The following is a 71,051-nucleotide window of genomic DNA, read 5'->3' as shown; positions in this document are numbered from 1 at the left end:
GCCCAAACACCTGTCGATATCCAGAGACGTAAGGATTGTCGGGCGAATCAAGCTCGCTACAGAAACAAGCAAGTTCTGTACACGAATGACCTCGACATCACCGTGAAGCAACTCCAGGACGAAATTATGTTGCTTGAAAAAATACAGTACAGACGACTCATTTCGGTATCCTTTCGGTACCCACACGTCCAGTGTATAAGTAAGTCGAATACCAAGCATTCAGCTAAACAAAGTGGGAGCTGACTCACGGAGCTGGACAGCACGAAATACATGTTGCAAGACGAACCGGTCGGCAAGAACACCACGACGCAGCACACTCTGAACAGAGAGGTTTCGTAGCCACCCGACAGCTCACGAGGGAGATACGTAGCCTCACCAGCGCAGAACAGCGAGCACGAGCTCGCTTGCATCCCTTTTATTTCATTCTACAATATACCATCTCCTACTCAAGTAATCTCCCCTTCTGCTATCCAACGATACCCTGCAGCAAGACCGTGCAACAAGGCAATATCCGGAAGAAATGAGGACGACGTTGCTTGTAGAGCACTTGACGAGCCGCAATGAACGTCGGAGTCTGAGCTTGCAACCTCAAAACCACATACATGTCCACATGGAAGATAAGACCCACCCATCGAGCTGATAATATAAATTCCGACCAAAATTTGCCGCTATCAGTATTAAAAAAAAACCAGATCGTCCGTCGATCGGACTTAAGTGGGTTATTACTCAAGGCTACCGTTTTGCCTGGGTACATGTATTATACTAATATCATTTAGTGTTCCTGGGTGCATGATGAGATGAACGCATGACGCGTGCAGATGGTGAGCGGCGTGATCGAGCTCATAAGAATGAATAGAGCACAGTAATCATTCTGCAGTGCTCGCATTCGCATTGCAAACAGGGAACCGCCTCTCCCGGTCCAAATCGGCGAGATTGAATATTAGTGGTAACCGAGCCACGAAATGTGGTGCAAATGGTCTCACTTCCTGATCGGCTATGACGACTCCAGAGACGTCATTCCTGGTCGAAATTGATCAATTTTTAGCTTCCTGCGACGTACTTACACCGATATCAGCGTCGGACGGTGGTGACAACGACAACAATACGAATACATCGTCGAAGCGCACCAATTTACAAACCTCTGGGTGATTAGTACGTATTGCGCCTCGATTGGGTAGGCCCCGCGGCAAAACGTTGACGATACAGGATTGTGATGATGCTGTTATTGATATGACGCGAAAGCTGGAGAAGGTAAAGGACCGTAACAAAAGAAGGCACTATCGAGAGCAACGTCGCAACGAGCGAGCGAGTCTTCAGCGTGAGATTGAACAACTTACAGGAAAACTAAAACGGAGCCAGCGACACGATAGCCTTTTTACTTCAGTATGGAAGACGCTTTCAGAGCACCAACTCGCTGCAAGGATGGCTGCTGAGGATGAGCAAAGACGACTGCGTAAAGCTATTGATATCCAGTCGGCCCTTCTACAGGAATTTCATGAGCTGATGAACCAACGAGTCACCAACTCTTACAATACACCGTCCGCAGGGTCATACAACAACAAGAGAGTTGCGGAGAGCTCGACGATGATGCCATCTTCTCCGCCTGTCTTGACGAGCTGAATGGTGTCTACGCTGAGACTGACGCGATCTTACGCATGAGAGGGCTGGACGCTACAGCGGCAAACTGGGACGATCCAAAAGATACTTGGACGAGAGATCTCGACAGAGGATGCTTTGAATACGAAGGCAAGATAACACAGCCATTCGCCTATCGAGACTATTGTCAGATACGGTGGCATGCGCCACCTTTGCCTCATCGCCAGGAATGTCGACAGCACTATCAGCTCTTAAATGATTCAAGGAACACGATGGCCTCGAAGTTTCGCATTACAACTCGACTAAGTTCAGGCGAGTATGCTTCCGTTATGCAGCGCATGGTTATTCTTCGACACGAAAAAGAGGAACGTCTGGCTCTCGTCTGGCTGTTGTTTACCGAGGGGGAAGGATCATTGAGTGGCATACACGCACAAGAAACTGGGTGGACTGTTGCTACGCCCACAACAAGTGAAGACAAGACTGGTACCGTGATGACAACTTGCGTTAAGAATGTACCGATGTACCTCGGCGATATTGCAGCGCGGAAGCTAGAAGTAAAAGAGTTCGAGGACAAGCTGTTTAATTGGGGGTCTGAAAATCACATTGAGGTTATCAATGGGCTGAAGAGTCTAACGCTCACGAAGATTGATAAACTAGTTAAGTAGTTCTCTTTCGAAAATCATAAAAAAAAAGTCTCGTACAAAGGCAATATACCTCCTAACGAGAAACAAACAAGATTCATTAATGAGGCATCGTCGACAAAAATAAGAGTGCTCCAACAAACAGTTTTACGTATTTTGTATTATTGCTGCACTCTACTCTTATTTACATGCGCGGTTCTTTGATCGTACGCGCACGCTGTAGACTTCGCATTAGGATATATTTTGTCCTCCCAAAATCCATTTAAGTACGACGGAGCTTGTTCTAGAATAGGACAAAAAATGACATTAGGAGGTACTGCGCTTCAGCTTAAGTACGCATATCTGAAATAACAGATTTTCCATTAAAAAAAGTTCACAAGATTTTATATCCAGAGTTCTAGGAGGCGAGTCATTCTGACCCAAAACTACTGTAGCTTCTTATACTCAGATCCAAAACTAGCGTTTTCGGCACAAAACTTATATACATTTACTTCAGCAGTTGATATTAATACGCCTGTTACATGTATATAAGATACATTGGATTGTCATACCCAAAATAGTGGGTTTCTTTTCTAAGCGTGCATAACCTGTCCGTTCAGCTTGTATTAGAAACATTATCCTTACTTTAATCAAAAAGAACGGTAATGCATAAGTGAGTATCCTTTATAGTAAGTGATGTCATCCAGGTGAATGTTGCTTGTGGCGGCCAAGGGTAGCATCACTGTAATTTACGACTAACCGTTGTAATTTAATCCGCTTCAGCATTCATGCAGGCCGCAGCATACCGTACAGTACTGCACCCCGTTTTCGCGGGGGTGGATCATATAGGAATTAAAAATAAATTAGAGTTTAGCATACAAACAATAATTCATTTGGTTTCTAAATCATCACATTCGGAAGTTTATCAAAGGTCCAAGGTCGCGAAAACGGGGTGCAGTACTGTACCGCCAATACCTCTCTTATGATCGCCGTGCGACTGAACGACGGCTTTGTCGATTATAGCATGAACACTTCATTTGTCAGTAGACAACTCAGGCTAAATTGTGAGTAGATCCAGGGGACTGGGCCTCTGAGTTTTGGTCAGCCCCCCCCCCTTCGTGTTTTGAACCCCCGTTGCGATTAATAGACAGACATCCAAGTGAAAATCGCAGTACACGAAAAACATGCCTAGCATGGCTTTTAATTGTGCGACCATTTCGCATTTTTTCGACTATCGATACCGCCTCATTCTTTTTGGAAGCTCACATCTGATCTGACTCCTTCCACTTTAATAATGTGAGCATCTTCCATTGCGTTCACTTGTCACTAACTAACTGGACTACTTAGAACCATGTTCAACTTGAATAGCTTCAAGCTCACATTGCTCAGTTACAAAAACACTACACGGGCAAAATCTACGCACCATACTATTTCTGCCTCCTATCCACGTAGACGGCGCGTGGGGGCGGCCTCAAGCATCTTAGTGCAGTAACTCTGGGCGTACGAGTTCTTGGGATTCTGGCACAGTGACTCCAGATCGCTCTTGGTCTCCACGCTCGTCGTTGCAGCGGTCAGCTCTATAATGGCAGTATCTAGCTTCGCCACTGCAGCCGGCGCGTCAGCCAGTCGACGGGAGCTGGAACTCGTAGGCAGAGCATACAACAAAGCCGCGTGTCCCTCGTACAGATCCAGCACCTGTGTGTGCAGTGTAATACCAACGACAGCGAGGTGGTCAAGGCGGTTCAACTGCGGCATCTTGTTCCATTTGCCGAGTTGAGACGCCCCAGCGAACGTGACAGCGGCCCCCACTCCATCCGAACCCATTGAAATCGCGGGCACGACGCCGTCATTGGGCTGCCAGTCAGCCGAAAGCTTGAGCCTATCGGGTGCATACCGTCCACCTATGAAGACAGCGAGAGGGTCCAATGGGAGCAGCATAGTCAGTAGATTAGGCAGCGAGATCTTGCGTAATAGCAAGTCCCGTGTGTTGAACGTGTCGACTGTGACGTAGCTATAGTAGTACACGTCACTGAGGGTCTTGACCCACGTCGCTTCCTCCTTGGCACCACCGGTGGATAAACTCCACAGACACACGTCTTTGAAGCTTGGATCGAAGATCTTGCTTGCGAACACGCGCTCGAGGTACGTTGGAACGGATTCGCCTGACCTTTTGGGGGTAATTCCCCATTGATCCAGCTTGGCATCATAAATCATTTTGGTGCTGTCTCCGAGGATACCGACGACACTTAGTACACCAGCTAATAGATCCTTGACCGAGTCTCCGATAACCGAGAAGCCGTCACCCAAGGTGGTACCTTGGTTCGGTGCCGAAATGGTCGTGATGGAGTGTACCCACTTCTTACCTCCCTTGAACAATTCGTGGGACGTCGGGTCTTCCTCGATCGGAGCGCCCGTCGTGCCGTGTGCCAAGAGCTGAGCGAGCATTCGGACGGTCTGGCCTCCCGTACTGTGTCCTACGAATGTACCTTATTGACGGAGCCATCCGCGTTGGCTGTCCCCCACTGCGGATATAGCCCCGTGTAGTTGCGTCCATAGCGAAGATGGTTGTGCGTGGCCGAGTGTTTCTGGCCGTAGTCTACTCGACCGCCTTTGATGATCGTGTAGAGCTCGCAGGCACGGTCCCAGTTACTGGCGAACGGACCAACCGCAGCGGTGTAGACAGTGTAGCCTTGCGCAGTTAGTTCATTCTGGAAATCGCCTTGGATGCCGCCCCAGTATCGGAAGCCTAGCATTTCGTCACGCCCCCACCCGGTGAAACCGTTGACCAGGATGATCGGGTATTTGTTGGCAGCTTGTGTACGCGAGGGCGACAGCACCACGGCCAATGTCAATAGTGCGAGACGTAGCAGCGTCGACATCTTTGAACTTAATTGAGGTGTGATGAACGAGGCGAGTTACGAAGTGAGTTGTGCACAGCTCGGACAGCGCCAACCGGGATGTGGTGATGAAGATAATTCAAGTTTCGGGTTGCACTTGAGCGTCGTCATGGAGCATGGCGGCAGTACATGTATCGGACATTGCTACTGTACATGTATGGCTAAGGAGGCCACTGCTCTGACACAGTGCAACGCCGGTCACAGCTGTTGGCATACATGCATACACTGGCAGTGAAAGTTTCACTGTTTCACTGAAACGGTGCTGACAGCGTTGAACTGGAGCTGCAACGTGCACTGAATGGTGCAGCCATCGAATGCCAATCATCAATGAAAAACAGACTGGGACACAGTGCCACTGTTATCCACGGAGTGGCCAAAATCTGTCAGCAAGTTGCTGACAGCAACATGCAAAAGTGCGCTCGAACCTAACTAAGATACAACCATGGCGAATACATGTACCTGTAGGAAGCGCGCACATGACTCGTATCTCTCAACCCGCTTGTTGAAGCTAGCTACATGTATTCCGCTACAAGTATGCACGTCGGTTTCAAAGCGGCGCCGAACGTGAAGCGCAGAGCCTATTAAGAGCGTACTTACACGAGTGCATGTCGCGACGGTGATCTGGCTAACATTAAGTTCACAAGTCGTACCTTTTCATGAACTGCTTTTCAGTTGTCCGTAGTAAACAAAAGAAGTACAGCAAAAAAAATTAAATTACATGTACTACTGTAAGCTCACACAAACTACAGACAAAATTGCAAAAACACCGTATGAACGGTGCGCAACACGCTCAAACGCACAATAGCACCTTTCGGGGCGGGGCGACGCAGCTATGGCGCCAACTAAGGCGAGCGGGTGCGAGGTCGCGTAGCCGCAGCAAATCCACGCGGGGAGCCCGCGAAGCTGGACCGCTCGGAATTTGCGGAGGCGGGCCCAGCGCCGAGCTCACCAGCGAGCCGCGCATTGCACTTCCCAGGTGAGAGAATCTATTAATCGCGAGCGAAGCGAGCCCCAGCCAAGCGAAGCGCGGCTGGTAACGACCTCTTACATTATATAATGCCTTTCCACAGGAGAGCCGGGCCCGGCTGCTCTGACAAATGCCAAGTTAAAACAAAGCTTACGTGTTTTGGATGCGTTGTCCAAACTACATGTAAGTCGCCTCACATTTCGAGTTTCCAAAGTGCTTCCGGACTGATAATCAGTCCGGAAGCACTTTGGAAACTAAGGAAGGCATTCAGTCTGGATGCCTTCCCCAAGTCCACGAAATCTCGATCCACAGAGTACGCCCGCACGGTTTCGCTACTTCCCGACCGATTGGTCCTTTCGTCAACCTTATTTCCAGCACGTTCAACACTTCGAGAGCCTGCACATTTCTGTCGATAAAGTCGTGCCGTATCCACTACGAAGCCCGCAAAGACTACAGTGAGCTGAGCTCAGTGAGCTCTGAGAGCTCACGACGCACAGGCGCAAGCGTGGCCAACTTGAAAGAACTTTTGCATGAGGTGGATAACGGGTGTGGCGTCAGCTTCTGCGAGTCCACACTGCCCATGCCCAGTTCGCTAGAGTCAGAGGGCTGGGCAGTTGCCTCTCGGAGCTGACTGATGACGTTGCATGCGTATAATACGTCGTTGGCTTTGTCTTCTGCAAGGATATTGAGGTCTCGCAAGCGAGCGAATGTGGCCGAAGTGTTCGCAAGTGAAACATCGGCGTTATTCGACGTCGTTTTTGCTCCAAGGAACAAAGTTTCAATTAAGTTAGGCATTTCTGCTGCGGCAGACGTTGCAGAAGCTTCGCCGCTCTTGCGTTTCCTCTTCCTTGTCGAGCTCTCATGGCCTTTTCCAGCTCTTTGAAGCGCTGCTCCGCGTTGGATAAACGCAGTTCGCTTACGATGTGCGGGACGTTGACTGTTTCTATACGCTACCGAGCTCTTGTCCGTAGCTTCCACTTGCTGAGTACTTGCCGCCTCTCTCGATACCTCACGTGGCCACGATTGCTCCGTTCTCACCGCCCGCACAGCCTCCCCATTGCCATCTCGTATCGTCAAGTCTACTCCAAATGAACAGAGGTTCTCGTACAAGTCGCGATGTCCATTCTTGAGAGCCAGAGGAGCGATTGTCTCCTTCGTGTGGAGCGTTGGCGTGTTCAAGTCCACTAAGTTATCTGCAGCTAGAATTATCATCACAACGTCAGCGTATCCTTTCATCACCGCAGCCATAGTGTTCGGTAGACATTCTCTAAAACACACTAGATCTTTTTTTTCGTGGGCTCTTCTCGACAATGAGGCATTGTCTGGAGCACGAGAGCTCCGAGATTCGACAAAGTCCGGGTCGTGCGCTGAGCCTGCTGCGGCTTGATGCAGCAGCGTACAAAGGGCATCTCAGTTGTCTTATGTTCGAGGTGTGCTCCTCCCAAGAAGCTGAGGATCTTTCCTAAGCTCTGACTTGAGATAGTTGACATCGTCTTCATTTAGATGTCCAGAACTGGTCTCCAACTGCCGCATCAGATTCGCGATGGATCAGAATGCGTCACACAACTCTAAGAACACCTTGACAATGTCGTAACTGAGCTCCAACATATCGGGAGAGAACACGCGTCTTGAATTAATCGGTCACGCAAGCACTGCCCGATGTATACAAGGTATACATCAAACGAGGTATACTATGTAGGCAGCAGTGTCAGGAGGCTCCACGTGCTCGAAACTTCACGCAAGTTAAGCTTATTTAAGTCTCCACACTGATACGTGTGGTCATAGACTCCATGAACTGTAGCAAAGCGCGACGGTGTTAGGAAAACTGCGTCGTAAACCTCCAACATTTTCTCGAAAAACGGGATCCACTCGAGATATTCCCCTGATACGAGAGCATTGTACACATGTCCGAACGCTCGACAGATAGTCGCAATCTCCTCCCCCGTACGAAGGGATTCAAGGTGAATATCCAGCACCTTAAAAACTGCTGGCACTTGATTAAACCTGCCAATAATACGAGCTCGATCGCGTGACATATCGGTCTTAAGGGAGGGCAAAACTGAAGTTCTCGTCGCCATTTCCTCCTTGCGCTCTGACACATTTCATGCGTTCGACGTAGCGACTCAGTCCTCCATCTCCTAGGAGCGCAAGCACCGACTTGATCCAGCACGTACACGCAAATACCAACGGGATTGAAGCTCGACGGGAAGTGAAAAAGTCATCCAGCAGGCCTAGAAGCGAGCCCTTCCAAACTTGATCGATCGAATTGTACACCATCCTCCTTCTCCTTTTCCCTAATCGTGTCGTAAACCAACGGCAGTTGCTGCATCAAGAACGCAGAAACGTTAAGTGGATCTGACAACGTGTACGTTGGCGTGTGTTCTTCTCTGTATCTTACCACCTCAAAATGATCTGGAAGCTGCCCAGCGGCTCGAAAGGCCAGGGTTTGTATTGTAGCACTTTCAGGAATGCGGGAAGAGTAGAAGACGAGAAGCGTTGTTTGAAAGGTAAATCTGAAAGTGAATTGAAAGTTAGCACACTCCTAGTTAGCTTCTCACTACGACTAACCTACGAGCCTTGCTTCATACGCAGGTGCTGGTGTCATCGGAAGCCGTTTGTCGTCGCATGTGATGGCACCAGTCACAAAATATTCATGCAAGCTTATCCTCATGGCCGACGAGCAACTCAGCCCTTCGTTTGGGCTGGCACTTAAATCAGTCATCCCACTTTGGGCATTCCACCTCCTTGATCTCCATCGGCTTCTCCGTTGGAGCTGCTGTTGCCACAACCTCGTCACCCAAAGTCCATGGCGAAATCTCGGATATCCAATAGCCTCCCTCGAGAGCTACGCCGTTGGGGCAACACGAAGCCGCAGCCGTAGCCGCTCGAAAAGCACGCGTTGCAGTGGCTTGGTGAAGATGTCGGCAAGTTGCTCTTGCGTGGGGCAATACTTTACTACCACGTTACCCTTCGCGATAGCATCACGAATGAAGTGAAACTTGATGTTGATGTGCTTGCTCCGCTGTGTGGCCATCTCGTTCTCCATAACCTTGATGGCTGACTGATTGTCCACGAGCAGGAGAGCCGCTTGGTTCTGTGTCCACAGCCCAAGCTCAACCATCAGCTGCTTGATCCAGATGCAGTCTTTCACTGCCATCGCAGCCGCTACATACTCTGCCTCCATGGTTGAGAGTGCGACCGAGTTCTGCTTTTTTGAGTGCCACTCGATCGGCATGCCGTTTAGCATCACTACCGCACCGAAGACAGATTTGGCGTCTCGGTTGTCGCCGGCCCAATCAGCATCGGCGAAGATTGTAGTCTGGAACGTCGTCGCCGCGTTAGTATCAGACTGAAAGAACAGACCGTAGTCCATGGTGCCACGCAGGTAGCGCAGGATGCGCTTAACACCAACCCAATGTCCTTCACAAGGTCGTGCCACGAAGCGCGCGAAGTAGTTCACAGCCGTCGTGATGTCTGGACGGGTGCAGTTCGAGATCCACAACAGTGAACCCACAGCCTTGCGCATGATGCTGCTGCGCTCCATGATGACGTTGTCGTCGCACTGGCGCATGGTGTCCATGGGGGTTGCCATCTCCATGTCGGTGAGCAGTTGCTGAATTGAATCGCGTTGGTGGAGAATAAATCCATCAGCGCGACGAACAATGCTGATACCCAGGCACTTGTCCGCTTCTCCAAGATCCCTGATGTCGAAACGCTTGTTCAACTTGCTCATGACCCAGTCGCTGTCCTCGTCACTTTCACTGGTGACGAGAACGTCATCCACGTACAGACCAAGCAGCGAAAGCTTGCCCTTATGATGGCGAAAGTACAGACAGGGATCCAATTTGCTGCGCACATAGCCGATAGACAATAAGTATGCGTTAATGGCTTTGTTCCATAGCAGACCACTCTGCTTGAGTCCGTATAGGCTTTTGAGCAGAAGCCACACTTTGCCTTCGTCGCCACTGCCTTCAGGAGGGCGCATGCAGAGCTGTCGATCAAGTTCGGTCTTCACATAGGCATTTGGAACGTCTCCTAGCTTCAGCCGACGTTGCAACTGTGCAGCCACAGCGATCATGAATCGCACGCTCGAAAACTTTAGTACGGAAGAATACGTCTCGACGAAGTCAATACCGAAGCGCTGCGTGAAGCCTCTCGCAACTAACCGAGCTTTAAAGCGCTCGAGCTCTCCCCGACTATTGAACTTGATACGGAAAACCCATTTAGACGAGATCAGCTTTTCACGAGGAGGTCTTTCCACCACTTCCCAAGTTCCATTGGCCTTCAAGTCAGCGAGCTCCTTCTCGATGGCGGCTTTCCACGCTGGCCACTCAGGGGCCGCCTCGCCTCGGCAACGTAACGTGGGGTTGCTGGCTTGGCGGTCGTCAGCAAGAGAGTAGCATAGCCGGCAAACTCACTGATTAGATCCTGACTTAGATCAACGTCATCCTTCTTCAGCTTCTTGCGAGATCCGAACACACGTCGAAGCACTCCAGCGCTGATGGGCCTTCCTGAGTCCTCGTTCTCTTCGTTGGAGCTTTCTCCAGGGTCATCGCTGGGTGTTTCACGCCGCTTACGAGCCGATCGAGTCTCCACATTGAGTGTTGCAGCTGATGGCGCCACAGTCGATTGCTGTGGCTGATCATTGATTGAATCATTCTCACCATGTAACTTCGCAAGCACCTCCTTGGCTTCAGGGTCGTTGACGTCCATCTTCTCAATATTTTGTACGTCGGCGCTCACGACAATCTTCTTCGTCCGCGGGATAAGCAGTTTGTATCCCTTTTGATTGTTACTGATGCCGATAATCACTGTCTTCTCGGCACGGCGCTTGACAGATGCAGCTTTCTTGTGTGCAATGTGAGTTGTGCACCAGGAACCAACCGCAAAATGTGCCCCACCTTGGACGCGTTTCCGGTCAGGACATGTAACGGTGCCTTGTGATCTGCATTGGCACTAGTTGGCACATGGTTGCGCACATACGAGGCAAATAGCACTGCATCGCCCCAGAGCGTTCGGGAAGTGTCGACGTCCATAGCATAGCACGCGCAGAATTCATTAACGTTCGGTGCATGCGCTCGACTTTGCCGTTAGATGACGAGTTGTCTGGAAGAGTGAGTTGCTGTCGTATACCACGATTCTCGCAGAACTCCACAAATCCACGACCACGAAATTGGCCGCCACCGTCGCTGCGAATCATCTTCACTGTGACCCCGAACTGTCTCTCGAACTCAGCAATGAATTCCTCAAGATGCTTGGCAGCTTCATTCTTGGTATACAGCAGGTACACACGATTGTAGCTTGAGCCATGGTCTACGATCGTCAGTATGTGCTTGTGTCCCTGTCGGTCTTGCTTGATGTCGGTCTTCAAGTCGACAGCAAGTACAGCACCTATTTCATCAGTTAGTGCTGATGTCGAAGTATCGTTGGTTGGCTGCTTTGATTTGGTCTGCTTAGCTTCAGCACAGGGTAGACAGAACTTGAGCTTCTTGGACAGCACCTTCATGTCACTAGTCAGACCGTGTGTGTGCATCTTGAGCAGGTCCTGGAAGTTGATGTGTCCCAACCTGTTGTGCCAGTGCTGAAGTGTAGCGCTCGACACATCAGCGAACATTGCTACAGTGTTTGTGTAAGGCTCCACCATTTCGCCGTCCAACTTCCACAATTTACCACGGCGATTTGCTGCAGCAATGGTCCTCCCATTGCGGTCCTTTAGCTCGCAGATTTTGCTTGAGTTAAACTGGCACGAGATACCGTGATCAGCGAGCTCCGTGACCGATAGCAGGTTTTGGTGTAGCTTTGGAACACAGTGAACTTCGCGGAGTAGCACAACCTTGTTAGTACGGCCGTCACTCACACGATTCAGGCAGCTGCCCTTCATACTAGCCATCACTACTTCACCATTGGCAACTGTGATGGTCATCGTTGATGGCACCGCTCCAATCAGGACATCCTCTCGAGAGCACATGTGATGAGAGGCATCTGAATCGACAATCCAGGTAGACGTCCTCTTTGCTGGGTCGTCGATACCTGCTGCAGCCATCCACATGCTGGTTTGGCCATCGCCGTCATCGCTGGTGAAGCTCGAGTAATCCTTGTCGCTGTTGCTGCAGTGCGACATGGCCTGTTTCGCTTGACCTTCGAGATCGGATTTCGCGGCTGTCTTTGCGGGCTTGGTGCACTCGAACGATCGATGTCCAGGTTCTCTGCAGTTCCAGCAGCCTGTTGTCTTCTTTGAGTTCGTTGCAGTACTTGCAGCATTCGACGCCTTTGCACCGTTCGGCTGCGTGGACTGTTTCAGCTTGTTCTGTTTGTTTTGCTGCTTCTTGTTGCTGTTCAGGTTGTTCTGCTGCTGAGGCGGATTTTGCTTGCTCTGGCCAACACGACGCCCATCACCCTTCAGCCGTTGCAAAAGCTTGACCACCCGGTCCAGCTCATGCATGTATTCCTTGCTGGACTCGTCGATCTTGCTGAGTAGCGTCGACGTCAGTTCTGAAAAAGCGTTCTGGCACACCGTCTCGAGTAGTAGTTGCGTCTGGTCACCTTTCATGAGACGCTCAATGAAATGCAGATATCGTACGTATTGTTGCCAGGTGTCGCCACTGCGTTTCGGAGTGTCGAGTCTCTTCCGTAGTTTATATTGGCTCAAGTGACAACCGAAGGCACCCTTCAAATGCTGTGCCAGCTCATCGTACGTTATATCACGATCGCCTGCGAAGTCGTGATACGATCTGTGTGCATCACCCTCCAGGAAGTTGCCCAGTATTGACGCCTTTAGTGTCGGCGTCCAAGTTGATCTGTTGAGCTGGCTCTCGGTTCTGACCGCACGCTCGAACTCGTTGAGAAAGTCCTCTAGGCCTGCGCCGAGACCCGGATACACCTCAGTTCCCGCGAACTTTCGGCATCGAATGTCCTTTATCTTCGGCGGTTAGGTCGTTGGTACATGCTCACCATCGTGTTGAGTAGCACCGTGCAGCTGATCGTCGTAGTTGCTTGATACGTTGTCGTCTGGCTCATTTCCAAGTTGCTGGGCGACGACGTGGACTTGCTGCGTTGCGGCTTGTCGAGCCGCTTCAAGTTTACGCTCCTTGAGGAGGCGCTGCTGCAGACCAATGAGATCCATTGCGTCTTGAAGCCTCGCTGTCAGTACAGCAACGATGTCTTTATCAGACATGGGCGTGGTCGGTGGCGCTGGCATTGTTGCCTGATCACCAGATGACTCCAAGCCTCTATAGCTCTCAGGAGTACTCATCCCAGCTCGACGCTCACTTCGCGACAGCTGGGGTGGCGTTTTGTGCAGCTCCGAGTGCACATTCGCCAGGTTGCATCGGTGCTCGCGCTCCGCTCGGGCTGCCGAAGGCATCGCTTGTGGACTGCCGAGGTCCGTGAAGTCAAGTCGGCCCCATGTCGACATGACGGTCTTCTATTCGGTCCGCTACGGTTTTGGGCTCAGAACCTGTAGCACTTTCAGGAATGCGGGAAGAGTAGAAGACGAGAAGCGTTGTTTGAAAGGTAAATCTGAAAGTGAATTGAAAGTTAGCACACTCCTAGTTAGCTTCTCACTACGACTAACCTACGAGCCTTGCTTCATACGCAGGTGCTGGTGTCATCGGAAGCCGTTTGTCGTCGCATGTGATGGCACCAGTCACAAAATATTCATGCAAGCTTATCCTCATGGCCGACGAGCAACTCAGCCCTTCGTTTGGGCTGGCACTTAAATCAGTCATCCCACTTTGGGCATTCCACCTCCTTGATCTCCAGCGGCTTCTCCGTTGGAGCTGCTGTTGCCACAACCTCGTCACCCAAAGTCCATGGCGAAATCTCGGATATCCAACATGTATGGCTCGCCCCTTTTGAATTTCTCCTGAAGATCTGTACTGACTTTCCTCGATTTGGTAATTAAATTAGTCGAACAAAGCTTGAGTTGTTCGAAGCTTTGGATGGCGTTGCTGCAACTTACCCGTCAGGCTTTTCGCCAGTTTCACGACTACGGTCAAATAGTAGCTTTTAAACACCCCGCGCACCAATTGTTCCAAGTCCTACACGAAGAGTACTATATCCAGTGCAAGATAGACGTTGAATGCCTCGTCATAGGCTCTTCTTTAAGCTTACTGGAAGGTTGGGTATGTACAGTGAATTACCCTTCGCCAGGACAATATTTGTCTTCTTCTTTTCCCACTCAGCGGCCAAACTGTCGTGATTATTGGCGATTGGCACCATTTGCAGTAGATTGTGCCAGAATCTCAACAACGACGCAGATTAGAAGCGCTGTTGGCCAACAGAGGCGCAGCGTAAGCTTCGCGCAGTCCGATGAAGCTTTGAAAAATCTTGGCAGCTCGTTAAGTAAGGGTGGAAAGGGAAGACGGGTCTTTGGAGATCTGCTGGACGACACTGTTAAGTATCTGCAGCTACAGCACATTGACTGTCGGGTGGAGATGCTCGTGGGCGCGGAACAGCCAGTCCAGAATAAAAGTGGCGGCGCGCACGTAGTGCTCGAGAACGGAGGGTTCGCTATTCTTATAAGTATTTCTAAACGACAGAAATATTGAATTAAAAACACGCTTTGGCCTTGTTCTAAAACCAGTTTTTAAACAAAAAACCATATATTTTCTAAATGACTGAAAAAGTGAAGAAAAAAAGCGCTTACCCTATCTCTAAAATCCTGTTTCCAAGATAATAAAAGGACGAGCTTAGCGTCCAGGTTTCCCAGAACAATAATATTCTCAGAAATCTGATGCGTCATGTATTATCCAGGGATGGTACCAGGTTTAATTCAAATTTCGGAATTAAAGAGAAGAATTAGGTGCAAGCAATTTATGCGAACTGCATAAATTACTTAAATAGGTATTTTCCAGGTAGAAACCTAGGATATTCATATGTGCAAAATATGGGTAAAAGTGGAAATGAGGGCTGGTGAGTTGTGTCGGAGCGACTCTCAGCCAACCAAACGGCAGAGGTGATAGCTTCTCAAAGCGTTAGACATCCTCAACGCATTCATGTTTTCTCCAGGTTGAACCAGGTATTGACCATGTATTGAACTTAGTCAGCAATTCTGCGTATCCCCCTCTCCCGTTGCCTTCTTAATGATCTCGCTCGCCATTGCTTTTAAAACCTTCAGGTTCTTTTTGCCACCCATGTTGTCGTATGGCTTGACTTGTTTAACAGCTTTATCAACCACTAAGCATCTCCAGTGACAACCCCCCCCCCCCCAAAGTTTACGGGTAACAGCACGTACGGATGCAAGGCGACGCCCTCAGCAATGCGCTCTAGCGCTTTGACAGGAAGCGAGCCCATTTTGCTTGAGTTCTGAGGAAGCGTGATCGCTACGTTATTCTTGTAGTGCCTCAAATACACCGCAAAAACTCTCATTGCGTTGTCATTCAACCAAGCCGAACCTCGAAAACAGAAAAGATCTGAATAAGCCAAATCAAACGGCGCTTGATCACTTGTGCCAGCATCTGAAATGGGCACTCGGTCGTGTTTAACTTGTGTGACGTCCGCTTACCCGTCGACCTGTCACGCTCCGACCATCCGAGCAAAATCTTCGAGTCTGGAAGTCCTTGGTACCGAACTTGACTGCAAAGGGGAGCGTTACGACGAGCGATGTTAATCACCTCCTTCACCACGATTTTCTGACGTGTAGCCTCCATGTATTCCTTTAAGCTCACCATTAAAGAGGCCCAGTAATTGTGCTGAGCCTTAAATGCAGGAACTTCAGTCAATACCTCATCCTCGATGTCCGAAACGGTCATTTTCCTTCCTTGACGACGCCGTTCCGAAGGCTCTTCAGCCACTTGAGTCTGTGCGACGTCTTCCTCCGACACACCCGAACTGTCCGAGCCATTCATAGTCTCCTCACCGGCTGTTTCCGCGGCTTTCCCGTCGTCGGCCTGCTCCTCCGTGGTATCCTCGGCGGACTTTCCCTCTTCTCCATCGTCCTCTAAGTCCGCGGTGAAGGGCTGAGATCTCTGCATAGTTTATAATGCTTGAGCCCTCTCAGACCGCGTACGCGCATCATGCACGCGAGCGATGTCTGCCCGTCGAGCTTCCTCGGCTGAGCGCTCCTTCTCCGCCATCGCTGCCTTAATGTGCAGCTGTGCGTACGCGCAATCGTCGCTCCGTCCGGGTCGGAGCGGCCACGTGTCGCGATTCTCTTCCGTCTACTGGTGGCTGAGGGCCAAAAGAAAAAAAAGGGAATTTAGAAGCGATTCATTCTACCTGGGCAATACCTGCTGATATACATGTATAATACATGATGGGGGAAACCGGACGCGAGGGGTGCTCATAATAAAATAACTTCAACAAAATTTGTCCTTAAAATGAGGACGAAATAAGATGCAAGATCGTGAAATTCCGAGTGATTTTGTCCTTAAGACCTCGATTATAAGGACAAAAATCGAGCGCGCCAAGCACAATTGCTATGACAGTTGAGACACCCGACGCCACTTTGTATGGAATTAAAATTATACTGATTAAACTATTCCATTTGACGATTTTTGTCCTTAACATTAGGACAAAACACTATCCGGGAAATCATTCCAGAGACCGTACGGTACAGCAGCTCATGCAATAACGCGTAGGTTTAGCGAAGAGTTGCTAGTACGGTTGTAGAGAGCTAATACAGGGATACATTTCTATATATGCTCACAGGAGCATCTACCAAAACTGAGGCCAAGCAAGGCCATCAACTTTTGGTCCTCATTTTTGTCCTTAATTTCTTTTTGTTGGGGATAAGCTGACTGTTTAAAAACAAAAGGAGTCGACTATTAAATTGTCTAAAAACAGGGTTTAGAAAAACATGTCCCTTTTCAATCTTGTTGAAACACTGTAACTTATTATAAATCTTTTCAGAAAACTGTGATCATTTACCTCGCCAAAGGAAGTTGGTGTAATCGCTTCTGTAGGACGCGTCATGGACAGCGGTGTAGGATGTAGTTGTCCCAGACATCATTCGTTTCAACGTCGGAAGACAAGAGCGCACCATTTTTCTCCGGAACAAGTGAGGGGTCGTTAAGCTTTTGAAAGTATCTGAAGGCTGCATCGATATTCTCCACAGAGACGTGATCGAACCAGTCGTTCTGCTGCAGCTCTGCGGGCACAGCTGGGTATATATTAAGGGTTGGAGATGTGCCCGCAGCTGCCGGGGGCTCGAACGCTTCGGGAGTAGTTGTGGCTGTGAGGTCAGAATAGTTTGCTGAGCGTGAGTTACTTTTCTTTATCGGCGATAATAGCCAGCGATGAGGACGTTTAATCTCTTCTCGGTACTTTTGAGCGTGCGTCATGACTTGACGAGTTGTGCGAGTACCGACAAAATACGCCACATGTTTCCACGGCCCGGATAAAAACATCTTCAGAGCTTGAAGAAATAAATCGTGCTATTCAGCTGTCCATGACTGTCCGTGGCGTGGAGATTTCTCAAGGTCGTAACTTCCCTTTGACGTGGCTTCGTTCGTTATTATTGTTGGCTCCTGGTGGATCTTCTTCTTCATGTTGACGGTGCCAAATGGACGAGTCTGGGGTATCTTGATGTGTATTGCGCTACCATACCTTGGGTCCAATCCCACGAAGAAATGTTCGCTGCGGACACGTCTGGAGAGAGACATTGCGTATGGACACTAAGTAGGGAGTTGATTCTTGGAAAAAGGTAATTCTGGAAGTGAGCTCCGCAACATTGTATCGCACGTGGTGGAACTGTTTCATGCTCTGAATATTATTAAACTTTATTGTGCCATTTCGCTGATTCGCAGCTGACCCGCAACAGCTAAGATTGAGTCAGCGGTAGAAGCGGAGGTGAACGTGAGTTGGTAGGTTAAATTCTATCAAACCACAGAGGACATTACGATAGTCGAACAGCTTTCTGGGATTGTTTTCAGATATTCACGCTACTCATCACTTGACTTGTGACGCGTGGCTCCTGATGACCGACAAACACTAAAACAAAGAGAACATAGCAAGTAATAAGCACTGTTAGTTTATAGCACCTCAAGCAGAGTAGTGAAGGCAAGGTCCGCGACAAACAAGCTCAGGAACGATACACGCTCTCAAAGGGAACACCCTAGACACGCGACACCAAGAGTGAGCGTGCTCTAGTGGCTACCGGACCTTCTGCCCAGCGTAAGGACACTCGTGGTGAGGACATATGCTCCCACTGTGACCGTCCGCGTCACAACATTCGTCAATGTCGCGGCTCAAGCAAGATCTGCAATATGGTCGAGTGAAGCTGGCACTGTCTTGCCTGCCAACTTTGCATTCAAGAACACCGTAACTCGAGAGTATCCCTACCGCGGCTCCAAGAACTGGAAGCAAGAACGACCCAACAGCAGAAGTGGTATTAACCACAGAGACAAAACTGTGGTGGCCGTGGCGAGAAGCACAATCATGCGAATGGTGGAAAGTACCGCTGTCGTGAACAAGGCAACAATCGTCCGTTTCAATCCGACAATGACGACGATGGCGACAATGACTGCGAGAACAGTCGCAAGTTGCTTCATCAAGGCCGTCGCGATGTTAGTTTGATCGCAGTTGCGACGTCGATTAACCCACCAGTGAGCCTCGCAGCCAAAGCCAATGACCCACCAGTGAGCTTTGCGGCCAAAGCCAATATTAAACTGGACCCTACCTGGACCATCGACTCTGTATGTACGCGCCACGTGACACACGAATCCCAGTGGTTCCGTAGCATCTCCACAAGTGGTGGATTGATCACTGTGGAAGGCAACAGCCAGATCCCAATAGAAGGCTTTGGACGAGCTGAACTGGAAGTCACAGACTCTAAAGACAACTCGAAGACGCTCACCCTTCAAGGAGTTCAGTACGCGCCTCTACTGCAGTTCAACCTGCTGTCAGTCCCGGCTGCCGTGAAGCAAGACTACTGCTTCAGCTTTGATCGCAATTAGTGTGCTGTACAGACAGACTAGCGCTTCAAGATCAAGGCGGCAATGGCGACCAACACTGATTTGTATCGGTTTCAGGCTCAACCAGTGGTGACCGCAAAGGCACTTGTGGCCTCGGGTAAGCAACGATCTTTTCTGCTTTTGCACAAACGTCTTGGTCATCCTAACGCTCGCATTCTGCACGAACTATCAAGGAGCCAAGCCATTGCTAGTCTCGATGACTCTGCAGCTGCTGGTCCGTTCAGCTCAGTTCCTCTGTGCTGTATACACGTTAGCGAAGTCACACCGCGCATCATTCTATTCTAATAGAGTAGTTGAACGTGCCACATCTCCCTTGGGAAAAGTGCATTCAGATATCTGTGGTCCATTTCCTGGGACTAGCCTTACTGGGTGCCGATACTTTGTGATCTTTATCGATGACTTCTCCCGATTCATGTTCACCTACCCTATAAAGCACCGTGGCGAGCTATACGAATGCTATGATACCTTCAGGAGGAAAGCCCTAAACATCTACCGACGCAACAGCAATGTACTTCAGCATACGCACAGCATTGAAGACCACGATATTCAACGGTTTCAAGCGGATAATGCGAAGGAATACGAGAAACTTGGCCGAACAATCTTTCAGAAGTATGGTACCCACGCCCAGCTTACGAACGCGTACATACCTCAGCAAAATGGTGTTGCTGAATGACGCATGCGAACTATCATGGAATGGGTACGGGCACTACTGCTGGACAAAAAACTCCCAAAGCAACTCTGGGCGGAATGTGTCTGTCACGTGACCACGCTGATCAACATCACACCTAGCTCCAAGACAGGCCGGATCACAAGAAAGGACACCGTCTGATGGAACTCAACACTCATGCTATTGTCTACAGCAGGGATGTAGTCTTTAAAGAGGATGAATTCCCCTCTCTCGCCAACTTGACGTCCACTTTGGGGCCAACACAGGATACGCAGATGCAACAACCTGCACCTCCACCAGTACCTGAAATTGCAAAGCATGCACCTGCAACGGTCACATCCGTACCGCCTACACCTGCGGAGACCATCAATTAGCGCAGACCTCCATCATTCAGGGAGGCGCTCGATGATAATAAAGTGGTACATATTTCATTAAGAACGGAGACGCGATTTGATCCTCCATCTCCTCCTGCACCTGAGCGGCCCCATCTTATACATGACACGGATGTAACGTTCAATTCTGAAGAAGTTTTACAGGAAAAGGAAGAGCTTTAACAATTACTGTACACTTTACTCGCTATTCGGTATGTGTCAGAGCCCACTACGTATCGAGAGGCCATGCAGTCTTCTCATGCTCATCAGTGGGCCAAAACAGCAAATTCGGAATACAAGTCCCTCATAGACAATACAATATGGGTGCTGGTACCACCACCTCAGGGACGGAGAATCCTTACAAGCCGATGGGTCTTTGAAGTGAAGTATACCGGCACAGGAGATATTGACCGCTTTAAAGCGCGTCTGGTGATTAAAGGCTTTCTCCAGGAATATGGCACTGACTACAATGAGATCTTCTCCCCAGTGATTCGAATGGAAGTCCGCCGACTCCTCCTTACGATCGCAGCCTTACTCGATCTAGATTTTCATCTGATGGATGTCAAAGCAGCATTTCGGAATGGCTTCTTGGAGGAGATCTACATGGCTCAACCGGAAGGCTTAAAAATCCCGGTAAGGATCACCTAGTGTGCAAACTTCTTAAAAGCCTGTACGGGTTGAAACAAGCCCCACGTGTTTGGTATCAGACACTATCGCTGATTTCAGCTCGCGAACGACGGCTGGTGTTGGTGCAACAATGAGAAGGTCATCAACATACATTGCGATGTAGCAAGTAGCATTGTCGCACGTACGACAGAGAACGCAGCGGTCTTTGATGAGCTTGTGAAACTCAAGACTTTCAAGGAAGGCCCCAAAAGAACAGGTTCTCCATGACCGATTCAGGGGAGGTGACGTACTTACTCGGATGGTCTATTCGACGGGACCGAAAGAACTGAAAGATCTTTATCCACCAACGCAAGTACGCTACGAAGGTCCATGACCGCTTCAGCAAATACATTCCGTACCCGATTGCAACCCCAGCAGAGAGGAACTTTAAACTTTCCTCAAGCAGTCAGCATAGCAATGATGCAGAGAAAGATGCGATGAAAGACATTCCGTATCGTGAAGCAGTTGGTAGTGTTATGTACCTTATGGTAGGCACCAGGCCTGACATGGCATTCTATCTACGTGAGGTTAGCCAATTCCTAGCTAAATCAGGAATGGAGCACTAGAGCGCTGTCGTTCGACGTCTCAAGTATCTCTCAGGTACAAAGAACTACGGACTTCTTCTTGGTAGATCAACTGATATCACACCAAAGAATCTAGCAAATAGCTTGACAGCGTACTGTGACTCTGACTACGCTAACTGACCCGACAACAGACGATCTGTCGGTGAATACGTCACTATGCTAGCAAATAGTCTAATCTCATGGCTCTCACGCAAACACCACACTGTGGTACTTTCAACAACAGAGGCAGAATACATCGCCCTTTGTTACTGCATGCAAGAGATGATATTCCTCAAAGTGCTCCTCAAAGCGCTAGGCTTTGTTACTGCATGCAAGAGATGATATTCATCAAACTGCTCCTCAAAGAGCTAGGCTTTGCCACAACCAAAGCAAACACTATTCATGAGGACAATCAGAGCTGCATCAAGATCTGTTACAATTTAGAGCTGCATGGGAAATCAAAACACGTACACACCCGATATTGTTTTGTACAAGAAAAGGTAGAGCGACACGAATTCACCGTCGACTATTGCAACACAAGCTAAATGGTTGCTGACATCAAAAAATTGCTGGGAAAGTTCATTATTAATAAGGCAAACCGCAGAAATCCCTACCAACGCCTACCACCTACTTCTTAGTGAAGACGATAACCGGACGAACGAAGGACACGAAGTTGATCCGGGTAGCTTGATCCGGAATCATAACGCCGTCGTCATCAAACAAGAGTCGTTTCGCACCTTGTACATGTAGCACGAATGCATGACCAGTGAATGAGTCATTGTAGGCCGCACAGAGGTAGAATCCATTGCGAAGCTCCAATTCCTCAAACACACGAGATCCGCGTCAACCACCTAGTACGAAATTGTTCTTTACGAGGGCCTTGAAGATGACGTCACGACGCGCACCACGAAGATCACGCAGAAACTTGAGAAAGATCGCCCACGATGTACCTTGAGACAGGTCAAGTCCATACTGGTTGCGCAACTTCTCAACGAAGTCGTCAATGTCCTTCTGGGTAGCAATGTCCGGTCGTCCAGCCAGCTCCGCCACTTGTACAATCGCCTTGAACATGCACAATCCAGATGTGTCTGCACCGATCGTGTGCTTACCAAACTCGTCTTGCTTGCAGAGCTTGTCGAACTCGCTGACGTCTGAGTCTTTCCACCTGTCGACGAGAGCAATCTCCTCCTCGAAGCTATCCTCCAGCAGCGGTTGTCTTAGCCCCCACGTGCTGGTAATACCGGCGGTTATGGCGGTGATACACCACCCACAAGACGCGATACTCGAATCCCAACTTGCTTTCGCGCCTGTTGATTAGTCTGGCAATCTACCAAGTTTGCTTTGTCGTGGCAAACTTGTCACCAGCTGTGACTCGGGACGGACTAGTACTCACCGTAGATACGGAAGTACAGCTCGTAGGTGTCGGTCGTAGCAGTGCCTTGATCTGTCGCAGTAGCGGCTTGGCCAGGTTCAGTATCAGCTTGATCTGTCGCATTATCCGTTTGGTCTGTAGCAGTAGCTTGCTCTTCAACCTCACGGTCTGGCGATTCGGGTGCGAAATCATCCTGCAGAACTCTACAGCTCCTGCACACGCGAGCAGCAGTCCTGTTGCCTACCGTACACAAGCGGCAAAACCAGGCCTGGTAGTCCTGCTCGGTAGCAGGTTCCGCTAGCACATCAAGTGCTGTTGCCGGATTGGAAGTGGGTACATCACTGTCACTAAATTCACTCACATAAGAAGCATTTTGTATGGCTGCAGCCATTTCATTACATTACCCCTCTTTAGTGACATTGGATACGCGTGCAGCGTCGGCGCGTGCTGCATCTTCGTCAGCCACGCCGCTGCCGCCGCGCGCCTTGTCGCTGCGGGGGTCCCTGGCGCTTTCTCCCGTCGATGTCCTCGCCGCCGAGTCCGCTGAACCGCTTGCCGCCAGCGCTGCACGCCGTCGCGCCTTTGCACGCTTTCGCGCTCGAACTTTGGCAGCCGTGGGCCGCTTTCTCTTCCCCGAAGCGGATGGATTGCCGTCCGTGTCCGCCGAAGTCGCTTGACCGTCAACCGTCCGTGTCCGCCGAAGTCGCTTGACCGTCAACCATTGCCTGCACTAGAGCCCATGCCTTCCAAGACGAGCGTCCGCCGCAAGGTCAAGACAGGGCAACAACTAGCGCTTCCTTGGCGAACTTCGTTTTGATTGATTTTATGTTCAACCTCTTATTCTGCATACTCTGTGAGTTATGTAAAGATGCAGGAAGGATGCTAGTGTAAGGCACTTCACATAACATAGCACAACAAACCTCTGTATATAAATACCTTTGTAGCTCAATATAGGTATACCAGGAGGCGGTCTAATTATAGCATCACCAGCCTTTCTTGTAGCGGCATGACACCGCCGCTGCTCGCTACTCTAATTTCACTTCTTCTTTTCTTGTCTTTTCCTCACGTACTCCTACGCTCTCTACGATACCTGTCATAAGCACCAAAGCGAACAGACGGAACACTAAATTCATGGAGGTGCAAGCTGACCGTACGCTTACTGTCCCCATCAGTAGAACGGATATTATGAGTTTTCAGTACGTCTACATTGAAGAGGCCAGTTAATCAAACGTTCACTGATGATTCAAGTTTACGAGCAGACATGCGTCGCAAAGAAGCGCGAAAATGCAGAAGGTGTGCAGCAATCTTTGCTGGCGACTGTGCCCATTGGCGGCAACCATTGACACTTTACCCAGCGAAACTATTTCATCAATTAAAAAAATGAACTAAAATTAAAAATATAAATATTTTCAAATGATCAAAATTAAAAGTGTGCTGGAACAGAATTTGAATGAGATAAAACAACAGTAAGCGTAGGATAAGTTTTACTATTGAGTCACATTTCATTGAAAAAATGTGAGATACGACATTTGCTACTTGCGGCTAATTCCTCCTAAACCGATGTGCTCTGCAGAGTTAGAATGCAGCTCAGGGCTCCAGGCAGCATTCCATCGCGTCAGCATGAACGAAGAACACGACCATCCCCTTTCAGGTCTCCGGGATCCAACTTGGCGGCCGTTAACTGCTGCATCACGGCTTTCTTCATCGCCCTCCTCGTAGCCATCAAATGGCCCAGCTAGCTCGACCTCTTCGTTGAAGAAATCTTCAACAGGGGTCGTCTACGACTTCGTTCTCTTCCTCTTCTTGACCGGGATATCGATTTATGGCGTGCTCAGCAGCTCTCCGATGGACATCGGGTCTTTTGTGTACGTGTACGAGATTATCACAATAGGCCATGGTGTTCCTTCACGGCTCCCAATTACGGCATTGATATTTATCGAGGGCCTATCATTTGCAAAATGGTGACAATGGGTAGCTAGTGTCAAGCCGTAAGTTATGATATCTCCAAAGAGCAAACAATAAGATAGAAATAATGAATGAAAAGCAACTTCATGTTAGTAATTAACAAGTTGCCTTACCAAGCGTTTGCGGTCGCACCGTTTGTTATGAAAGTCACGATTTCTTGTGTGAATAGCTGCAAGCTGAAGCGCTCTTGAGAAGAGACCCGGCAGGTGACTCGTGAGTGAAGGTCACTTGGGGCTTCTCTCATTGTATTTGCTTTTTGGTAGCTCATTCTCCCTTTGACAAGAAAGAGAACATATTGGTGTTGCGCAGGAGCGGGTTTTCGGAATAAATGGAGGACATCCCCACCCCTCCCTTCGTTTTTACTGAAATTTGCCAATTTCTGGCGACTTCTTTATATAATCAGATATTCAATCTTTGTAAATCTGATAATTCGGGTTTTGCTTGCGAATCCACGTTTCGATCGCCTTAGTTTCATGGTCGAGATCGGAGCCAGTGAGATGGCTACGCCTGAGAAGCTCAAGGACCACATCCTGCGAATGGCCATTTACAGCAAGAGTGATAAAGAACTTGCTGTAGCTGGTGGTAACGGTGTACAAATTCAAGGCCATAGACAATGCCAGCGGCCAGGGCAAAATCAGAACCATAATCATAATTCTGTAGCAATGTGAAAATTGTGTTGCCGGACGAGACAGCCGCCATCGCGTCCAAGATACTGAATCAGCAGCAGGGTAAATGCTTTGAGTGTCATCGGCCAGGTCGCCAGCAGAAGGACTGTCCAAAGAAGAAGAAGCCGGTGCCCTTCTTAAATTCAAAGCCAAGCAGACCACGTATACCAAGCGCCTCAAGAAAGGTGAGAAGATCAACGTGCTGGTGGCTCCTATGACGCCTGTGCCAACTCCGCCTGCTCCGGTTCCAAGCGCTTTGGTGGTGCCTGCTCCTGTCACGCCACCTGCCCTAGAGACGACAACTCGTTTCAAGAGGATAATACCCTGGGATCACAATGCTGAAGAATATGCAGCTGGGGAGTGATGCCTGGATAAAGCAGCTAACGTTCATGTGGCATCGGACCCGCACTAATTCACTGAGTACAAGCTGTTATCAGACCAGGAAGCCGACATAGTGCGTGAATTTCAAAAGAAGCTCGCGGCTGTTCTGCTTGGTCATTGAACCGTGAAGATCGTGGTGAATAACTGTGCATCTGATGCTGCCCAAACTCTTCACGATGTGCTCCTGAGCAAGAACCTGCTATCACACTGGAGGCAGGGGACCAAGGCTTTGACATTGAGTGTCTTGAGCGAAAGGACAAAAGAGTGTACGATATCTGGAAGAAGGACGCAAAGTTACTAGAAGTGGGCCGAAATGTGCACTTTTGATGCTCAGAACTCATTTCATTCGGAGCACGACAAAGAACAGAAAGCGGTGAAGGAGCGGACATCTTCGAGCCGGCCTTCACCACGTGCAAGCATCACTGCTGACGATGCAGCGTATTGGCAAAGATGGCACGAGCGGCTGGGCCAGTTGTGCCCCCAGTAAGGATGATACTCGATCGCGGCTTCGTTAGCGGTATGATGCTGTGGCAGCGCAGATTTGCTGGCTGCGAAGCATGCCATTTGAAGGGCAGATTAAACCTACGCTAGAACTTGAGATCAAGCAAAAGAACCAGGTTTTTTATTCCTCACCAGAACTCCAGTGCGAAAGACACCAAGGATATGCTAGCAATAAAACATAGCTACTCTCGCTATATAACGGTCTATGCGCTAAAGTCAAAGACGACCTCGCGGTAAATGTAGCCTTGTGACGTTACATCGCTTGAGCCTAGCGCCAGTTCAGCAAGTGCGAAATGCTGAAGGTCAGTGGCAAAGCGTTGGTTAGCGAGGCGATAAACCATTGATGTCAGCAACAATAGATCGCGTTGATGCCATACCCTCCCAATGGTTCGCACCTGAACCTGACAGAATGATAAAATCAGACGTTGAAGCACATGTTGAAGACCATGCTCAACATGACAGGCTTGATGAAGCCTCACGTTTGGATGCATGCTCTGGAGGTGGCTACATTCTTTCGCAATCGATCGTGTCAAAAAGCTACGCCGTATCGCCTGATGATGAACAAGAAACTTGATCTACATCGTCTGAGAAGATTCGTATCTATTGCCTACGTACACCTAGCCAAGGATCCGACGCGCGAAAGCTAGACAACAATTGCCGCATTGGTTTTGTGGTCGGTTATCTGGTGGATCAGCCAGGGTACGAAGTCTACTTCCCAGCAGAGAGGGTGGTGGACCACGTCCTGCATGCGTCTATTAACAAGGAAATCCTCTATACGGACCGCTATGAGGAAGGCTACCACAAAATTGTGACAAACTGGCTTTCGTCGGTGGTTGAAGATTCAAGTGGAGTAGAGGCATCTAGCAGTATCTACAGAAGCGCCATTGACGAAGCAGGCCTTGCTGTTGAGGCGGCCGACGACCCATCCGTTGATTTGTCAAAATTACCAGACTATGAGGAGCTTCATATGTTTTTACCTGCTGAGCACACACACACTATTCCACAATCGAGTCTTTCGACAACGAGCAATTGGTGGTTGAATAGTGTATGAGCATGCCGATATGTACTGCGCTTCCAACTTTGAAGGCAGCACAAGTTGCAGGGGACGCTAGTCAAAATGAAACGACGTCTCGATCTGACAGTTTCCTCAAAGCCCGACAAAGTCTCCACATCTAGAGGGTGTAACAGCTCAAAACGGGGATCAACCTGCTGAAAATCACGCGTTTGGGGACAATGTTCTGGAGGAGAAATCTCCAGAAGGCGATATTTGTAGCAAATCATGCGAGTCTATGCTTGCTGAACCAGCTATAAATGAAGTGGAACCTCTAAATGAGTCACCCTTGTCGCCATCGGAAACCGAGGAGCAAACGTGCGGTAAACTCCTGAAAACCTATAAACTCTCCGCCTTGAGAGTAAGCTATCTCAAAATTCTGACGAAGCACGCGTATACCGCAATGGAGAAGATAGTTCACCTGCTGCAAGTGATTGGACGTTACGTTCGCTATGGAGCAGACTCGATGTCGTAGATGGCTACGACTACGGACATCTAAAACGCTTTGAATCTCAGCACCTATCTGCGAAGCCTATCGGATAGAATACGGTAGATGTATTCGCGCTGAAGCGTGAACCTAAGTTCTTGCAGAAAATAATTTACCAGAGAATCAAATTCTGAGTCTGAAGTAGCTCGACGGTATATCAAGAATATTACGATGTCTCGGAGCTTTCAAAAGGCTATGTGCTCGCCTCAAAGTCGCGAGTGGCTAGAAGGAATGAAATATGAGGTCGATGAAATGTTCAAGAAAAAAGTGTTCGAGCTGATCGACGAATGTGAGATGCCGGTTAAGGCGCATCGACTGAGCTCCATTTGGCGATTTCAAGGCAAGGCGATGATGAAGGATTCGTAAACGGTGACGACCTCGATTGGCCGGACGTGTTGACTCGTATGGAGTCTGGCCGTGTAGTCATCGATATTGCGGTTAAATTAGGACTCGATTTGTATCAAGATGATATTGATACAGCCTACTTGAATGCTGTTTTAGCAGTACATTCGTGGGTCCCATGATTTCCTGCGCCCGAGAGGACAAGCGTATCGCACTTTTCGGTCTTCACCAGTCTGTGCAGAATGGTTTGGAAAAAATCATTCGTTGGCTGACGTCGATGGGATTTGTGAGTACGCAAACAGAGCCGTGTCTATATGTCTTCTACAAGACGGCGTATTTGCAATATTTCCATTGTATGTCAACGATGTTGTACGCGCTACAAGCTCTATGGAGCTAAAACCTTCTTTGTTTGTAGCGTTTAACGCTAATTATGACTTCAATGACGGAAATAAACTACATTCGTTTCTGGGAGTGCAGGTTGAGCAAAGTGATAACTGAATTCGCATTCACCAAGAAAAGTACTTCAACGAGATCTTAGAGCGCTCCGGATTTGACAGCGCTCACGGCTGTGCGACCCTAAAGGAGACGATGGCAAATTGCAGTCAAAGCACGGATGGACAAGATGGTGAACTGTCGCTCGACTATCGAGGTGCTACTGGGGCATTTATCTACCTAGCTGCAAGCTTTCGACCCGATATTGCCTACTCTGCCGACTACCTTAGTCGATTCATGACTAACCCAAGGAAGAAGCACTGTGGCGATGTCAAACGTACCCTACGCAACATGTCAACAAAGAACTTGAGAGTTGTAAAATCGCCGGATTGCACGGGTGCCAAGGCGATCGTGCTACAGGTGACCCATGCGTGAAGGTCACTGAAGTGTCTTACATTGTATTTACCTTTTGGCAGCTCAGTCTCCCTTTGACAAGAAAGATAACACATTAGTGACGAGAACGTTGAAGACTAAGCATTCTATAGGAACGTTGTGTTTGTATTACATAGGATTCCTAGCTTACGCCTACGCGCAGTTCTGCACAATCATTGAACGCGTAACTACAGTATTGCACAGGTCTAACATGTACATACTTACTGGTCAGAACTGGAATAGCGTTCTTGCCTTCGTTCTGATCAGATGCCTCTAATGTCAGGACTAAGAAAATACGTATGCATTTAGAAAAGATAGTTGAGGTACGGGTCGTCAACAACTGCTTCTACTACCATTCCTTAATGGCTTTAAATATTATTATGTATTATTATTAATGAGTCGCGCTCCGAGCAAAATTATCACTTGTGAGACTAAATTTCTCTACCAACTGAGCAACACTCGGTCCTAATCCAACAACCACACAAAAACAAACAAAACAATTGTGCACGTGGGAGCGAGCACAACCAACACCTCTACAGCATTTACATTTCTTCCCCTATTAAACAATAGTCAATATGTCATTTTGACTATTATTTTTTAGGTGGATGAAATGAATTATTTATGAATAATTTATGAGCAGGTATTATTCATACAATGGTAGTATGCGGAGCTGTTAATAGGTAGAGCTGTTAATAGGTAGACATCTACTATTTTACAAATGACAGTATACTGAATTTGCTCAACTGGGTCATCGGTGAATGCCACACCCAATATTTGTGTATGCCTGCAGAATTCCGCGAGGAATGGCAATCTGTAAGAGCCTTCTTCGTTTGTCTTGTGCTGCTGTTCGCGAAAGTCTTCATTTTCGAGTTGACTTTAGCGCTCCTTCTGACTACAACAATGTGACCTGTTTAACATTGTCTTCTCCAATAGGCGCGCCTAGTAAACTTTACATCCATATTGTCGGTACCACCAGAACTCACCAGGAAATTCAGATAATAATTTTTGTTTGATCTCATTAATAACATTGAAAAATGCGATGCCGTCAAACTCATGTTTTTTGCCGGCATGGTAGCTGAAGACTAGGGTATTGGTACCGGATTTGCAAACGTTATCTAATACTTTAAAACTAGAAAATACCAAGACAGTATCCGGGTCGGACATTTTTCCGGTCAGGATATAATCCCGGTCACCCGCGTCACATACAAACTTAAGTAAGAATAGGAAATGGATACCCACTATTTGATTCGCCCTGGTTTACCCAAATATAGGTCTATAATCATTATAGATACGTTAAAGTGAAATGCGGGAAAATCCGCTTTCGATTACACATTCGCTGATATGCCATCACTAGCTGTGAACCTCAAACCAAACCTGCGAAAACGAGCGATGAAGAGCGTCACCTACGAAGCATATTTTGCCGCTATCGGCGCCGTCAAAGCCGGTATGGGCAAACGGACAGCGCCAAAACGTACGGGGTCCCTCGCGAATCATTGCGCCAGCGTGTGAACGGTGATGTGCTAATTTTGGCCCATCGAGGGCCACAACTCAAGTTTCTATCGGAAAGGTGGTGATCAAGGTCTGGTGGAGATAAGAATCCACCGCGCACTTCACGGCATGTGTGTAGGGATAGATATACTTCGCTGCATGGTGCGAACAGCAGCAGAAGCAACAGGAAGGCGGTCATGGACGGATGCTTTGCCTAGCAACAAATTCATCTCGCGATGGCTGAGAAAACACCTTCAACTATCCATCCGACATGTTCAGCTTTTGTCTGTAAAGCGAGCTCAACATTCTACCCCGATGCTGTGATGCGCTATTTCAGCAACATACAGAGCGGCTTAAAGAAATTGGATCTAACGGACAAGCCCGAGAGGATCTGGAGCTGCGATGAGACAGGCATTTGCCAGCAAGGATATGGAGGTGAACGGATCGTTTGCCCAAAGGGACTCCTAGCAAACGTTCAACGCTCGAATGACCGCGAATACACCACCTTTCGGCCTGTATTAGCGCTTCTGGTAAAAGGATACCACCAGGGCGTGGGAAATACAATATCCAGTGTTATTTTGCGTGAATCACATCCGTAATAAAGACTGCAATACCTGGCAACACAATAATAATCACTGCAATAATCACAATATATTGTTATTACTTAGTCTTCGACGCAACCGAGAAGGGTGGAGCAGTTCCACATACTGCGATTAGCACGAGAAACATGGGCGTTTCAAAATTAGCTGGTAAAGTAGATGAACGTAGCGATGTAAAAACAAGCTTACACTCAGAAAAAAGGATCTCGCATGTGTTGCTTGTCGGAGGAGCGCAGAGCAGGATCATACTCGACAGACGCCTGCGATGCAAGCCGTGCCTTCTTGGCTTGCCGGAGGACGGAGGTCGCGAAGTCGGCCGTAGCCGGCACTTCGTCTTGTAATGTAGACGAAGATAAAATGAAACTGTCGACTGCATGTAATTCATCCGCTGAGAGGGGTAGGTCGTTTTGCAGCTTCACTATTGCAGACTCGAAATGGGGCGAGTGAACAATCTCAGCTGTTGGTGCCAAGTAGTTAGCCATGACGGGATACTTAGCAGCACACGCATCAAACAACAGGCGCACCTCGGCAAGCGTGCACGCCTCCGCTTGGATTCTCACACACACACTGTCCAGCTCACGAAGCTTGTCCAATACACCTATAACGCGGCGGTGCGCATGGCCACGAGGCACAAACTCTTCAACAGCCTCCACCGTCAGGATCGCATCACGGATCTTGCAATATCGGTCAATCATCTGGAATGTAGACGACCAGCGCGTAGTGTTTGCCTTAACAGGCTTGTAGTCGGTCGCCTTTGCCAGTGCGGTAGCATTTTTGACATGACGCAGCTGAATCATCAGGTTTTGAATCAGATCTATCTGAGTCTGATAAACCTGCAGAAATCGATTAACCGCGAGGTTAAATCGATGACTTGCACAGCCAATGAGGGGGACGCCCATTCGTGTATCCATACTCTGATTGGTTGCACAATTGTCCTCCACAACATAGCGCACCATCTGCAGGTTCGTCTCGTACACAGTTAGTACGGTGGATATATGATCGAGGTGGGCTTCAGCTGTCTGGCCGTCTTTCATTGGCGAAAGCGCAAGAAGGCGCTGGTGGCGCACACCATTGTAGACGTAGATCGCGTAGATACCGAGGAAGTGGAGTAAGTGACTAGTCCAACCGTCGAACATTAAAGCAAAGGAGGTTCCCATCTCCTTTGCAATGATTGTTCCAACGGCTAGAGCCACATGACGCATGTACCGCTTTAGTGTCTTGGTAGTCGTAGGCTTCATTGTAACTACAGCACGCGTAGCCTTGTTTTCCACTTCAGTGATTGGTAGATTTCTCTCGATCACCCATACCATCCATTGGTAGATATTGCGCGTCTTATCATCCACAAAACCAAACGTGGTGAGTGCTGGCGTCTGCGTGGCATGAAGTTCTGCAAACTCAGCAGCATACCCAGCGTGCTTGCTGTTAAAGTGGCTGAGGAGATTGCTGTACCCCGTGCCGGGCGTCTGCTTTCGAGGAAGCCCACAGGATTTACACTCAAAGCGACCTTCGCCGAGGTCGTTGAAGTAGAATGCGCAGAGTTGACGGGAGGTCATCGTGGGTAGCGTGGTGGGTAGCGTGGCTAAGAGCGGTGGCTTGTTCTCTAGAGAGGAAATTGAGAAGTGGGGAGTGTGTGGATCAAAGCGCGCAGAGTGTATTTGCAAGGCAGTCGAGAACTGTTGGTTGTCAGCGCTCCTGGAAATGGTTGGAAGCGTGGAAAATATTGTATTATTGTGCTGAGTTTTGTATTATATTTATCTTGAAAAATCAATAGTATCGTTATTCCGTAAATATAATACCCGTAATATTGATATTATACTATTTCCCATGCACTGGATGGAAGGCGCTAAGAAAGAGGCCCGCTGTGCGATGCGTGAAAACTTAAATTTCAACTTTTACATTGATTCAAATGGTTTGTAAGTCTGCTACACCCTGAGCATCCGCAGTTGCTATTGTTAGATGGCCATTTTGCTCACATCCAAGTCGAGGTTGTAAAGTACGGAGCGCACATGGCGTCCATCGCTTCATTTTGACGGCCCACACGTCCCAATTTCTCTAGCCTCTCGACTTATCCGTCATTGGTTCTTTCAATGCTCGGTATGAGAAAGCCCTCAAGCGTTTTCCAGCACGTAGCAAAAACAAGTTCCTCGCTAAGGCTGATCGCTGGTATTGCCAGCGATCCGTTGATACAGGTATGCTGTTCTCATTAAGCGAAAATAGGATTTGAGAAAGCTGGTATTTTTGCACTGTCATTAGACGTCATGCTGAAAGGAATAATCGAAAGCAAGCCACCCGTATCTAGTGACTCGCTCCCACATCTCTCGGTCATTTTGGGGCACGTTGTTCCGCCGCTAAAAGAGATTGCGTTCACGGAGCGTCAAAAGCGGATTTTGCGCGAGCGCAGCTTAAATCTGGACGCGCTTAACGTTGTCTATCTGCTGTTGCGTTCAGTCGTAGCTCCCGTTTCGCAGAAACTTAAGCGTGGAGAATGGGTGAACGAAAACGTTTTTGGCGGGAAGCTGCTAAACTACGAGATGATGTTTACAGCTGTTGAGACCAAAGCTGCTGCCAAAGCCAAAAACTGCTAACAAGAAGTGAGAAACGTGCCTGTCATGAAATGAACCTACATGACAAAATTGAGCATCAGGCCGACAGAACCAAGCGCTTACTACAGTACATACAAAGCGAGCGTGATGGCTGCGTTTTTCAAAGCTAAGAAAGCCCGAGAAGAAGTTCCGAGTAAGGGTGCTGCTGCCGGCAAGTCGAACAAAATATATACTCTACCTCTCGGAGCGATAGTGTCAACTACGGAGGAGCAAGACATCATGATGTCGATTCTATTGTAAGTACGGTACTCCATACTTAACCCCTCAGTTACCAGAAGATCCGTGTTGGAACCGCCTATTTTACGTCGTAAGTTACGACTTTATTTTAGTATATTTATTTGTATGGATGTGTCTTTTCCACACTGGATTCCCGCTATAAACTGTCAGAGGATATTCTGAGCTACGTCGTATGAGTTACGACATTATGAGCACGTCGTATCACGAAAAGCAATAACTTACGACGTTCAAGTATTGTTTTTGTCGAAGCAGATGCCTATTTACACATCCGTAGAGATCCTCGTACAACAAAGAAAGAGCTACATTTACATAAACTAAGTGCTGTCCAAACGCATTCAAACGATTGCCGATTGCTGAGCTGGCTGATCCTCTTCATTGTCGGCCTCGCCGTCTTGTTGACAGAGCAGCTCACGCCGAGTTGGTTTTCGAGTACCAGCCTTGGCTGATCGTCGCAAGACGACTCGCTTGCCGAGCGATGCTGGGATGGAAGCCCCACTGTCAAAGTCTTCGTGCCAAATCTGATAGCATGTTTTGCGCACGCCTCCGTAGCTATGGCGCGACTTGGGGCAGAGGAAGCACTTTGCGTCTGCGTGTGAGCAATCCTCACAATAATAGGTCGTTTGAAAGGATTTTTTTCGATCGCCTCGTAGAAGAGCGCATACTTTGCAAGAGCGTTGCCGGCGCTTTTGGGTGCCTGAAACGGTGACCCAGTCGTCGAACTGGATGTGTTTGTGACCGTCTAGTCGGCGGCGCTTGCGAGAGCGAGCCATAGGAGAAGGTGTAGGAGCAGTAGCTTCAATGAAGTCGTCGGCTTTGAGCTGCATCAATTGCTTATGAAGTAGAAGATACCATTCTCCACGATCTTTTGGTACCAGCCTCTTGATCCGGCATGTTTCCTTGTGTGTGAGATACGCATTGACGAGTGCCATGTCCATGAAACCCATGAACAGTGACTTGTAATACTTCCTGAAACGGAAAGCCGTTTGGATTGAATAGGACTGCAGGCGAAGTTGATCATGTACATCAACTCCCGCCCATCCAGCGTTGGTAATCAGTAACTAACTTTGGGCATTTGACGCAAGACGGCCCGACCATCTTGACGTTACGACGAATAGAGTCCTCTGCCATGACCGGACCCGTGGCCAGGTAGTGGACCGGCTTTCGGTCCCACCAGTGGCAAGCTATCATGGTCGGTATAGCAGTGGAGCGAGAGAACGCAAATGTACCACGCTCAATCGCTCGAGGACGTGTTTTACGTTTCTCAATAACTTGCTTGTCGAACCCCAGTCTGTTGATCATGATCGTTCCCACCACGTAGATACCCATCGATAGAAGCTGAATAGCCAGTGGGATAGACGAGTAAAATCGATCGATCACTACCAATCGAAACCCTTGTGATCGATCTCCCAGAACGGCTTTCATGTTTCGAATAACTGCAGCAGCCCCCGTCTTGTCGTCGACTGCTTGCTGATCACCATCCTCGGTCTCACGCTTTCCGACGTACACCTCGAATCTATAGTAGTAAGTTACGACGTAATAAAATATCGTATTACAATTCAAGCCGTAAGTTACGACATAATTTTTAAACGAAACAAACTTACCGGTGGCAGTATGCACTCACAGAATCGCAAGCCATAAACAACTTGGTTCCGTATCGATGGGGCTTGTCGGGCATAAACATCCGCGTGGTGTTGCGCTTGGACGTGGCTGGTAGTACGCCTTCGTCAAACGAGAACTTACTACCGAGTGACCAGCCAGATCGAAACCGAGTTTGCAACGTGTCGACAACAGGCCGTAACTTCCACAATTTGTCTCGAATCCGTGGGGCTTCGTTGTTCACGACATGGAAGTCTCGAAGAATTGACGTGCAGCGGTTTCGAGCCATGAACTTGCCAAAGTTTCCGGCAGGTATTGCACCGTCTTCGGTCATTGACCAATGCCGAGAAAAGCGACGCGTCATTGGGTTCAGCATTCTTGCCACTAAGAGCCCAATGACGTGGAGTATCTCATGAGTTTCGTACGCAGCCTCGACGCGCAATCGCCTTTCAATCTGCTTAACAGTCTCGGGGGCTGGTACAGTGCGTTTCCTTTGCTTCTGTCGGATTCGCTTAGCTCTGGCGTGTACTGTCTGCTTCTTGTAGCGATTTGTCTCCTTGGTGATGGTAACCCACAGTGATTTTGGTAGGAAGTAAAATAGAAGCAGCAAGGGAGAATCCGCAATGTCCTGTAGCTCCCTGATCGGTACGGCGACGTCCGTAGACAGGCGAGGGTACCCTCCACTGTCAGCTTCGAAGATGGACGAAGGAGGACTCCATTCAAAGCTCCGGAGTGCGGCCTTGTCGATCGACTCCAGTGTTAATTTGCCACCTAACGCCTCGACAAATGCGTCGTCCATCAGAGCAACGTCTTCATCGTCCTCAAGTGTGTCGTCGGGGTACTCACGCCTCACGATGATATCGTCGCCACTATTGTCGCTGCTGTCGCTGCCACTAGAATCGACGGCCTCGTATTCATCCGAAAGATCTCCATCGCCCATAACATTCACGTCGGTTACCGGCAGTGCCACACGGCAGTCATCCTCCACAGTCTCACCTCCACACACACTTGCGCCTTCCTCCTCCACACTGGCGCAACCATCATCGTTGTCGTCCGAATTGCTCGACTCGGCGCCTGACAGGAGCCGCTGGAACGCCCCCACGACCATCTCTCGATCTGACTGCTCCAACGTATCCTCCGCTTCCGACTGGGGGTCACTGTCCGTGCCAAACATCGCCGATAAGGTGTTGGCCGACAGCGCGATGGATGTGTCTATCTGTGACGCCGTCACTGTAACGTCCACCGGCACGACCTCATCACTGCCCACCTCCCTCTCACTGTCGCCACTCTCTTCAGCAATAAGCCCAGTCTCGATTGCATAAGCCACCACAGCATCCTCCCCTAGACAAGTGATATAAATTAGACAAATGAAGCACATAACCATATACGAGCTTCGCACCAGTGAGCGACTTCCCGTCCGGCGACGTGTACGTCCACTCCTTCGCAAGTCCACCGGAAGGTCTCTTCGACGTCCATCCCACTGCACGTAGCTGCCGCCAGAGATGCTTGAAGTCGATGGCACGCACGTCCATCGTGCTGGCAACTGCTGATTGCTTCGTCCGCGTACTTGATCGAACTCTCGCCATAGTGGCAAGTTCTTGAATGAGACACCAGTGGCTCGAGTCGGCGCTCTCGGCCACTCATCATTCTGTTCGGTGCAGCACATCTACCCTTCCCCCACCCTTTCTTTTACATTTGCCGAATCGACCTCTTTCAGCTTATATAATTTGCCTCCAAACTTTGACTTGGTTAAAGTATCGTGTCCTCTTTTTTCGAGCCATTTTCTGTTTGAAGGCTCGAATTACGTCGTAAGTTACGACTTTCGCCCTACTCAAAGTCGTAACTTACGACGTTGGTAACAGAGGGGTTAAGGAAGATGACACGTTTTTTGTCGGCCCTATTTACAAAAATAGCATTTAACAATATAGTGACACGAAATACGTCTGGTACAGATATCAGCAGCACCAATAGGCATTGCTGTCCCTAAGACTTATGAGCTTAAAGCTTCACCAGAAAACCCCGACCATCATGGTTGCATTTACCATCCCGCATCATTTTCGAAGACTCAATCCTCGCCTTCATCGTGCGCTGTTTTGCTCTCGTTGAGATTTGTTCAGTACGAGTGGGCACGGCGTGAAGAAGTGGCCACATTTGGAGGAGTAAGCATCGAAGAAGTGGTGATGCAGGAAGTTACAGCTACAGAGATTTAAATACGTACTTATACGTGAAGCAGATGCTGTGTCACTGCGTATACCAGACCATTAAATGGCGATTAAAGTTCTGTTGAGATATTTCAAAGACCTGTTTGTCAAGGATGACAAGGCTCTCGTCTTAAATTTGTTGTGCTATCCCAGCCTTCGCGGAGATTTTGATAGTAGCCAACTTGCAGCTTCACCGGTAAGCGATGTTACTTGGACAGGAGATGCGTTTATTTCTCAGTAGCAGCAAATGGTTACTTATGCATGAGATTTTGCACAAGGGTGCAAACGAAGCGTTTATTACATAACGATTTACGCTGTCATCTTAATTAAAACACGCTTGCTACTTTTTCCAAGATGGCTACATGTAGCCATTTTATATAAATGACACTTGCACAAATGAATAGTCGGTACCAATTGGGTGCCACTTAGAGAGGTGTGACTTTACTGCTAATCGTAAATATATACATGTACGAAGGTGCGATTCTGCCTAAAGAAGCTCAATACGGTTTTGCTTCACACTAAGAAAAAAAGTGGATGTTCGAAATTTTACACAAACTAAACAGTAGACCTTGATGTCGATATTCACTTTCAAACTAGATAAATAGGCTACCAATGTAAATAAAGAATTCGAGGTGCTCTAGAAAATGGACCAAGCGAAACTCTTATAATCCATAGCTGCATCATGTTGCTTGTGTTGGCATTCACCCCGATGATGTTGGTTGAAGGGTGGTAGAGTTATACTGCGTAGTAGTAGTATAAAAGTGATGGTGGATGACCCTATTATAATACTAAAATTAATGCGACCTCATGAACAGCATGCGAAACATAGCTACAAACTAATCTCAGCCTTCGCGAAGTTTTTACTAGTGATGCTACGCCTCCAGTACAAAATCCGGAGCTTTTCCGCGCAAAGCGCGTGTGTGTTGATATCAGAAGCGCTATCACTCGCGACAACTTCAACGTGCGATTTACTTTATTATCCAGTTAGAGCTACTTCGAAGTATTTCTTTTTACATTCAAACTGCTGTGTGTTCAGCCACATAGTTGAGGTACCGCAGGAGCTTCTTCATCTTGAGAGTTTCGCCAAGCTTTTCCATCGCCCTTGCAGAGTTAGCTGCAGCTGCAATCTTGTCGGTAAGTTTTAGCTTGGCAGCGTAGTCGTCAACAGTCATCCCAGCTTTCAACATCGTTTTCATCTTCTCTGTATTCAGAGCCCTTGCTTCAGAGTCATCGTCGTTTTCAGCTGCCGTGTAGTGTTTCCTCAGTAGACGCTGGGCTGGGCCTACCAAATTAGCAGCCTGAACACCCGTGTTCGTCGAGAGCGCTTCCGTGGTAACCAGGAATGAAGCCGCAATTACAACAATCACATAAGAGAGGCGCATGGTTTGTTGGCTCGGAACTTGAGGGCTGGACAGCAACTTTGGAAATGAGTGTCGCTTTCAGTCGACCTATGTTTGCTGTGTGCTGCACAGCACCCTGTGCATCCGGCCATTCACAAGGTATAAAAAGCATTCTCCAAGATCGGTGGTGTAGCGGCATCGACACCTTGTCCTTTAGGTACTGTATTTAAGCCATTCATTGAACCTAGTACAAATGAAATGGACCTCTCTCAAAAAAAAGACAAGATCAGAGGTACCGCTGGTTCCCGGTGTTCTGCCGGTTTTGTTTCTGTTATACTTCTTAATACGCGAATAACTTGTATACGCTCATGTGTTACTCATTGCGCGGTTCTTCGATTGAATGCACACACAATAGCGCAAATCTGTTACTGACTTGCCTTGCGCTTAAATCCACTTAAAAACGATCTGGGCCGTTTCAAAATAACGAGAAATTTGTAAGCAAGTGAATCATTGAAAGCGACCAGAATGACGTCAGAGCTCACGATACTGGTAAGTGCGTTTTGTAGCATCCTTCTATCAGCTAATTTTTGCTACAGGATTCTTACACGATGCCATCGGTAACAAAGCCAGTCGAGCTTTTCGTGCCCAAAAACGCGTATGTTTTGAGTTGCGTTTCTAAAACAGATAATATGTGTAAAAGAGACGCAATCATCAGCATTTTTTTTATCAGCCGGGGCGTTCGAACGTGCGGTACAATCAACACGACAAAATTGCAAAAACACCGTTCGAAACGGTTTGCAACACGCTCAAACGCACAATAGTACCTTTCGGGGCGGGGCGACGCAGCTATGGCGGCAACTAAGGCGAGCGGGTGCGAGGTCGCGTAGCCGCAGCAAACATGCGCGGGGAGCCCGCGAAGCAGGGCCGCGCGGTATTTGCGGAGGCGGGCCCTCACCAGCGAGCCGCGCATTGCACCTCCCAGGTGAGAGAATCTATTAATCGCGAGCGAAGCGAGCCCCAGCCAAGCTAAGCGCGGCTTGTAACGACCTCTTACATTATATAATGCCTTTTCGCAGGAGAGCCTCCGGGCTGCTCTTACAAATGCCAAGTCAAAACAAATCTTAGGTGCTATCCTGCAAAACAAGGTGTTTTGGATGTGTTGTCAATCAACACGTATTCTTTATAAGATACATCATGCTGTACATGCAACGGGCAGGTTGGTCTGTCAACCGCGGACTACCAAGAGCGGTCACTACCTTAGGGATTCGTTAAGAAGACAACTTTTTAAACAGTGAAAACCTGATCCAGCCTACCACCGGCACCGTACATAACTATACCATTAATATACGAAACGGGGAGGCTAAACCTTAAAGTCCGCTGTTAATTACGACCCACACGTGGGCCTCGCTTGGTAATGATGGCAATTATTGGTCCTTCACGTGCTTCGCACACGGTCTACAAACCACAGGCATGCTCGCTGCGCTCGCTTTAGGTACCCTATGCGCTTCGTGCGGGGTCAAATTTGGCCGTAACCTTCGTTGTGGAGTCTAGAGCCCTTCGTTGCGGAGTCTAGCGATAAACTTCTCCACACGAGTAATTGTATGGAAATCGAGTGGCTCAATTTGTGCTTGATGTATCTTTTCTCTCGCATTTGATACACGTAGAATTTGTGATTTCAGGAAGCACCCATTAAATTAGTAGATAAGTTTTTTTAAAGAGTCCAGCATAAATTGTCTTGTGCTCTCTCCCTAAGATAGACTCGGATCGGATCAGTCTGCACATGAATCAGGTCCTGATCTGTCTATACTGTAGACTAATCAGGACCTGATTTATGTCCACTACAATTGTGAGCAGGGGTTAATGGTAACTCCAAAATCGGTGAAGTTAATATTGAGAAATTATCACTTGTAGACCAGTTAATATATAAAATAGGCACTCGTTATCTAGCCCGACTGGGTGTGAAAGAGTCAGGCTACATTGCCCGACCCAACCCGACGGATGCCCGACTGACCCCGACTAGATAAAGGTTCAGTTGTGCAATCACAGGAATTTGAAAAAATTTAGTCAATATTTATTACAAATTTTACCTATAATAAATTATACTTTATATAAAAATGAATTATGTATTAATATTTCTTCAGATAAATTAATTCCTTTTTTTTTTTGTTTTTTAAAATCATACAAATACACAATTTAAAGTATTATCTGAAATTTGTGCTGTTGATTATATTAATAAAGAAAAACGTTTTGAAATTATTTATAATTTATTAAGTATACGTTTTAATAGTCGTTTAAAGATTAAAATTACAATTAATGAATTACAACCTATAAATTCTATTATTAAAATATATGGAGCTTCAAATTGGTGTGAAAGAGAGGTTTGGGATATGCAGCCGTCAAGATCATCGGTATCACACTGGAGACACGTCCGGACTGCATCACGCCCCCCCCCCCCCGACCCACACTACCAGCCGCGCTTAGCTTGGCTGGGGCTCGCTTCGCTCGCGATTAATAAATTCTCTCACCTGGGAGGTGCAATGCGCGGCTCGCTGGTGAGGGATCGCCTCCGCAAATACCGCGCGGCCCTGCTTCGCGGGCTCCCCGCGCATGTTTGCTGCGGCTACGCGACCTCGCACCCGCTCGCCTTAGTTGCCGCCATAGCTGCGTCGCCCCGCCCCGAAAGGTACTATTGTGCGTTTGAGCGTGTTGCAAACCGTTTCGAACGGTGTTTTTGCAATTTTGTCGTGTTGATTACCGCACGTTCGAACGCCCCGGCTGATAAAAAAAATGCTGATGATTGCGTCTCTTTTACACATATTATCTGTTTTAGAAACGCAACTCAAAACATACGCGTTTTTGGGCACGAAAAGCTCGACTGGCTTTGTTACCGATGGCATCGTGTAAGAATCCTGTAGCAAAAATTAGCTGATAGAAGGATGCTACAAAACGCACTTACCAGTATCGTGAGCTCTGACGTCATTCTGGTCGCTTTCAATGATTCACTTGCTTACAAATTTCTCGTTATTTTGAAACGGCCCAGATCGTTTTTAAGTGGATTTAAGCGCAAGGCAAGTCAGTAACAGATTTGCGCTATTGTGTGTGCATTCAATCGAAGAACCGCGCAATGAGTAACACATGAGCGTATACAAGTTATTCGCGTATTAAGAAGTATAACAGAAACAAAACCGGCAGAACACCGGGAACCAGCGGTACCTCTGATCTTGTCTTTTTTTTGAGAGAGGTCCATTTCATTTGTACTAGGTTCAATGAATGGCTTAAATACAGTACCTAAAGGACAAGGTGTCGATGCCGCTACACCACCGATCTTGAAGAATGCTTTTTATACCTTGTGAATGGCCGGATGCACAGGGTGCTGTGCAGCACACAGCAAACATAGGTCGACTGAAAGCGACACTCATTTCCAAAGTTGCTGTCCAGCCCTCAAGTTCCGAGCCAACAAACCATGCGCCTCTCTTATGTGATTGTTGTAATTGCGACTTCATTCCTGGTTACCACGGAAGCGCTTTCGACGAACACGGGTGTTCAGGCTGCTAATGTGGTAGGCCCAGCCCAGCGTCTACTGAGGAAACACTACACGGCAGCTGAAAACGACGATGACTCTGAAGCAAGGGCTCTGAATACAGAGAAGATGAAAACGATGTTGAAAGCTGGGATGACTGTTGACGACTACGCTGCCAAGTTAAAACTTACCGACAAGATTGCAGCTGCAGCTAACTCTGCAAGGGCGATGGAAAAGCTTGGCGAAACTCTCAAGATGAAGAAGCTCCTGCGGTACCTCAACTATGTGGCTGAACACACAGCAGTTTGAATGTTAAAAGAAATACTTCGAAGTAGCTCTAACTGGATAATAAAGTAAATCGCACGTTGAAGTTGTCGCGAGTGATAGCGCCGAGTGATAGCGCTTCTGATATCAACACACACGCGCTTTGCGCGGAAAAGCTCCGGATTTTGTACTGGAGGCGTAGCATCACTAGTAAAAACTTCGCGAAGGCTGAGATTAGTTTGTAGCTATGTTTCGCATGCTGTTCATGAGGTCGCATTAATTTTAGTATTATAATAGGGTCATCCACCATCACTTTTATACTACTACTACGCAGTATAACTCTACCACCCTTCAACCAACATCATCGGGGTGAATGCCAACACAAGCAACATGATGCAGCTATGGATTATAAGAGTTTCGCTTGGTCCATTTTCTAGAGCACCTCGAATTCTTTATTTACATTGGTAGCCTATTTATCTAGTTTGAAAGTGAATATCGACATCAAGGTCTACTGTTTAGTTTGTGTAAAATTTCGAACATCCACTTTTTTTCTTAGTGTGAAGCAAAACCGTATTGAGCTTCTTTAGGCAGAATCGCACCTCCGTACATGTATATATTTACGATTAGCAGTCTTCTTTTTCCAAGATGGCTACATGTAGCCATTTTCTACAAATGACACTTGCACAAATGAATAGTCGGTTGCGGCCAACCAATTGGGTGCCACTTAGAGAGGTGTGACTTTCAAGCGTGTTTTAATTAAGATGACAGCGTAAATCGTTATGTAATAAACGCTTCGTTTGCACCCTTTTGCAAAATCTCATGCATAAGTAACCATTTGCTGCTACTGAGAAATAAACGCATCTCCTGTCCAAGTAACATCGCTTACCGGTGAAGCTGCAAGTTGGCTACTATCAAAATCTCCGCGAAGGCTGGGATAGCACAACAAATTTAAGACGAGAGCCTTGTCATCCTTGACAAACAGGTCTTTGAAATATGTCAACAGAACTCTAATCGCCATTTAATGGTCTGGTATACGCAGTGACACAGCATCTGCTTCACGTATAAGTACGTATTTAAATCTCTGTAGCTGTAACTTCCTGCATCACCACTTCTTCGATGGCGACAGCCTTACTCCTCCAAATGTGGCCACTTCTTCACGCCGTGCCCACTCGTACTGAACAAATCTCAACGAGAGCAAAACAGCGCACGATGAAGGCGAGGATTGAGTCTTCGAAAATGATGCGGGATGGTAAATGCAACCATGATGGTCGGGGTTTTCTGGTGAAGCTTTAAGCTCATAAGTCTTAGGGACAGCAATGCCTATTGGTGCTGCTGATATCTGTACCAGACGTATTTCGTGTCACTATATTGTTAAATGCTATTTTTGTAAATAGTGCCGACATAAAACGTGTCATCTTCCTTAAGTATGGAGTACCGTACTTACAATAGAATCGACATCATGATGTCTTGCTCCTCCGTAGTTGACACTATCGCTCCAAGAGGTAGAGTATATATTTTGTTCGACTTGCCGGCAGCAGCACCCTTACTCGGAACTTCTTTTCGGGCTTTCTTAGCTTTGAAAAACGCAGCCATCACGCTCGCTTTGTATGTACTGTAGTAAGCGCTTGGTTCTGTCGGCCTGATGCTCAATTTTGTCATGTAGGTTCATTTCATGACAGGCACGTTTCTCACTTCTTGTTAGCAGTTTTTGGCTTTGGCAGCAGCTTTGGTCTCAACAGCTGTAAACATCATCTCGTAGTTTAGCAGCTTCCCGCCAAAAACGTTTTCGTTCACCCATTCTCCACGCTTAAGTATCTGCGAAACGGGAGCTACGACTGAACGCAACAGCAGATTGACAACGTTAAGCGCGTCCAGATTTAAGCTGCGCTCGCGCAAAATCCGCTTTTGACGCTCCGTGAACGCAATCTCTTTTAGCGGCGGAACAACGTGCCCCAAAATGACCGAGAGATGTGGGAGCGAGTCACTAGATACGGGTGGCTTGCTTTCGATTATTCCTTTCAGCATGACGTCTAATGACAGTGCAAAAATACCAGCTTTCTCAAATCCTATTTTCGCTTAATGAGAACAGCATACCTGTATCAACGGATCGCGGGCAATACCAGCGATCAGCCTTAGCGAGGAACTTGTTTTTGCTACGTGCTGGAAAACGCTTGAGGGCTTTCTCATACCGAGCATTGAAAGAACCAATGACGGATAAGTCGAGAGGCTAGAGAAATTGGGACGTGTGGGCCGTCAAAATGAAGCGATGGACGCCATGTGCGCTCCGTACTTTACAACCTCGACTTGGATGTGAGCAAAATGGCCATCTAACAATAGCAACTGCGGATGCTCAGGGTGTAGCAGACTTACAAACCATTTGAATCAATGTAAAAGTTGAAATTTAAGCTTTCACGCATCGCACAGCGGGCCTCTTTCTTAGCGCCTTCCATCCAGATCTATCCAGTGCATGGGAAATAGTATAATATCAATATTACGGGTATTATATTTACGGAATAACGATACTATTGATTTTTCAAGATAAATATAATACAAAACTGAGCACAATAATACAATATTTTCCACGCTTCCAACCATTTCCAGGAGCGCTGACAACCAACAGTTCTTGACTGCCTTGCAAATACACTCTGCGCGCTTTGATCCACACACTCCCCACTTCTCAATTTCCTCTCTAGAGAACAAGCCACCGCTCTTAGCCACGCTACCCACCACGCTACCCACGATGACCTCCCGTCAACTCTGCGCATTCTACTTCAACGACCTCGGCGAAGGTCGCTTTGAGTGTAAATCCTGTTGGCTTCCTCGAAAGCAGACGCCCGGCACGGGGTACAGCAATCTCCTCAGCCACTTTAACAGCAAGCACGCTGGGTATGCTGCTGAGTTTGCAGAACTTCATGCCACGCAGACGCCAGCACTCACCACGTTTGGTTTTGTGGATGATAAGACGCGCAATATCTACCAATGGATGGTATGGGTGATCGAGAGAAATCTACCAATCACTGAAGTGGAAAACAAGGCTACGCGTGCTGTAGTTACAATGAAGCCTACGACTACCAAGACACTAAAGCGGTACATGCGTCATGTGGCTCTAGCTGTTGGAACAATCATTGCAAAGGAGATGGGAACCTCCTTTGCTTTAATGTTCGACGGTTGGACTAGTCACTCACCCCACTTCCTCGGTATTTACGCGATCTACGTCTACAATGGTGTGCGCCACCAGCGCCTTCTTGCGCTTTCGCCAATGGAAGACGGTCAGACAGCTGAAGCCCACCTCGATCATATATCCACCGTACTAACTGTGTACGAGACGAACCTGCAGATGGTGTGCTTTGTTGTGGAGGACAATTGTGCAACCAATCAGAGTATGGATACACGAATGGGCGTTTCCCTCATTGGATGTGCAAGTCATCGATATAACCTCGCGGCTAATCGATTTCTGCAGGATTATCAGACTCAGATAGATCTGATTCAAAACCTGATGATTCAGCTGCGTCATGTCGAAAATGCAACCGCACTGGCAAAGGCGACAGACTACAAGCCTGTTAAGGCAAACACTACGCGCTGGTCGTCTACATTCCAGATGATTGACCGATATTGCAAGATCCGTGATGCGATCCTGAGGGTGGAGGCTGTTGAAGACTTTGTGCCTCGTGGCCATGCGCACCGCCGCGTTATAGGTGTATTGGACAAGCTTCGTGAGCTGGACAGTGTGTGTGTGAAAATCCAAGCGGAGGCGTGCACGCTTGCCGAGGTGCGCCTGTTGTTTGATGCGTGTGCTGCTAAGTATCCTGTCATGGCTAACTACTTGGCACCAACAGCTGAGATTGCTCACTCGCCCCATTTCGAGTCTGCAATAGTGAAGCTGCAAAACGACCTACCCCTCTCAGCGGATGAATTACATGCAGTCGACAGTTTCATTTTATCTCCGTCTACATTACAAGAGGAAGTGCCGGCTACGGCCGACTTCGCGACCTCCGTCCTCCGGCAAGCCAAGAAGGCACGGCTTGTATCGCAGGCGTCTGTCGAGTATGATCCTGCTCTGCGCTCCTCCGACAAGCAACACATGCGAGATCCTTTTTTCTGAGTGTAAGCTTGTTTTTACATCGCTGCGTTCATCTACTTTACCAGCTAATTTTGAAACGGCCATATTTCTCGTGCTAATCGCAGTATGTGGAGCTGCTCCACCCTTCTCGGTTGCGTCGAAGACTAAGTGATAGCAATATATTGTGATTATTGCAGTGATTATTATTGTGTTGCCAGGTATTGCAGTCTTTATTACGGATGTGATTCACGCAAAATAACACTGGGTATTGTATTTCCCACGCCCTGGTGGTATCCTTTTACCAGAAGCGCTAATACAGGCCGAAAGGTGGTGTATTCGCGGTCATTCGAGCGTTGAACGTTTGCTAGGAGTCCCTTCGGGCAAACGATCCGTTCACCTCCATATCCTTGCTGGAAAATGCCTGTCTCATCGCAGCTCCAGATCCTCTCGGGCTTGTCCGCTAGATCCAATTTCTTTAAGCCGCTCTGTATGTTGCTGAAATAGCGCATCACAGCATCGGGGTAGAATGTTGAGCTCGCTTTACAGACAAAAGCTGGGCATGTCGGATGGATAGTTGAAGGTGTTTTCTCAGCCATCGCGAGATGAATTTGTTGCTAGGCAAAGCATCCGTCCATGACCGCCTTCCTGTTGCTTCTGCTGCTGTTCGCACCATGCAGCGAAGTATATCTATCCCTACACACATGCCGTGAAGTGCGCGGTGGGTTCTTATCTCCACCAGACCTTGATCACCACCTTTCCGATAGAAACTTGAGTTGTGGCCCTCGATGGGCCAAAATTAGCACATCACCGTTCACACGCTGGCGCAATGATTCGCGAGGGACCCCGTACGTTTTGGCGCTGTCCGTTTGCCCATACCGGCTTTGACGGCGCCGATAGCGGCAAAATATGCTTCGTAGGTGACGCTCTTCATCGCTCGTTTTCGCAGGTTTGGTTTGAGGTTCACAGCTAGTGATGGCATATCAGCGAATGTGTAATCGAAAGCGGATTTTCCCGCATTTCACTTTAACGTATCTATAATGATTATAGACCTATATTTGGGTAAACCAGGGCGAATCAAATAGTGGGTATCCATTTCCTATTCTTACTTAAGTTGTAGTTTGACGCGGGTGACCGGGATTATATCCTGACCGGAAAAATGTCCGACCCGGATACTGTCTTGGTATTTTCTAGTTTTAAAGTATTAGATAACGTTTGAAAATCCGGTACCAATACCCTAGTCTTCAGCTACCATGCCGGCAAAAAAACATGAGTTTGACGGCATCGCATTTTTTAATGTTATTAATGAGATCAAACAAAAATTATTATCTGAATTTCCTGGTGAGTTCTGGTGGTACCGACAATATGGATGTAAAGTTTACTAGGCGCGCCTATTGGAGAAGACAATGTTAAACAGGTCACATTGTTGTAGTCAGAAGGAGCGCTAAAGTCAACTCGAAAATGAAGACTTTCGCGAACAGCAGCACAAGACAAACGAAGAAGGCTCTTACAGATTGCCAGGCTTCGCGGAATTCTGCAGGCATACACAATTATTGGGTGTGGCATTCACCGATGACCCAGTTGAGCAAATTCAGTATACTGTCATTTGTAAAATAGTAGATGTCTACCTATTAACAGCTCTACCTATTAACAGCTCCGCATACTACCATTGTATGAATAATACCTGCTCATAAATTATTCATAAATAATTCATTTCATCCACCTAAAAAATAATAGTCAAAATGACATATTGACTATTGTTTAATAGGGGAAGAAATGTAAATGCTGTAGATGTGTTGGTTGTGCTCGCTCCCACGTGCACAATTGTTTTGTTTGTTTTTGTGTGGTTGTTGGATTAGGACCGAGTGTTGCTCAGTTGGTAGAGAAATTTAGTCTCACAAGTGATAATTTTGCTCGGAGCGCGACTCATTAATAATAATACATAATAATATTTAAAGCCATTAAGGAATGGTAGTAGAAGCAGTTGTTGACGACCCGTACCTCAACTATCTTTTCTAAATGCATACGTATTTTCTTAGTCCTGACATTAGAGGCATTTGATCAGAACGAAGGCAAGAACGTTATTCCAGTTCTGACCAGTAAGTATGTATATGTTAGACCTGTGCAATACTGTAGTTACGCGTTCAATGATTGTGCAGAACTGCTCGTAGGCGTAAGCTAGGAATCCTATGTAATACAAACACAACTTTCCTATAGAATGCTTAGTCTTCAACGTTCTCGTCACTAATGTGTTATCTTTCTTGTCAAAGGGAGACTGAGCTGCCAAAAGGTAAATACAATGTAAGACACTTCAGTGACCTTCACGCATGGGTCACCTGTAGCACGATCGCCTTGGCACCCGTGCAATCCGGCGATTTTACAACTCTCAAGTTCTTTGTTGACATGTTGCGTAGGGTACGTTTGACATCGCCACAGTGCTTCTTCCTTGGGTTAGTCATGAATCGACTAAGGTAGTCGGCAGAGTAGGCAATATCGGGTCGAAAGCTTGTAGCTAGGTAGATAAATGCCCCAGTAGCACCTCGATAGTCGAGCGACAGTTCACCATCTTGTCCATCCGTGCTTTGACTGCAATTTGCCATCGTCTCCTTTAGGGTCGCACAGCCGTAAGCGCTGTCAAATCCGGAGCGCTCTAAGATCTCGTTGAAGTACTTTTCTTGGTGAATGCGAATTCAGTTATCACTTTGCTCAACCTGCACTCCCAGAAACGAATGTAGTTTATTTCCGTCATTGAAGTCATAATTAGCGTTAAACGCTACAAACAAAGAAGGTTTTAGCTCCATAGAGCTTGTAGCGCGTACAACATCGTTGACATACAATGGAAATATTGCAAATACGCCGTCTTGTAGAAGACATATAGACACGGCTCTGTTTGCGTACTCACAAATCCCATCGACGTCAGCCAACGATTGATTTTTTCCAAACCATTCTGCACAGACTGGTGAAGACCGAAAAGTGCGATACGCTTGTCCTCTCGGGCGCAGGAAATCATGGGACCCACGAATGTACTGCTAAAACAGCATTCAAGTAGGCTGTATCAATATCATCTTGATACAAATCGAGTCCTAATTTAACCGCAATATCGATGACTACACGGCCAGACTCCATACGAGTCAACACGTCCGGCCAATCGAGGTCGTCACCGTTTACGAATCCTTCATCATCGCCTTGCCTTGAAATCGCCAAATGGAGCTCAGTCGATGCGCCTTAACCGGCATCTCACATTCGTCGATCAGCTCGAACACTTTTTTCTTGAACATTTCATCGACCTCATATTTCATTCCTTCTAGCCACTCGCGACTTTGAGGCGAGCACATAGCCTTTTGAAAGCTCCGAGACATCGTAATATTCTTGATATACCATCGAGCTACTTCAGACTCAGAATTTGATTCTCTGGTAAATTATTTTCTGCAAGAACTTAGGTTCACGCTTCAGCGCGAATACATCTACCGTATTCTATCCGATAGGCTTCGCAGATAGGTGCTGAGATTCAAAGCGTTTAAGATGTCCGTAGTCGTAGCCATCTACGACATCGAGTCTGCTCCATAGCGAACGTAACGTCCAATCACTTGCAGCAGGTGAACTATCTTCTCCATTGCGGTATACGCGTGCTTCGTCAGAATTTTGAGATAGCTTACTCTCAAGGCGGAGAGTTTATCGGTTTTGAGGAGTTTACCGCACGTTTGCTCCTCAATTTCCGATGACGACAAGGGTGACTCATTTAGAGGTGTCACTTCATTCATAGCTGGTTCAGCAAGCATAGACTCGCATGATTTGCTACAAATATCGCCTTCTGGAGCTTTCTCCTCCAGAACATTGTCCCCAAACGCGTAATTTTCAGCAGGTTGATCCCCGTTTTGAGCTGTTACACCCTCTAGATGTGGAGCCTTTGTCGGGCTTTGAGGAAACCGTCAGATCGAGACGTCGTTTCATTTTGACTAGCGTCCCCTGCAACTTGTGCTGCCTTCAAAGTTGGAAGCGCAGTACATATCGGCATGCTCATACACTATTCAACTACCAATTGCTCGTTGTCTAAAGACTCGATTGTGGAATAGTGTGTGTGTGCTCAGCAGGTGGAAACATATGAAGCTCCTCATAGTTTGGTAATTTTGACAAATCAACGGATGGGTCGTCGGCCGCCTCAACAGCAAGGCCTGCTTCGTCAATGGCGCTTCTGTAGATACTGCTAGATGCCTCTACTCCACTTGAATCTTCAACCACCGACGAAAGCCAGTTTGTCACAATTTTGTGGTAGCCTTCCTCATAGCGGTCCGTATAGAGGATTTCCTTGTTAATAGACGCATGCAGGACGTGGTCCACCACCCTCTCTGCTGGGAAGTAGACTTCGTACCCTGGCTGATCCACCAGATAACCGACCACAAAACCAATGCGGCAATTGTTGTCTAGCTTTCGCGCGTCGGGTCCTTGGCTAGGTGTACGTAGGCAATAGATACGAATCTTCTCAGATGATGTAGGTCAAGTTTCTTGTTCATCATCAGGCGATACGGCGTAGCTTTTTGACACGATCGATTGCGAAGGAATGTAGCCACCTCCAGAGCATGCATCCAAACGTGAGGCTTCATCAAGCCTGTCATGTTGAGCATGGTCTTCAACATGTGCTTCAACGTCTGATTTTATCATTCTGTCAGGTTCAGGTGCGTACCATTGGGAGGGTATGGCATCAACGCGATCCCTTGTTGCTGACATCAATGGTTTATCGCCTCGCTAACCAACGCTTTGCCACTGACCTTCAGCATTTCGCACTTGCTGAACTGGCGCTAGGCTCAAGCGATGTAACGTCACAAGGCTGCATTTACCGCGAGGTCGTCTTTGACTTTAGCGCATAGACCGTTATATAGCGAGAGTAGCTATGTTTTATAGCTAGCATATCCTTGGTGTCTTTCGCACTGGAGTTCTGGTGAGGAATAAAAAACCTGGTTCTTTTGCTTGATCTCAAGTTCTAGCGTAGGTTTAATCTGCCCCCCAAATGGCATGCTTCGCAGCCAGCAAATCTGCGCTGCCACAGCATCATACCGCTAACGAAGCCGCGATCGAGTATCATCCTTACTGGGGGCACAACTGGCCCAGCCGCTCGTGCCATCTTTGCCAATCTGCTGCATCGTCAGCAGTGATGCTTGCACGTGGTGAAGGCCGGCTCGAAGATGTCCGCTCCCTCACCGCTTTCTGTTCTTTGTCGTGCCCCGAAAGAAATGAGTTCTGAGCATCAAAAGTGCACATTTCGGCCCACTTCTAGCAACTTTGCGTCCTTCTTCCAGATATCGTACACTCTTTTGTCCTTTCGCTCAAGACACTCAATGTCAAAGCCTTGGTCCCCTGCCTGCAGTGTGATAGCAGGTTCTTGCTCAGGAGCACATCGTGAAGAGTTTGGGCAGCATCAGATGCACAGTTATTCACCACGATCTTCACGGTTCAATGACCAAGCAGAACAGCCGCGAGCTTCTTTTGAAATTCACGCACTATGTCGGCTTCCTGGTCTGATAACAGCTTGTACTCAGTGAATTAGTGCGGGTCCGATGCCACATGAACGTTAGCTGCGTTATCCAGGCATCACTCCCGAGCTGCATATTCTTCAGCATTGTGATCCCAGGGTATTATCCTCTTGAAACGAGTTGTCGTCTCTAGGGCAGGTGGCGTGACAGGAGCAGGCACCACCAAAGCGCTTGGAACCGGAGCAGGCGGAGTTGGCACAGGCGTCATAGGAGCCACCAGCACGTTGATCTTCTCACCTTTCTTGAGGCGCTTGGTATACGTGGTCTGCTTGGCTTTGAATTTAAGAAGGGCACCGGCTTCTTCTTCTTTGGACAGTCCTTCTGCTGGCGACCTGGCCGATGACACTCAAAGCATTTACCCTGCTGCTGATTCAGTATCTTGGACGCGATGGCGGCTGTCTCGTCCGGCAACACAGTTTTCACATTGCTACAGAATTATGATTATGGTTCTGATTTTGCCCTGGCCGCTGGCATTGTCTATGGCCTTGAATTTGTACACCGTTACCACCAGCTACAGCAAGTTCTTTATCACTCTTGCTGTAAATGGCCATTCGCAGGATGTGGTCCTTGAGCTTCTCAGGCGTAGCCATCTCACTGGCTCCGATCTCGACCATGAAACTAAGGCGATCGAAACGTGGATTCGCAAGCAAAACCCGAATTATCAGATTTACAAAGATTGAATATCTGATTATATAAAGAAGTCGCCAGAAATTGGCAAATTTCAGTAAAAACGAAGGGAGGGGTGGGGATGTCCTCCATTTATTCCGAAAACCCGCTCCTGCGCAACACTGATATGTTCTCTTTCTTGTCAAAGGGAGAATGAGCTACCAAAAAGCAAATACAATGAGAGAAACCCCAAGTGACCTCCACTCACGAGTCACCTGCCGGTCTCTTCTCAAGAGCGCTTCAGCTTGCAGCCATTCACACAAGAAATCGTGATTTTCATGGCAAAACGGTGCGACCGCAAACTGTTGGTAAGGCAACTTGTTAATTACTAACATGAAGTTGCTTTTCATTCATTATTTCTATCTTATTGTTTGCTCTTTGGAGATATCATAATTTACGGCTTGACACTAGCTACCCATTGTCACCATTTTGCAAATGATAGGCCCTCGATAAATATCAATGCCGTAATTGGGAGCCGTGAAGGAACACCATGGCCTATTGTGATAATCTCGTACACGTACACAAAAGACCCGATGTCCATCGGAGAGCTGCTGAGCACGCCATAAATGGATATCCCGGTCAAGAAGAGGAAGAGAACGAAGTCGTAGACGACCCCTGTTGAAGATTTCTTCAACGAAGAGGTCGAGCTAGCTGGGCCATTTGATGGCTACGAGGAGGGCGATGAAGAAAGCCGTGATGCAGCAGTTAACGGCCGCCGAGTTGGATCCCGGAGACCTGAAAGGGGATGGTCGTGTTCTTCGTTCATGCTGACGCGATGGAATGCTGCCTGGAGCCCTGAGCTGCATTCTAACTCTGCAGAGCACATCGGTTTAGGAGGAATTAGCCGGAAGAAGCAAATGTCGTATCTCACATTTTTTCAATGAAATGTGACTCAATAGTAAAACTTATCCTACGCTTACTGTTGTTTTATCTCATTCAAATTCTGTTCCAGCACACTTTTAATTTTGATCATTTGAAAATATTTATATTTTTAATTTTAGTTCATTTTTTTAATTGATGAAATAGTTTCGCTGGGTAAAGTGTCAATGGTTGCCTCCAATGGGCACAGTCGCCAGCAAAGATTGCTGCACACCTTCTGCATTTTCGCGCTTCTTTGCGACGCATGTCTGCTCGTAAACTTGAATCATCAGTGAACGTTTGATTAACTGGCCTCTTCAATGTAGACGTACTGAAAACTCATAATATCCGTTCTACTGATGGGGACAGTAAGCGTATGGTCAGCTTGCACCTCCATGAATTTACTGTTCCGTCTGTTCGCTTTGGTGCTTATGACAGGTATCGTAGAGAGCGTAGGAGTACGTGAGGAAAAGACAAGAAAAGAAGAAGTGAAATTAGAGTAGCGAGCAGCGGCGGTGTCATGCCGCTACAAGAAAGGCTGGTGATGCTATAATTAGACCGCCTCCTGGTATACCTATATTGAGCTACAAAGGTATTTATATACAGAGGTTTGTTGTGCTATGTTATGTGAAGTGCCTTACACTAGCATCCTTCCTGCATCTTTACATAACTCACAGAGTATGCAGAATAAGAAGTTGAACATAAAATCAATCAAAACGAAGTTCGCCAAGGAAGCGCTAGTTGTTGCCCTGTCTTGACCTTGCGGCGGACGCTCGTCTTGGAAGGCATGGGCTCTAGTGCAGGCAATGGTTGACGGTCAAGCGACTTCGGCGGACACGGACGGGCAGGGCCATCCGCTTCGGGGAAGAGAAAGCGGCCCACGGCTGCCAAAGCTCGAGCGCGAAAGCGTGCAAAGGCGCGACGGCGTGCAGCGCTGGCGGCAAGCGGTTCAGCGGACTCGGCGGCGAGGACATCGACGGGAGAAAGCGCCAGGGACCCCCGCAGCGACAAGGCGCGCGGCGGCAGCGGCGTGGCTGACGAAGATGCAGCACGCGCCGACGCTGCACGCGTATCCAATGTCACTAAAGAGGGGTAATGTAATGAAATGGCTGCAGCCATACAAAATGCTTCTTATGTGAGTGAATTTAGTGACAGTGATGTACCCACTTCCAATCCGGCAACAGCACTTGATGTGCTAGCGGCAACTGCTACCGAGCAGGACTACCAGGCCTGGTTTTGCCGCTTGTGTACGGTAGGCAACAGGACTGCCGCTCGCGTGTGCAGGAGCTGTAGAGTTCTGCAGGATGATTTCGCACCCGAATCGCCAGACCGTGAGGTTGAAGAGCAAGCTACTGCTACAGACCAAACGGATAATGCGACAGATCAAGCTGATACTGAACCTGGCCAAGCCGCTACTGCGACAGATCAAGGCACTGCTACGACCGACACCTACGAGCTGTACTTCCGTATCTACGGTGAGTACTATAGTCCATCCCGAGTCACAGTTGGTGACAAGTTTGCCACGACAAAGCAAACTTGGTAGATTGCCAGACTTATCAACAGGCGCGAAAGCAAGTTGGGCTTCGAGTATCGCGTCTTGTGGGTGGTGTATCACCGCCATAACCGCCGGTATTACCAGCGCACGTGGGAGCTAAGACAGCCGCTGCTGGAGGATAGCTTCGAGGAGGAGATTGCTCTCGTCGACAGGTGGAAAGACTCGGACGTCAGCGAGTTTGACAAGCTCTGCAAGCAAGACGAGTTTGGTAAGCACACGATCGGTGCAGACACATCTGGATTGTGCATGTTCAAGGCGATTGTACAAGTGGCGGAGCTGGCTGGACGACCGGACATTGCTACCCAGAAGGACATTGACGACTTCGTTGAGAAGTTGCGCAACCAGTATGGACTTGACCTGTCTCAAGGTACATCGTGGGCGATCTTTCTCAAGTTTCTGCGTGATCTTCGTGGTGCGCGTCGTGACGTCATCTTCAAGGCCCTCGTAAAGAACAATTTCGTACTAGGTGGTTGACGCGGATCTCGTGTGTTTGAGGAATTGGAGCTTCGCAATGGATTCTACCTCTGTGCGGCCTACAATGACTCATTCACTGGTCATGCATTCGTGCTACATGTACAAGGTGCGAAACGACTCTTGTTTGATGACGACGGCGTTATGATTCCGGATCAAGCTACCCGGATCAACTTCGTGTCCTTCGTTCGTCCGGTTATCGTCTTCACTAAGAAGTAGGTGGTAGGCGTTGGTAGGGATTTCTGCGGTTTGCCTTATGAATAATGAACTTTCCCAGCAATTTTTTGATGTCAGCAACCATTTAGCTTGTGTTGCAATAGTCGACGGTGAATTCGTGTCGCTCTACCTTTTCTTGTACAAAACAATATCGGGTGTGTACGTGTTTTGATTTCCCATGCAGCTCTGGATTGTAACAGATCTTGATGCAGCTCTGATTGTCCTCATGAATAGTGTTTGCTTTGGTTGTGGCAAAGCCTAGCTCTTTGAGGAGCAGTTTGATGAATATCATCTCTTGCATGCAGTAACAAAGCCTAGCGCTTTGAGGAGCAGTTTGAGGAATATCATCTCTTGCATGCAGTAACAAAGGGCGATGTATTCTGCCTCTGTTGTTGAAAGTACCACAGTGTGGTGTTTGCGTGAGAGCCATGAGATTAGACTATTTGCTAGCATAGTGACGTATTCACCGCCAGATCGTCTCGTGTCGGGTCAGTTAGCGTAGTCAGAGTCACAGTACGCTGTCAAGCTATTTTCTTTGGTGTGATATCAGTTGATCCACCAAGAAGAAGTCCGTAGTTATTTGTACCTGAGAGACACTTGAGACGTCGAACGACAGCGCTCCAGTGCTCCATTCCTGATTTAGCTAGGAATTGGCTAACCTCATGTAGATAGAATGCCATTTTCTTAACTGGTGCCTACCATAAGGTACATAACACTACCAACTGCTTCACGATACGGAATGTCTTTCATCGCATCTTTCTCTGCATCATTGCTATGCTGACTGCTTGAGGAAAGTTTAAAGTTCCTCTCTGCTGGGGTTGCAATCGGGTACGGAATGTATTTGCTGAAGCGGTCATGGACCTTCGTAGCGTACTTGCGTTGGTGGATAAAGATCTTTCAGTTCTTTCGGTCCCGTCGAATAGACCATCCGAGTAAGTACGTCACCTCCCCTGAATCGGTCATGGAGAACCTGTTCTTTTGGGGCCTTCCTTGAAAGTCTTGAGTTTCACAAGCTCATCAAAGACCGCTGCGTTCTCTGTCGTACGTGCGACAATGCTACTTGCTACATCGCAATGTATGTTGATGACCTTCTCATTGTTGCACCAACACCAGCCGTCGTTCGCGAGCTGAAATCAGCGATAGTGTCTGATACCAAACACGTGGGGCTTGTTTCAACCCGTACAGGTTTTTAAGAAGTTTGCACACTAGGTGATCCTTACCGGGATTTTGAAGCCTTCCGGTTGAGCCATGTAGATCTCCTCCAAGAAGCCATTCCGAAATGCTGCTTTGACATCCATCAGATGAAAATCTAGATCGAGTAAGGCTGCGATCGTAAGGAGGAGTCGGCGGACTTCCATTCGAATCACTGGGGAGAAGATCTCATTGTAGTCAGTGCCATATTCCTGGAGAAAGCCTTTAATCACCAGACGCGCTTTAAAGCGGTCAATATCTCCTGTGCCGGTATACTTCACTTCAAAGACCCATCGGCTTGTAAGGATTCTCCGTCCCTGAGGTGGTGGTACCAGCACCCATGTTTTATTGTCTATGAGGGACTTGTATTCCGAATTTGCTGCTTTGGCCCACTGATGAGCATGAGAAGACTGCATGGCCTCTCGATACGTAGTGGGCTCTGACACATACCGAATAGCGAGTAAAGTGTACAGTAATTGTTTAAGCTCTTCCTTTTCCTGTAAATCTTCTTCAGAATTGAACGTTACATCCGTGTCATGTATAAGATGGGGCCGCTCAGGTGCAGGAGAAGATGGAGGATCAAATCGCGTCTCCGTTCTTAATGAAATATGTACCACTTTATTATCATCGAGCGCCTCCCTGAATGATGGAGGTCTGCGCTAATTGATGGTCTCCGCAGGTGTAGGCGGTACGGATGTGACCATTGCAGGTGCATGCTTTGCAATTTCAGGTACTGGTGGAGGTGCAGGTTGTTGCATCTGCGTATCCTGTGTTGGCCCCAAAGTGGACGTCAAGTTGGCGAGAGAGGGGAATTCATCCTCTTTAAAGACTACATCCCTGCTGTAGACAATAGCATGAGTGCTGAGTTCCATCAGACGGTGTCCTTTCTTGTGATCCGGCCTGTCTTGGAGCTAGGTGTGATGTTGATCAGCGTGGTCACGTGACAGACACATTCCGCCCAGAGTTGCTTTAGGAGTTTTCCGTCCAGCAGTAGTGCCCGTACCCATTCCATGATAGTTCGCATGCGTCATTCAGCAACACCATTTTGCTGAGGTATGTACGCGTTCGTAAGCTGGGCGTGGGTACCATACTTCTGAAAGATTGTGCGGCCAAGTTTCTCGTATTCCTGCGCATTATCCGCTTGAAACCGTTGAATATCGTGGTCTTCAATGCTGTGAGTATGCTGAAGTACATTGCCGTCGCGTCGGTAGATGTTTAGGGCTTTCCTCCTGAAGGTATCATAGCATTCGTATAGCTCGCTACGGTGCTTTATAGGGTAGGTGAACATGAATCGGGAGAAGTCATCGATAAAGATCACAAAGTATCGGCACCCAGTAAGGCTAGTCCCAGGAAATGGACCACAGATATCTGAATGCACTTTTCCCAAGGGAGATGTGGCACGTTCAATTACTCTATTAGAATAGAATGATGCGCGGTGTGACTTCGCTAACGTGTATACAGTACAGAGGAACTGAGCTGAACGGACCAGCAGCTGCAGAGTCATCGAGACTAGCAATGGCTTGGCTTCTTGATAGTTCGTGCAGAATGCGAGCGTTAGGATGACCAAGACGTTTGTGCAAAAGCAGATAAGATCGTTGCTTACCCGAGGCCACAAGTTCCTTTGCGGTCACCACTGGTTGAGCCTGAAACCGATACAAATCAGTGTTGGTCGCCATTGCCGCCTTGATCTTGAAGCGCTAGTCTGTCTGTACAGCACACTTATTGCGATCAAAGCTGAAGCGGTAGTCTTGCTTCACGGCAGCCGGGACTGGCAGCAGGTTGAACTGCAGTAGAGGCGCGTACTGAACTCCTTGAAGGGTGAGCGTCTTCGAGTTGTCTTTAGCGTCTGTGACTTCCAGTTCAGCTCGTCCAAAGCCTTCTATTGGGATCTGGTTGTTGCCTTCCACAGTGATCAATCCACCACTTGTGGAGATGCTACTGAACCACTGGGATTCGTGTGTCACGTGGCGCGTACATCCAGAGTCGATGGTCCAGGTAGGGTCCAGTTTAATATTGGCTTTGGCCGCAAACCTCACTGGTGGGTCATTGGCTTTGGCTGCGAGGCTCACTGGTGGGTTGGTCGACGTCGCAACTGCGATCAAACTAACATCGCGACGGCCTTGATGAAGCACCTTGCGACTGTTCTCGCAGTCATTGTCGCCATCGTCGTCATTGTTGGATTGAAACGGACGATTGTTGCCTTGTTCACGACCGCGGTACTTTCCACCATTCGCATGATTGTGTTTCTCGCCACGGCCACCACAGTTTTGTCTCTGTGGTTAATACCACTTCTGCTGTTGGGTCGTTCTTGCTTCCAGTTCTTGGAGCCGCGGTAGGGATACTCTCGAGTTACGGTGTTCTTGAATGCAAAGTTGGCAGGCAAGACAGTGCCAGCTTCACTCGACCATATCGCAGATCTTGCTTGAGCCGCGACATTGACGAATGTTGTGACGCGAACGGTCACAGTGGGAGCATATGTCCTCACCACGAGTGTCCTTACGCTGGGCAGAAGGTCTGGTAGCCACTAGAGCACGCTCACTCTTGGTGTCGCGTGTCTAGGGTGTTCCCTTTGAGAGCGTGTATCGTTCCTGAGCTTGTTTGTCGCGGACCTTGCCTTCGATACTCTGCTTGAGGTGCTATAAACTAACAGTGCTTATTACTTGCTATGTTCTCTTTGTTTTAGTGTTTGTCGGTCATCAGAAGCCACGCGTCACAAGTCAAGTGAAGAGTAGCGTGAATATCTGAAAACAATCCCAGAAAGCTGTTCGACTATCCTAACGTCCTCTGTGGTTTGATAGAATTTAATCTACCAACTCACGTTCAGCTCCGCTTCTACCGCTGACTCAATCTTAGCTGTTGCGGGTCAGCTGCGAATCAGCGAAATGGCACAATAAAGTTTAATAATATTCAGAGCATGAAACAGTTCCACCACGTGCGATACAATGTTGCGGAGCTCACTTCCAGAATTACCTTCTTCCAAGAATCAACTCCCTACTTAGTGTCCATACGCAATGACTCTCTCCACACGTGTCCGCAGCGATTTTTTCTCGATGGGATTGGACCCAAGGTATGGTAGCGCAATACACATCAAGATACCCCAGACTCGTCCATTTGGCACCGTCAACATGAAGAAGAAGATCCACCAGGAGCCAACAATAATAACGAGCGAAGCCACGTCAAAGGGAAATTACGACCTTGAGAAATCTCCACGCCACGGACAGTCATGGACAGCTGAAAAGCACGATTTATTTCTTCAAGCTCTGAAGATGCTTCCATCCGGGCCGTGGAAATATGTGGCGTATTTTGTCGGTACTCGCACAGCTCGTCAAGTCATGACGCACGCTCAAAAGTACCGAGAAAAGATTAAACGTCATCATCGCTGGCTATTATCGCCTATAAAGAAAAGTAACTCACGCTCAGCAAACAATTCTGACCTCACAGCCACAACTACTCCCGAAGCGTTCGAGCCCCCGGCAGCTGCGGGCACATCTCCAACCCTTAATATATACCCAGCTGTGCCCGCAGAGCTGCAGCAGAACGACTGGTTCGATCACGTCTCTGTGGAGGATATCGATGCAGCCTTCAGATACTTTCAAAAGCTTAGCGACCCCTCACTTGTTCCGGAGGAAAATGGTGCGTTCTTGTATTCCGACGTTGAAACGAATGATGTCTGGGACAACTACATCCTACACCGCTGTCCATGACGCGTCCTACAGAAGCGATTACACCAACTTCCTTTGGCGAGGTAAATGATCACAGTTTTCCGAAAAGATTTATAATAAATTACAGTGTTTCAACAAGATTGAAAAGGGACATGTTTTTCTAAACTCTGTTTTTAGACAATTTAATAGTCGACTTCTTTTGTTTTTAAACAGTCAGCCTATCCCCAACAAGAAAAAAATAAGGACAAAAATGAGGACCAAAAGTTGATGGCCTTGCTTGGCCTCAGTTTTGGTAGATGCTCCTGTGAGCATATATAGAAATGTATCCCTGTATTAGCTCTCTACAACCGTACTAGCAACTCTTCGCTAAACCTACGCGTTATTGCATGAGCTGCTGTGCCGTACGGTGTCTGGAATGATTTCCCGGATAGTGTTTTGTCCTAATGTTAAGGACAAAAATCGTCAAATGGAATAGTTTAATCAGTATAATTTTAATTCCATACAAAGTGGCGTCGAGTGTCTCAGCTGTCATAGCAATTGTGCTTGGCGCGCTCGATTTTTGTCCTTATAAACGAGGTCTTAAGGACAAAATCACTCGGAATTTCACGATCTTGCATCTTATTTCGTCCTCATTTTAAGGACAAATTTTGTTGAAGTTATTTTATTATGAGCACCCCTCGCGTCCGGTTTCCCCCATCATGTATTATACATGTATATCAGCAGGTATTGCCCAGGTAGAATGAATCGCTTCTAAATTCCCTTTATTTTTTCTTTTGGCCCTCAGCCACCAGTAGACGGAAGGGAATCCCGACACGTGACCGCTCCGACCCGGACGGAGCGACGATGGCGTGTACGCACAGCTGCACATTAAGGCAGCGATGGCGGAGAAGGAGCGCTCAGCCGAGGAAGCTCGACGGGCAGACATCGCTCGCGTGCATGATGCGCGTACGCGGTCTGAGAGGGCTCAAGCATTATAAACTGTGCAGAGATCTCAGCCCTTCACCGCGGACTTAGAGGACGATGGAGAAGAGGGAAAGTCCGCCGAGGATAACACGGAGGAGCAGGCCGACGACGCGAAAGCCGCGGAAACAGCCGGTGAGGAGACTATGAATGGCTCGGACAGTTCGGGTGTGTCGGAGGAAGACGTCGCACAGACTCAAGTGGCTGAAGAGCCTTCGGAACGGCGTCGTCAAGGAAGGAAAATGACCGTTTCGGACATCAAGGATGAGGTATTGACTGAAGTTCCTGCGTTTAAGGCTTAGCACAATTACTGGGCCTCTTTAATGGTGAGCTTAAAGGAATTCATGGAGGCTACACGTCAGAAAATCGTGGTGAAGGAGGTGATTTACATCGCTCGTCGTAACGCTCACCTTCGCAGTCAAGTTCGGTACCAAGAACTTCCAGACTCGGAGATTTTGCTCGGATGGTCGGAGCGTGACAGGTCGACGGGTAAGCGGACGTCACACAAGTTAAACACGACCGAGTGCCCATTTCAGATGCTGGCACAAGTGACCAAGCGCCGTTTGATTTGGCTTATTCAGATCTTTTCTGTTTTCGAGGTTCGGCTTGGTTGAATGACAACGCAATGAGAGTTTTTGCGGTGTATTTGAGACACTACAAGAATAACGTAGCGATCACGCTTCCTCAGAACTCAAGCAAAATGGGCTCGCTTCCTGTCAAAGCACTAGAGCACATTGCTGAGGGCATCGCCTTGCATCCGTACGTGCTGTTACCCGTAAACTTGGGGGGGTGCTCACTGGAGATGCTTAGTGGTTGATAAAGCTGTTAAACAAGTCAAGACATACGACAACATGGGTGGCAAAAAGAATCTGAAGGTTTTAAAAGCAATGGCGAGCGAGATCATTAAGAAGGCAACGGTAGAGGAGGATACGCAGAATTGCTAACTAAGTTCAATACATGGTCAATACCTGGTTCAACCTGGAGAAAACATGAATGCGTTGAGGATGTCTAACTCTTTGAGAAGCTATCACCTCTGCCGTTTGGTTGGCTGAGAGTCGCTCCGACACAACTCACCAGCCCTCATTTCCACTTTTACCCATATTTTGCACATATGAATATCCTAGGTTTCTACCTGGTAAATACCTATTTAAGTAATTTATGCAGTTCGCATAAATTGCTTGCACCTAATTCTTCTCTTTAATTCCGAAACCTGAATTAAACCTGGTACCATCACTGGATAATACATGACGCATCAGATTTCTGAGAATATTATTGTTCTGGGAAACCTGGACGCTAAGCTCGTCCTTTTATTATCTTGGAAACAGGATTTTTGAGATAGGGTAAGCGCTTTTTTTCTTCACTTTTTCAGTCATTTAGAAAATATATGGTTTTGTTTTTAAAAACTGGTTTTAGAAAGAGGCCAAAGCGTGTTTTTAATTCAATATTTCTGTCGTTTACAAATACTTATAAGAATAGCAAACCCTCCGTTCTCGAGCACTACGTGCGCGCCGCCACTTTTATTCTGGACTGGCTGTTCCGCGCCCACGAGCATCTCCACCCGACAGTCAATGTGCTGTAGCTGCCGATACTTATCAGTGTCGTCCAGCAGATCTCCAAAGACCCGTCTTCTCTTTCCACCCTTACTTAACGAGCTGCCAAGATTTTTCAAAACTTGTCAATGCGCCATCGGACTGCGCGAAGCTTACGCTGCGCCTCTGTTGGCCAACAGCGCTTCTAATCTGCGTCGTTGTTGAGATTCTGGCACAATCTACTGCAAATGGTGCCAATCGCCAATAATCACGACACTTTGGCCGCTGAGTGGGAAAAAGAAGAGGACAAATATTGTCCTGGCGAAGAGTAATTCACATTACATACCCAACCTTCCAGTAAGCTTAAAGAAGAGCCTATGACGAGGCATTCAACGTCTATCTTGCACTGGATATAGTACTCTTCGTGTAGGACTTGGAACAATTGGTGCGCGGGGTGTTTAAAAGCTACTATTTGACCGTAGTCGTGAAACTGGCGAAAAGCCTGACGGGTAAGTTGCAGCAACGCCATCCAAAGCTTCGAACAACTCAAGCTTTGTTCGACTAATATAATTACCAAATCGAGGAAAGTCAGTACAGATCTTCAGGAGAAATTTAAAAGGGGCGAGCCATACATGTTGGATATCCGAGATTTCGCCATGGACTTTGGGTGACGAGGTTGTGGCAACAGCAGCTCCAACGGAGAAGCCGCTGGAGATCAAGGAGGTGGAATGCCCAAAGTGGGATGACTGATTTAAGTGCCAGCCCAAACGAAGGGCTGAGTTGCTCGTCGGCCATGAGGATAAGCTTGCATGAATATTTTGTGACTGGTGCCATCACATGCGACGACAAACGGCTTCCGATGACACCAGCACCTGCGTATGAAGCAAGGCTCGTAGGTTAGTCGTAGTGAGAAGCTAACTAGGAGTGTGCTAACTTTCAATTCACTTTCAGATTTACCTTTCAAACAACGCTTCTCGTCTTCTACTCTTCCCGCATTCCTGAAAGTGCTACAGGTTCTGAGCCCAAAACCGTAGCGGACCGAATAGAAGACCGTCATGTCGACATGGGGCCGACTTGACTTCACGGACCTCGGCAGTCCACAAGCGATGCCTCCGGCAGCCCGAGCGGAGCGCGAGCACCGATGCAACCTGGCGAATGTGCACTCGGAGCTGCACAAAACGCCACCCCAGCTGTCGCGAAGTGAGCGTCGAGCTGGGATGAGTACTCCTGAGAGCTATAGAGGCTTGGAGTCACCTGGTGATCAGGCAACAATGCCAGCGTCACCGACCACGCCCATGTCTGATGAAGACATCGTTGCTGTACTGACAGCGAGGCTTCAAGACGCAATGGATCTCATTGGTCTGCAGCAGCGCCTCCTCAAGGAGCGTAAACATGAAGCGGCTCGACAAGCCGCAACGCAGCAAGTCCACGTCGTCGCCCAGCAACTTGGAAATGAGACAGACGACAACGTATCAAAGAAAATACGACGATCAGCTGCACGGTGCTGCTCAACACGATGGTGAGCATGTACCAACGACCAAACCGCCGAAGATAAAGGACATTCGATGCCGAAAGTTCGCGGGAACTGAGGTGTATCCGGGTCTCGGCGCAGGCCTAGAGGACTTTCTCAGCGAGTTCGAGCGTGCGGTCAGAACCGAGAGCCAGCTCAACAGATCAACTTGGACGCCGACACTAAAGGCGTCAATACTGGGCAACTTCCTGGAGGGTGATGCACACAGATCGTATCACGACTTCGCAGGCGATCGTGATATAACGTACGATGAGCTGGCACAGCATTTGAAGGGTGCCTTCGGTTGTCACTTGAGCCAATATGAGCTACGGAAGAGACTCGACACTCCGAAACGCAGTGGCGACACCTGGCAACAATACGTACGATATCTGCAGCTCATTGAGCGTCTCATGAAAGGTGACCAGACGCAACTACTACTCGAGACGGTGTGCCAGAACGCTTGTCCAGAACTGACGTCGACGCTACTCAGCAAGATGAACGAGTCCAGCAAGGAATACATGCATGAGCTGGACCGGGTGGTCAAGCTTTTGCAACGGCTGAAGGGTGATGGGCGTCGTGTTGGCCAGAGCAAGCAAAATCCGCCTCAGCAGCAGAACAACCTGAACAGCAACAAGAAGCAGCAAAACAAACAGAACAAGCTGAAACAGTCCACGCAGCCGAACGGTGCAAAGGCGTCGAATGCTGCAAGTACTGCAACGAACTCAAAGAAGACAACAGGCTGCTGGAACTGCGGAGAACCTGGACATCGATCGTTCGAGTGCACCAAGCCCGCAAAGACAGCCGCGAAATCCGATCTCGAAGGTCAAGCGAAACAGGCCATGTCGCACTGCAGCAACAGCGACAAGGATGACTCGAGCTTCACCAGCGATGACGGCGATGGCCAAGCCAGCATGTGGATGGCTGCAGCAGGTATCGACGACCCAGCAAAGAGGACGTCGACCTGGATTGTCGATTCAGGTGCCTCTCATCACATGTGCTCTCGAGAGGATGTCCTGATTGGAGCGGTGCCATCAACGATGACCATCACAGTTGCCAATGGTGAAGTAGTGATGGCTAGTATGAAGGGCAGCTGCCTGATTCGTGTGAGTGACGGCCGTACTAACAAGGTTGTGCTACTCCGCGAAGTTCACTGTGTTCCAAAGCTACACCAAAACCTGCTATCGGTCACGGAGCTCGCTGATCACGGTATCTCGTGCCAGTTTAACTCAAGCAAAATCTGCGAGCTAAAGGACCGCAATGGGAGGACCATTGCTGCAGCAAATCGCCGTGGTAAATTGTGGAAGTTGGACGGCGAAATGGTGGAGCCTAACACAAACACTGTAGCAATGTTCGCTGATGTGTCGAGCGCTACACTTCAGCACTGGCACAACAGGTTGGGACACATCAGCTTCCAGGACCTGCTCAAGATGCACACACACGGTCTGACTAGTGACATGAAGGTGCTGTCCAAGAAGCTCAAGTTCTGTCTACCCTGTGATGAAGCTAAGCAGACCAAATCAAAGCAGCCAACCACCGATACTTCGACATCAGCACCAACTGATGAAATAGGTGCTGTACTTGCTGTCGACTTGAAGACCGACATCAAGCAAGACCGACAGGGACACAAGCACATACTGACGATCGTAGACCATGGTTCAAGCTACAATCGTGTGTACCTGCTGTATACCAAGGATGAAGCTGCCAAGCATCTTGAGGACTTCATTGCTGAGTTCGAGAGACAGTTCGGGGTCACAGTGAAGGTGATTCGCAGCGACGGTGGCGGCGAATTTCGTGGTCGTGGATTTGTGGAGTTCTGCAAGAATCGTGGTATACGACAGCAACTCACTCTTCCAGACAACTCGTCATCTAACGGCAAAGTCGAGCGCATGCACCGAACGTTAATGAATTCTGCGCGTGCTATGCTATGGACGTCGACACTTCCCGAACGCTACTGGGGCGATGCAGTGCTATTTGCCTCGTATGTGCGCAACCATGTGCCAACTCGTGCTAATGCAGATCACAAGGCACCGTTACATGTCCTGACCGGAAACGCGCCCAAGGTGGGGCACATTTTGCGGTTGGTTCCTGGTGCACAACTCACATTGCACACAAGAAAGCTGCATCTGTCAAGCGCCGTGCCGAGAAGGCAGTGATTATTGGCATCAGTAACAATCAAAAGGGATACAAACTGCTTATCCCGCGGACGAAGAAGATCGTCGTGAGCGCCGACGTACAAAATATCGAGAAGATGGACGTCAACGACCCTGAAGCCAAGGAGGTGCTTGCGAAGTTACATGGTGAGAATGATTCAATCAATGATCAGCCACAACAATCGACTGTGGCGCCATCAGCTGCAACACTCAATGTGGAGACTCGATCGGCTCGTAAGCGGCGTGAAACACCCAGCGATGACCCTGGAGAAAGCTCCAACGAGGAAACGAGGACTCAGGAAGGCCCATCAGCGCTGGAGTGCTTCGACGTGTGTTCGGATCTCGCAAGAAGCTGAAGAAGGATGACTTTGAGCTAAGTCAGGATCTAATCAGTGAGTTTGCCGGCTATGCTACTCTCTTGCTGACGACCGCCAAGCCAGCAACCCCACGTAACGTTGCCGAGGCGAGGCGGACCCCTGAGTGGCCGGCGTGGAAAGCCGCCATCGAGAAGGAGCTCGCTGACTTGAAGGCCAACGGAACTTGGAAAGTGGTGGAAAGACCTCCTGGTGAAAAGCTGATCTCGTCTAAATGGGTTTTCCGTATCAAGTTCAATAGTCGGGGAGAGCTCGAGCGCTTTAAAGCTCGCTTAGTTGCGAGAGGCTTCACGCAGCGCTTCGGTATTGACTTCGTCGAGACGTATTCTCCCGTACTAACGTTTTCGAGCGTGCGATTCATGATCGCTGTGGCTGCACAGTGGCAACGTCGGCTGAAGCTAGGAGACGTATCAAATGCCTATGTGAAGTCCGAACTTGATCGACAGCTCTACATGCGCCCTCCTGAAGGCAGTGGCGACGAAGGCAAAGTGTGGCTTCTGCTCAAAAGCCTATACGGACTCAAGCAGAGTGGTCTGCTATGGAACAAAGCCATTAACGCATACTTATTGTCTATCGGCTACGTGCGCAGCAAATTGGATCCCTGTCTGTACTTTCGCCGTCATAAGGGCAAGCTTTCGCTGCTTGGTCTGTACGTGGATGACGTTCTCGTCACCAGTGAAAGTGACGAGGACAGCGACTGGGTCATGAGCAAGTTGAACAAGCGTTTCGACATCAGGGATCTTGGAGAAGCGGACAAGTGCCTGGGTATCAGCATTGATCGTCGCGCTGATGGATTTATTCTCCACCAACGCGATTCAATTCAGCAACTGCTCACCGACATGGAGATGGCAGACTGCAAGGCAATGGCAACCCCCATGGACACCATGCGCCAGTACGACGACAACATCATCATGGAGCGCAGCAGCATCATGCGCAAGGCTGTGGGTTCACTGTTGTGGATCTCTAACTGCACCCGTCCAGACATCACGACGGCTGTGAACTACTTCGCGCGCTTCGTGGCACGACCTTGTGAAGGACATTGGGTTGGTGTTAAGCGCATCCTGCGCTACCTGCGTGGCACCATGGACTACGGTCTGTTCTTTCAGTCTGATACTAACGCGGCGACGACGTTCCAGACTACAATCTTCGCCGATGCTGATTGGGCCGGCGACAACCGAGACGCCAAATCTGTCTCCGGTGCGGTAGTGATGCTAAACGGCATGCCGATCGAGTGGCACTCGAAAAAGCAGAACTCGGTCGCACTCTCAACCAGAAATTTAAAAGGGGCGAGCCATACATGTTGGATATCCGAGATTTCGCCATGGACTGTGTGTGACGAGGTTGTGGCAACAGCAGCTCCAACGGAGAAGCCGCTGGAGATCAAGGAGGTGGAATGCCCAAAGTGGAATGACTGATTTAAGTGCCAGCCCAAACGAAGGGCTGAGTTGCTCGTCGGCCATGAGGATAAGCTTGCATGAATATTTTGTGACTGGTGCCATCACATGCGACGACAAACGGCTTCCGATGACACCAGCACCTGCGTATGAAGCAAGGCTCGTAGGTTAGTCGTAGTGAGAAGCTAACTAGGAGTGTGCTAACTTTCAATTCACTTTCAGATTTACCTTTCAAACAACGCTTCTCGTCTTCTACTCTTCCCGCATTCCTGAAAGTGCTACAATACAAACCCTGGCCTTTCGAGCCGCTGGGCAGCTTCCACATCATTTTGAGGTGGTAAGATACAGAGAAGAACACACGCCAACGTACACGTTGTCAGATCCACTTAACGTTTCTGCGTTCTTGATGCAGCAACTGCCGTTGGTTTACGACACGATTAGGGAGATAGAGAAGGAGGAAGGTGTACAATTCGATCGATCAAGTTTGGAAGGGATCGCTTCTAGGCCTGCTGGATGACTTTTTCACTTCCCGTCGAGCTTCAATCCCGTTGGTATTTGCGTGTACGTGCTGGATCAAGTCGGTGCTTGCGCTCCTAGGAGATGGAGGACTGAGTCGCTACGTCAAACGCATGAAATGTGTCAGAACGCAAGGAGGAAATGGCGACGAGAACTTAAGTTTTGCCCTCCCTTAAGACCGATATGTCACGCGATCGAGCTCGTATTATTGGCAGGTTTAATCAAGTGCCAGCAGTTTTTAAGGTGCTGGATATTCACCTCGAATCCCTTCGTACGGGGGAGGAGATTGCGACTATCTGTCGAGCGTTCGGACATGTGTACAATGCTCTCGTATCAGGGGAATATCTCGAGTGGATCCCGTTTTTCGAGAAAATGTTGGAGGTTTACGACGCAGTTTTCCTAACGCCGTCGCGCTTTGCTACAGTTCATGGAGTCTATGACCCCACGTATCAGTGTGGAGACTTAAAGAAGCTTAACTTGCGTGAAGTTTCGAGCACGTGGAGCCTCCTGACACTGCTGCCTACATAGTATACTTTACAGCATCTGCACCAGACTCTTTTGATGTATACATTGTATACATCGGGCAGTGCTTGCGGGACCGATTTATTCAAGACGCGTGTTCTCTCCCGATATGTTGGAGCTCAGTTACGACATTGTCAAGGTGCTCTTAGAGTTGTGTGACGCATTCTGATCCATCGCGAGGGCTCTCGGATCTGATGCGGCAGTTGGAGACCAGTACTGGACATCTAAATGAAGACGATGTCAGCTACCTCAAGTCAGAACTTAGGAAAGATCCTCAGCTTCTTGGACCTTGAACGAAAGACAACTGAGGTGCCCTTTGTACGCTGTTGCATCAAGCCGCGGCTGGCTCAGCGCACGACGCGGACGTTGTCGAGTGGATGGCCAATCCTGGAGCTCTCGTGCTCCGCCTCATTGTCGAGAAGAGCCCAAGAAAAAAAGATCTAGTGTGTTTTAGAGAAGGTCTACCGAACACTATGGCTGCGGTGATGAAAGGATACGCTGACGTTGTGATGATAATTCTAGTGGCAGATAACTTAGTGGACTTGAACACGCCAACGCTCCACACGAAGGAGACAATCGCTCCTCTGGCTCTCAAGAATGGACATCGCGACTTGTACGAGAACCTCTGTTCGCTTGGAGTAGACTTGACGAACGAGATAGCAATGGGGAGGCTGTGCGGGCGGTGAGAACGGAGCAATCGTGGCCACGTGAGGTAGCGAGAGAGGCGGCAAGTACTCAGCAAGTGGAAGCTACGGACAAGAGCTCGGTAGCGTATAGAAACAGTCAACGTCCCGCACATCGTAAGCGAACTGCGTTTATCCAACGCGGCGCAGCGCTTCAAAGAGCTGGAAAAGGCCACGAGAGCTCGACAAGGAAGAAGAAACGCAAGAGCGGCGAAGCTTCTGCAACGTCTGCCGCAGCAGAAATGCCCAACTTAATTGAAACTTTGTTCCTTGGAGCAAAAACGACGTCGAATAACGCCGATGTTTCACTCGCGAACACTTCGGCCACATTCGCTCGCTTGCGACCTCAATATCCTTGCCGAAGACAAAGCCAACGACGTGTTATACGCATGCAACGTCATCAGTCAGCTCCGAGAGGCAACAGCCCAGCCCTCTGACTCTAGCGAACTGGGCATGGGCAGTGTGGACTCGC

General features: G+C 48.3%; 7 protein-coding genes across 7 annotated transcripts; 2 read left to right on the top strand and 5 right to left on the bottom strand.

Annotated features, from left to right (window-relative positions):
• Window positions 1-3,656: 3,656 nt before the first annotated feature.
• Window positions 3,657-5,095, bottom strand: PITG_11388 (lipase, putative; the record flags this gene model as incomplete). The annotated part of the gene is made up of 2 exons (XM_002900938.1): window positions 3,657-4,649; window positions 4,703-5,095. The coding sequence occupies 2 exons, from the start codon at window positions 5,093-5,095 to the stop codon at window positions 3,657-3,659; spliced, it is 1,386 nt and encodes a 461-aa protein (XP_002900984.1).
• A 1,435-nt stretch (window positions 5,096-6,530) lies between these two features.
• On the bottom strand, window positions 6,531-8,666 carry PITG_11387 (uncharacterized protein; the record flags this gene model as incomplete). The annotated part of the gene is made up of 4 exons (XM_002900937.1): window positions 6,531-7,264; window positions 7,848-7,875; window positions 8,479-8,593; window positions 8,653-8,666. The coding sequence occupies 4 exons, from the start codon at window positions 8,664-8,666 to the stop codon at window positions 6,531-6,533; spliced, it is 891 nt and encodes a 296-aa protein (XP_002900983.1).
• Window positions 8,667-13,799: 5,133 nt separating this feature from the next.
• Window positions 13,800-16,156, bottom strand: PITG_11386 (uncharacterized protein; the record flags this gene model as incomplete). Its single annotated transcript, XM_002900936.1, has 5 exons — window positions 13,800-13,944; window positions 14,493-14,596; window positions 15,193-15,245; window positions 15,586-16,048; window positions 16,103-16,156. The coding sequence occupies 5 exons, from the start codon at window positions 16,154-16,156 to the stop codon at window positions 13,800-13,802; spliced, it is 819 nt and encodes a 272-aa protein (XP_002900982.1).
• Window positions 16,157-32,800: 16,644 nt separating this feature from the next.
• On the top strand, window positions 32,801-33,561 carry PITG_11385 (uncharacterized protein; the record flags this gene model as incomplete). Its single annotated transcript, XM_002900935.1, has 2 exons — window positions 32,801-32,889; window positions 33,276-33,561. The coding sequence occupies 2 exons, from the start codon at window positions 32,801-32,803 to the stop codon at window positions 33,559-33,561; spliced, it is 375 nt and encodes a 124-aa protein (XP_002900981.1).
• Window positions 33,562-38,629: 5,068 nt separating this feature from the next.
• Window positions 38,630-38,995, bottom strand: PITG_11384 (PexRD2 family secreted RxLR effector peptide, putative; the record flags this gene model as incomplete). Its single annotated transcript, XM_002900934.1, has 1 exon — window positions 38,630-38,995. The coding sequence occupies one exon, from the start codon at window positions 38,993-38,995 to the stop codon at window positions 38,630-38,632; it is 366 nt and encodes a 121-aa protein (XP_002900980.1).
• Window positions 38,996-42,416: 3,421 nt separating this feature from the next.
• Window positions 42,417-42,782, top strand: PITG_11383 (PexRD2 family secreted RxLR effector peptide, putative; the record flags this gene model as incomplete). The annotated part of the gene is made up of 1 exon (XM_002900933.1): window positions 42,417-42,782. The coding sequence occupies one exon, from the start codon at window positions 42,417-42,419 to the stop codon at window positions 42,780-42,782; it is 366 nt and encodes a 121-aa protein (XP_002900979.1).
• A 1,653-nt stretch (window positions 42,783-44,435) lies between these two features.
• PITG_11382 (uncharacterized protein) lies at window positions 44,436-45,187 on the bottom strand (the record flags this gene model as incomplete). Its single annotated transcript, XM_002900932.1, has 2 exons — window positions 44,436-44,721; window positions 45,108-45,187. 2 exons carry the CDS (start codon window positions 45,185-45,187, stop codon window positions 44,436-44,438), a joined length of 366 nt encoding a protein of 121 aa, XP_002900978.1.
• Between the last annotated feature and the right edge of the window lie 25,864 nt (window positions 45,188-71,051).

The sequence above is a fragment of the Phytophthora infestans genome, genomic scaffold (genome assembly GCF_000142945.1).
Source record: "Phytophthora infestans T30-4 supercont1.23 genomic scaffold, whole genome shotgun sequence".
In the NCBI taxonomy this organism is placed as follows: Eukaryota; Oomycota; class Peronosporomycetes; order Peronosporales; family Peronosporaceae; genus Phytophthora; species Phytophthora infestans.
This window is presented reverse-complemented; position numbering and strand designations above follow the sequence as displayed.